The sequence below is a fragment of the Elgaria multicarinata genome, chromosome 7 (assembly GCF_023053635.1).
Source record: "Elgaria multicarinata webbii isolate HBS135686 ecotype San Diego chromosome 7, rElgMul1.1.pri, whole genome shotgun sequence".
Classification (NCBI taxonomy): Eukaryota; Metazoa; Chordata; class Lepidosauria; order Squamata; family Anguidae; genus Elgaria; species Elgaria multicarinata.
The window spans coordinates 112,389,276-112,460,628 of NC_086177.1; the positions used below are offsets into that span (position 1 = coordinate 112,389,276).

At 46.4% G+C, this 71,353-nt stretch overlaps 3 protein-coding genes across 3 annotated transcripts; all 3 read right to left on the reverse strand.

Annotated features, from left to right (window-relative positions):
• Positions 1-3,244: 3,244 nt before the first annotated feature.
• Positions 3,245-9,907, reverse strand: LOC134402004 (ly6/PLAUR domain-containing protein 2-like). The gene is made up of 3 exons (XM_063131369.1): positions 9,829-9,907; positions 4,241-4,360; positions 3,245-3,456 (listed from the first exon to the last, which is right to left on the reverse strand). The coding sequence occupies exons 1-3, from the start codon at positions 9,905-9,907 to the stop codon at positions 3,245-3,247; spliced, it is 411 nt and encodes a 136-aa protein (XP_062987439.1).
• Positions 9,908-33,893: 23,986 nt separating this feature from the next.
• Positions 33,894-36,281, reverse strand: LOC134401190 (uncharacterized). Its single transcript, XM_063129932.1, has 2 exons — positions 34,160-36,281; positions 33,894-34,078 (listed from the first exon to the last, which is right to left on the reverse strand). The coding sequence occupies exon 1, from the start codon at positions 36,238-36,240 to the stop codon at positions 35,509-35,511; it is 732 nt and encodes a 243-aa protein (XP_062986002.1). The 5' UTR covers positions 36,241-36,281; the 3' UTR covers positions 33,894-34,078; positions 34,160-35,508.
• A 3,034-nt stretch (positions 36,282-39,315) lies between these two features.
• Positions 39,316-56,873, reverse strand: LOC134401887 (lymphocyte antigen 6E-like). Its single transcript, XM_063131216.1, has 3 exons — positions 56,593-56,873; positions 40,828-40,947; positions 39,316-40,102 (listed from the first exon to the last, which is right to left on the reverse strand). Exons 1-3 carry the CDS (start codon positions 56,642-56,644, stop codon positions 39,894-39,896), a joined length of 381 nt encoding a protein of 126 aa, XP_062987286.1. The 5' UTR covers positions 56,645-56,873; the 3' UTR covers positions 39,316-39,893.
• Positions 56,874-71,353: the final 14,480 nt, after the last annotated feature.

Consider the following 71,353-nt stretch of genomic DNA (forward strand, 5'->3'; position numbering starts at 1 on the left):
TGAGGCAGCTGAGGGAGTTCTGTGTGTATGTTTCTTTCCTTTCTATTCTACATCTCTCCATTGTTTTGCAGCCTTCCAGATTACCTGTGCTTCCTGATCTGGAAAACAAAAAGGTCCTAAGAGAGGAATTACCTCATGATGTCTTCCCCTGGGCTGTAATTGATATATAGAAAGCTGAAGATGCCAGAGAGATTATTGTACAATGAAAAACAGAACACTTGCATATGTTCCTCTGCCACCTTCTAAGCACAAGACACCTAACCCATGAGAATTTCTCCAAAATTTCTTCACCACTGAATTTCTTTTTTGAAAGCAAATTTATTTTCCGTCATATTGCACAAGAATGGTCATAAAAATGTGGGAGAAAAATTCAGCACAACACTACCATGACTGTCTTTGTTTTGCATATGTCATGTATAGAAATTAGTCAAGGATACATTCTCTCAGGCTACCAGAGGGGGAAATAAAGAGCACTACATACTGTGATAAAGAAAGTACTGGAAAGGTGAATAAAAAGGTTTTGGTTACAAAGACAAGATGGTGGCCCTGTTCAGAAGGCACCGGTAACCACTGCTTTAACCACGGTGAATAAGGCAAAAAGCTGTGGTTTACAGTGTCTTCTGAACAGGGCCAGTGTCAGCCTGTTCATGAGAGACCGGATATGGAACAGCATAGACATGTTACAGTGTGGGGCAGCTTTGATGATAGGAAAAAAAATGCCTGACTCACCAACTAGTGATGGTGGCATTTAATCTAAGATTTAAGCATTACAAGAGCATGCCAGGCATTTCCATGTTAAAAGCAACTTGGCAGTGATACAGGGTATGGCTATGTTTGTTCAATATCTGTTGCATCTAAGGTGTGGAGATTACCTGCAAAGGATTATAAATTCCTGCAAGGGATCATGCACAGTCCCTAAGTACATGCCATTTTAAGAGTGCTATAAATGAAAATAAAGGAACAATAACATAGTTAAATAAAAGTGATTTGGCAATAGGAAGATGTAGGGTTGGGTGGGAAAATCTCTCAACACAGGCAGCATAATCAGGGTGACCATATTGAAAGGAGGACGGGGCTCCTGCACCTTTAACAGTTGCATTGAGAAGGGAATCTCAGCATGCAGCACCTGGTGAAATTCCCTCCACCTCACCACAAAGCTGCAGGAGCCCTGCTCTCTTGACCAGATACAAAAGAGGGCAAGGGCTCCTGTGGCTTTAACTGTGATGAGGAAGAGGGATTTTCACCCGGCGCTGCATGGCTACAAATGAGACCTGCTGAAATTCCCCTTTCAATACAACTGTTCAAGATACAGGAGCCCGGTCATCCTTTCCATATGGTCACCCTAATGACAAGCAACCTAAGAACATGGTGGGTCAAGCCAAAGACTTATCTAGCTCAGCATTCTATTCCACTGTGGCCAGCCAGGTGCTTACGTGAAGCTCATAAGCAGACCAGGATTGCAAAACAATCCTCTCGGTCATGTTTCCCAGCAACTGGAATATTTCCTCTGATACCGTAGGTAGTATATAGCCATCACGATCAGCAGCCATTGATAGCCTTATGTTCTATGAATTTATCTATTCCCCTTTTTAAATCCGTCCACGTTAGTAGCCATTATTACAACTCTTAGCAAATTCCATACTTTAACTATGCACTGTCCAACTTATGTAAGTACTTGGTTATGGATTTGGGAACAAAAAGTCCTAACCTCATATGTTGAACTGATGGGATATAAATGATCCGGTTGGACATCAGGAAAAACTTCCTGGCTGTTAGAGCAGTACGACAATGGAACCAGTTACCTAGGGAGGTTGTGGGCTCTCCCACACTAGAGGCATTCAAGAGGCAGCTGGACAACCATCTGTCAGGGATGCTTTAGGGTGGATTCCTGCATTGAGCAGGGGGTTGGACTCGATGGCCTTGTAGGCCCCTTCCAACTCTACTATTCTATGATTCTAAGATTCTATGATCTGAAACCACTCTATAAAAATCACTTCAGGTCATAGCGGAAAGCTCACAGTGCAGCAGCCAAGGCACAATAAGAGACAGGATTGTGCACACTGTGATAAAAACATGAAACTTGGAAGATGCAAAAATTAGTAAAATACCATATAAAGTTCAAATTAATTCCTAATGTGCTCAATACAATCAAAAACAAAACAAAAGCAGCTGATTTCGTAAATAGTTGGGAAGGGAAAGGAAAGGAACCTCTCGTGCAAGCACTTGAGTCATAGAATCATAGAATCATAGAATAGCAGAGTTGGAAGGGACCTACAAGGCCATCGAGTCCAACCCCCTGCTCAATGCAGGAATCCACCCTAAAGCATCCCTGACAGAGGGTTGTCCAGCTGCCTCTTGAAGGCCTCTAGTGTGGGAGAGCCCACAACCTCCCTAGGTAACTGATTCCATTGTCGCACTGCTCTAACAGTCAGGAAGTTTTTCCTGATGTCCAGCTGGAATCTGGCTTCCTTTAACTTGAGTCTATTATTCCGTGCTGACTCCTAGAGGGACACCTGCTTTCACTGATGTTTTCGTGGCAGACTTTGTAGCGGGGTGGTTTGCCGTTGCTTTCCCCAGTCGTGGTTCCCTTTCCCCCAGCTAGCTGGGTACTTATTTTACCGACCTCGGAAGGATGGAAGGCTGAGTCGACCTGAGCCGGCTGCCTGAGAACCAGCTTCCGCTGGGATCGAACTCAGGCCGTGGGGAGAGTTTCGGCTGCAGTAACTGCCGCTTATCACCCTGCGCCACACGAGGCACCAGTTGAGAAGAGAAAGTTATAAATAAAGCCCAGGGTTTTTTACTAAGCCAATTTTAAAACATGTCTCAATGCAAATCTTTAAAGCTAAGCCAAAATGTCAGAGAACACGGGGGGATCTACACTACTGCTTTTAAAGTGTTTTGAAAACGTTTTGAAACCAGTGTATCCTGGTTTTATCCTGGGCCCCAACAGTTTTCAAAACTGTTATAAAGCGCTTTAAAGCAGTAGTATAGATCCCCCCGAGATTGGGATCACCAAACTATTGAAGGGTCAGGTTTCTGGTTTTCTTTGCTGCTAAGAGTGGATAGGATAGCGCTTCTCAGAGGAAGTAATTCTGCCCCAGTTCCTTTGCTTGATGAGAATGAGACGAGACACAGAATCGACACACCTTTCTTGGAGGAGATAGGGGGCACCAGCCGAGATAGCTAAGCCAACTGGGACTTGCACAAATGGATTCCTCAATTTCTGATGCCTTTGCACTCTGCATCACAGTCCAGGGCTGAGGAGGATAAAGAAAGAAGCAGCTGAAGTCCACACTGCAACGTAGTTGACCTGTATACTGGCCGCAGTGTCACGGTTGCAGAGGTCAGTGTTGCAGCAGGTGACGGGACGTGTCGAACCAATCTCATCTGCGTCAGATGGGATGCATCTTGAAGAACAAGACCGTGTGACAGTCGCATCACCTACAAAAGGAAATACTGCAAAAAACAAAAAGAAAGACCCACAAAAGGAAGAGGGATTAATGGGTATTCTCCACCCCTATCTCGGAAATCTGACATAGTATAGAAAGAGTCCTTGTGTGCAACATTACCACCAATGGAGGCTGGTGGTTCCAATGTCAGTGGAGTGGTGAATCTGCTCCGAGTTTCAATCAGAACCAGTCAAAACTGGGTTCACCACCCCACTGACATTGGAGCCACCAGCCTCCACTGCCTGCCATTCTCCACCATTCAGGTCAAAAAGGTTTACACAGCTTCTCTACATTTTTTTTTAAAAAATCCCATTGCCTTACCAGGGCTTTCTGCTTCCATTTTCTTTCTGGGATTACAATCAGCTCAATTACACAAGCAGCCAAATGGCTTGAATTGAATACTTCCTCTCTCTGTGTGCTCCCTTCATTTTAATGAAACAGCACCATCTAGTGACAGAATTATAGTGCACCACCAACTTTGCATGGGGCTGATTTTGCATTTTTTTAATAGCTGGTTCTCTCTCTCTCTGTTTTTAAAAGTGGGATAAGAGGGTTGGAAACGCGTGGAGGTGGACAATGTCATCTGAAGGACCCACAAACTTCCATGAGTGTGCAGTAAATCGTTCATGTAGGGAAGCTCACAGACAGAGAAAAGGAAAAGTTGTCGGCATTGATCCCACGTTACATAAGCTAGGAAACAGTCCATTTCTTTCCTTCCAGGGAAGGCTTGTTATGATAAAGCTGGTGAAGAGCCACCACCTAAAGGCTCTCCTTCTCACCAAGTCTCTCACCTTCCTCACGGGAGTACATCGTCATCTTGCACATGGTGTCGTTCTTAGAGCAATTGGCAATGGCCATGCATTTTTCAGCCGTTGTGGGCTCCTGGCATGAGTAGCACCGCAAAGCTTGGGCTGCCATAAAAAGAAAAAACATCGTCTTCCTTAGCTTAAGTTGACTGCAGGCCTTCATTGGGACACACTAGAGCTCAGCCCTCGAACCTGTTCCCAAGTTCTAAAATGCTGAAGACTGTTTCAGACATGAGACTTAAACCAGCTCCGATCCTTTCTCCTGGTTCCCCTCTATTTGGCCCTGGTTAGGCCTCAGCTTGAGTATTGTGTCCAGTTCTGGGCACCACAATTCAAGAAGGATGCAGACAAGCTGGAGGGGGTTCAGAGGAGAGCAACCAGGATGATCAGGGGTCTGGAAACAAAGCCCTATGAAGAGAGACTGAAAGAACTGGGCATGTTTAGCCTGGAGAAGAGGAGATTGAGGGGAGACAGGAGAGCACTCTTCAAATACTTCAAAGGTTGTCACACAGAGGAGGGCCGGGATCTCTTCTCAAACCTCCCAGAGTGCAGGACACAGAATAATGGGCTCAAGTTACAGGAAGCCAGATTCTGGCTGGACATCAGGAAAAACTTCCTGATTGTTAGAGCAGTGCAACAAAGGAACTATTAATCTGGAACCATTTACAGGAACCAGTTACCTAGGGAGGTCATGGGCTCTCCCACACTAGAGGCCTTCAAGAGGCAGCTGGACAACCACCTGTCAGGGATGCTTTAGGGTGGATTCCTGTATTGAGCAGGGGGGTTGGACTCGATGGCCTTATAGGCCCCTTCCAGCTCTACTATTCTATGATTCTATTATTCCTCCTGTGTTGTAACATCTGACCTTTGTCTATGCAGAAGTAAAAGCAGAGCAGGGGCACATTTATATATTTATTATTGCATTTTTATACCGCCCAATAACCGAAGCTCCATGTACATGTATTGCAAATCTATGAACTCTCATTTTTACATTTGGATTATAAACCAATTTAGGCGAACTCTCTGAGAAAATGCCCTGAGCCTGATACAGTGTCTAGTGGGATGTGAATTCTGCAGGTAGAACGAAGGCAGAAACATCAACATCCCTTATTCAATTGTCTATTTCAAACCAACGATTTGGCAAAAACGAAAAATCTATTCAATCCACATCATGACTCAGTGCTCACCTGGCCCCGGAAACAAGGGGAGATAATCACAAAGCCTATGAGGTTGAATTTTCAAAAATATATTTGATGCTCTATATATTCTATTAATCACATTTGAATTATATCTTAAAGCTTTCTCAGGGATACCGCTATATTAAAGAGAAATGTTGCATAGCAGTAAGCAATTCATCTAGCCCCTATGATGGGCAAATCCTGCTGGGTTGGGTTGGGTTCTGGTTCTGCCAGGTCCAAGACGTCAATCGTAGAATCATAGAATAGCAGAGTTGGAAGGGACCTACAAGGCCATCGAGTCCAACCCCCTGCTCAAAGCAGGAATCCACCCTAAAACATCCCTGACAGAACGTTGTCCAGCTGCCTCTTGAATGCCTCTAGTGTGGGAGAGCCCACCACCTCCCTAGGTCATTGGTTCCATTCTCATACCACTCTAACAGTCGGGACATTTTTCCTGATCATAGAATCATAGAACAGCAGAGTTGGAAGGGACCTACAAGGCCATCAAGTCCAACCCCCTGCTCAATGCAGGGGGTTATCAAGATAGAAGAGGCCACTTGTGCAGAAAGATCACAGTTTATTGATAGGAAATAGATGCAAAATATTTACATGAAAAGAAAGTTAGCGCCTCCTTCCAGCTAATTAGGCTTTCATAGCTGGGTGTCTATCAGTCCCCCCATGATAGGGTGACCCTATGAAAAGGAGGACAGGGCTCCTGTATCTTTAACAGTTGTGTAGAAAAGGGAATTTCAGCAGGTGTCATTTGTATGAATGCAGCAGTACTATTTCCAAAAATCCTAAGTCATTTTTATTTCTTAGCCCCATGAGTGGCTGGTACAGAAGGTTCTACTTCCTCAGATCCTCAGTGACACCAAAAATTGCAATTGTCCTTTCCCAGAAACCCCAAACCAACAATGACTTCACATGTACAAACATCTCTCCAGACTGATCTATTCCGGCAGGCCTATCCAGTGAAATTTTAGAATGTTTTAAAGATGTTTTAATGTTTTAAAGATGTTTTAATCATGTATGGTATGTTTTAAATCAGTTTTTAATGTGTGTTTTATATCATGTTTTTATACTGTTCGTTTTATACTCTGAATGGTTTTAGTTTTTGTGAACTGCCCAGGGAGCTTCAGCTGTTGGGCAGTGTAAAAATGCAATAAATAATAAATAATAATAATTTTGCAATTTCTGTCTAACGGTTGACTAAGAGCAGAACCTTCAAGCTTGTTCCACAGAGTGCAACAACTCTCCAGCAGTGGGAAAGGAAGACGTGTGGGTAGAGATGTGAAGGCCCAGGAAAAAAATGGGAAAGTTCGAGGAAAAAACAGTCTTTTTCTTTCTTTCTTTCTTTCTTTCTTTTTTTTTTTTTAAAGCCTTTTTTGGTTTTTCCCGAAAAATTGAAAAAAATGAAGAAAAAACGGATTACGGGATGTTTTATTTTAGCATGATGAATAAAATGTTTAAGACAAGGTGTTCAGATATTTACTTCTCCAAATGATTTCTAAAAACTGTACAGTATCAGATTATCACAATGTCTGTGCACTGAGGACAAGCAGGTCCTAGGTTGCAAACTGAGACTACAACTCTCAAATGAAAGAGGAAGATGCATTTCTGCCTCTAGGGGGCAGCACTGCCATGGAAGCAGAGACTGAAACTAATACTGACAGCTATAGGTCAGAAAATGAGTCTGATTAAATTTCAGGCATATTCATTGAATCTTGGTGTGTGTGTGTGTGTGTGTGTGTGTGTGTGTGTGTCCATTTTTCTCAGTTCTTTTTATGGGAATGGGGGCTTTATGTCTTGACACTGGAGGACTAGCGGAGACATAAATAATTTTCTTTGTTACTAACGTTGGTGGATTCTTCAGTTGTTGTTTTTTAAAATTGTTTTTTGCCTGCTCCTCATAAACTGGCAGAACCAAAGAGGTTCCTTACAGTTCAGGTGTTCCGAACAGTTCAGGAGCTTGTAGCTCCATTTGTTACCCCAAAAAAGTTAAAAACTAAATTAAATTCGTAATAATTGTTTGAATACACTACTTTTAATATACCAAATGTAATAATTTTATGCCAAACCAACTTGGACGTAATTACATTTTATGTTCCTGAAGTAACAAAGTGACTTTCAATCTGTAAAAAGTGCAAATATTGCATTATTTCAATTTTTCCAAAACATTCTTTTTTCCCCCGGGAAAGCCCAGAAAAAACCCGGTTTCTTTCCATAGCGTCAAAATTTCCAGAAATTTTATATCTCTATGTGTGGGTCCTCCTGTGGTTAAAAAAAGAAAAGAAAAAGCGAAATTGCTATTGCATGAAGTCACCGAATTTGGAATTCTCCAGAGCAAGATATCAGGTTGTTTCATTGCCATACGTGTCACAACCTTCATGCCTAGGGTGACCATATGAAAAGGAGGACAGGGCTCCTGTATCTTTAACAGCTGTGTTGAAAAGGGAATTTCAGCAGGTGTCATTTGGATATATTGGGAACCTGGGGAAATTTCCTCTTCATCACAACAGTTAAAGCTGCAGGAGCCCTGCCCTCTTTTAAAAGTGGTCACTCTAGTATAGCTCCTGCAGCTTTAACTGCTGTGATGAAGAGGGAATTTCCCCAGGTTCTCCATATATACAAATGACACCTGCAGAAATTCCCTTTTCAATACAACTGTTAAAGATACAGGAGCCCTGTCCTCCTTTTCATATGGTCACCCTATTCATGCCCATCCTGAACCTATCTGACATATGGGGAAAATAAGCCAATTGGAATTTGAAAATCCAAAAGGCAATTATCCTTGACATTTGCATAGCTGATTTCAAGGTTTTGAAGCATGCTATCTCCGTCATCTTTACAACTGTAAAGACAGGCCAGTATTATTACTGCCCTACTGCAAATGGGTGAGAGGGGAGGTTAAGTCAAGAGGGCAGTGGCATGCAGAAGTTTGCCTAGCAAGGGATCATACCTCTTCCACTGATGTATGGCCCCTTCCCTGAAGCATAAAGTCCTTGAGATGCTGATAATTCGGTTGAAATGGTGGAGCGAGAGGAGGACAACTTGTCTAGCTAAGCTGCTTAGGAATAAACTAGATATGATGGGACATTCACAATAATTTATTTACCTGTCTGCCCCCATTCAGTGGAAGAGGTAGAGGCTTTAGTTAAACCTGTTTATCCCGGGATCGTCCCGGGATTGTCCCTGCCTGCTCCCGGGATATCCTGTGTGTCATTTACATGAACAGGGATGACCTTGGGATGATCCTGGGATAAACCTTAGGTCTAGCTAAGGCCATGGTCCAGGCATCTCCAGTTAAAAAATCAGCTAGCAAGAAAAGACCAGTCTCTGCTTGGACCCTGGTCTACTGCTGCTACCAATCTGACAAGAGAATATTGGGCCAGATGAATTAATAGTCCGATCTCATCTAAGGCCAGATCTTCTTACATCACAACAAGCCAATTTCTGCAGTGACGTCAACAAGTGGTTTCATTATGGGTCTACAGACTGGTTAACCTGCTAACCATTTGAAACAGCAGTTTCCAATCTGCAGACAGGACTTGTATATCCACTCAAATCACCTCTGGCACAATGCTTTTCAATGGAGGCAGCTCCTAAGTTCATAGAATCAGCTGTGGGGTGATCGAAAGTTCAGCCATTTGAGAGAGATGCATGGGTAACTTGGCCTTAACACACACACACACACACAAGTCAAATGCTTTTTGACTGTTCAGCTTGCTGAAACAATTTCCCTTAGGTAGGTACCATCTCTGTTCACAGCAGAAGCATCCAGTTAATGCTGAGTCCTAGGATAAGGGTTAGGGTCTCCAATCCAACTGCAAATGCCGTGTGGCACTCAGATTTGCAAATGCCTCCATGCCTCCACTCTATGCTGACTCAACTGTGCATGGAGTTTATAACAACTTGTGGAGAGCAGTGAATAAGACCTTTGCTGCATCCTATCCACAACCTGGTTGCTGCTGTTCACCGGGTCTGGCTTCTCCCCCTTTTGTGGCCATCTTTGCAAATATGAGATCTAAGAACGACCTCTTTAAAAGTTCCTAGAGGTTCTCATAAATCTGATGAATGCATTGGATATTGCATCGGTAGCCATGCAGTAAACAGAGTGCTTCACATTTCTTAAGAACGTAAGAAGTGTCGTGCTGGATCAGACCGAGGGTCCATCTAGTTCAGCACTCTGTTCACACAGTGGCCAAGGAACCCATGAGCAGGACGTGGTGCAACAGCACCCTCCCACCCATGTTCCCCAGCAACTGGTGCACACAGGCTAACTGCCTTGAATACCGGAGATAGCACACGACCATCAAGGCTAGTAGCCATTGATAGCCTTCTTCTTTCCCCTAACCTAAACATAAAAGGGTTCTTCTGACATAAGAGAGACCTTACCAAACTCAGCATACAAAACAGCAGCCAGCAATGTAGAGAGAAGCACTTCCACCTTGCCTCTTGCAAAATTCTTCACCATCTTGGCATTCCGGTTTTACCGCTCACTTGCCCCAGCCAACGCGCCACCTGTATCGTCTCTGCCTTTTGCTGCCAGTGACAGACATTCACTATCCACCTCCCTCCTCTCTGGAACTCTATTGTACTGGGGCGGGGTGGGGGACATGTTTGCTTTCAATCTTGAGGGGATTAGGTTTTTCTAAAACCACAGAGACACGCCTCCCTCCCTGGCTTATTCTCTCTTGCATACTCAAGCATTTCTTGAGCTTCCCATGCTGTTCACAAAAGGAAACCAATAAGTTCTCCTTTTTCAAAATAAATAAAGAAATCAGACAATAGGAATGTTCGGTTTACCCTGCTCCTCTCGCATCTGCTGGGGAGACAAAGCCAATGTTATCTAACCCCAAGGTCTCTGGATTCTTGCTCTGCCTTTGGCCTTTGGTTTCTTCAGAGATTTTCTGATTCACATCAACTACATTTTACAAATTCAGTCTGAGCAGGGCAGGGGTGTTAAGGGGGGGCAGGGCAGCTAGCACCTCCCTAAACAAGGAACTCACCACCCCATTCACCTCCCTCCCCATTGCTGGACTCTTTTCATTACTTAAACCAAAGGCACTTTTCGCATATACAACAAGTGCATTTAGCCTGGAGAAGAGAAGATTGAGGGGAGACATGATAGCACTCTTCAAATACTTAAAAGGTTGTCACACAGAGGAGGGCCAGGATCTCTTCTCGATCCTCCCAGAGTGTAGGACACAGAATAATGGGCTCAAGTTAAAGGAAGCCAGATTCCAGCTGGACATCAGGAAAAACTTCCTGACTGTTAGAGCAGTATGACAATGGAATCAGTTGCCTGGTGAGGTTGTGGGCTCTCCCACCCTAGAGGCTTTCAAGAGGCAGCTGGACAACCATCTGTCAGGGATGCTTTAGGGTGGATTCCTGCATTGAGCAGGGGGTTGGACTCGATGGCCTTGTAGGCCCCTTCCAACTCTGCTATTCTATGATTCTATGATTCTATATATTATCTCTGCAGCTATTCTACAGATCAGACACAAGTTCCTGACCCAACGAAGGCTATGCATTTTGCAACTACTGACGTACTCTTCAAGATGCCAACAGACCAGTGGCCATCCACTGAGGGGGAAAGGGGAAGCACCTGACATGCAGGAGAGAGAATTAACTTAATTCATGATTTATATACGGTGCGCCTAAGAGCAAAAAGAAAAAGAAAATAAATTCTAACAACAAACAGGGCCGGCACTACCATTAGGCCAACTAGGCAGCCGCCTAGGGCGCAGACCTCAGAGGGGTGCAGTACTGCCCTTTAAAGGTCACAGTTTTATACAAATTAGCTGTTTTAAGAAAAAACATAATAAAAGGAAAATATAATAGTTCAGAAACTCTTCTTGAACAGCTGAATCGAAGTTGGCAATTTTGGGTGGTGGTGCTAGTAGCTCACCTTGCCTAGGGCGCAAATAATCTGGCACCGGCCCTGACCACAAGTTATTATTAGTAATGGATTAGTGATGTGCTGAAAATCTCTTCCCAATTTTGACCATTCTCATTCAATCTGATAGAAAAGAAGTTGCTTTTGAAAAGAACTTTACAAATTCACAACTTTTACAAATTTGTAAAAGAACTTTACAAATTCTTCTCAAAGGAGAAGAAATCTCGGGGAAATTCCTGAGGATTTGCTTCAGGGTTCTTGTGCTTACCTCATTTTTGAGGTAAATGAGGAGTGTGCACAAGTGCCCTGTCTTCTATTGTACAATCATCTCTCTGACAACCTGTAGCCTCTGGTTTCCCACACTTCAACTAATTTTATATAGTGGCCACCTTCTCACTCCACCCAACCCTGCTAGGTGTGGGACATTGAGGATGTAAAATAGCGGCCAGGATGCTAACACAGTTACTGCTGTTGTGGGTTTCTTTCCTCCTCCTCCTCCACTCGGAGAAGTAGAAGTAAGCTGTGCAACAACCCCTGCCAATGATGAACCCTACCTGTGAGAAACTGTTGGAGAATTTCTCCTCCCCCTGGAGAAATTCGGTGAAATTGGCCACCCCAATTTCTCTGCCCCCAAATAAGATGGAGAATTTTGAGAGGCTGTTTGCACACAGCTCTAGTGTTGGTTGCTATTCCCAGGAAAATCTTCTACCTACCAAAATGACTGTTTTCAAGGCAAAAATCAGAGCTCTGGCAAACATTCTGTGCAACGTTCGTCATGACTTCACTCATCTTGGAGATCTCCCAAACGTGCGTTAAACCAGGACGTGCTGAGAGTCCTGTTTTGGAGCTCAGTGATAGAACACGTTGCATGCAGAAGGTCCATCCCTCATCTCCAGTGAAACCCCTCAGGTAACAGGACTGGGGAAATCCTCTGCTTTGAAGAACTGCAACCGGGCAGAGTATACAGCCACAGTCTTGACGTACCAGTTATCAATTTAACACAACTTCATATGAACGCAACAACCATCTGTCAGGGATGCTTTAGGGTGGATTCCTGCATTGAGCAGGGGGTTGGACTCGATGGCCTTGTAGGCCCCTTCCAACTCCGCTATTCTATGATTTTATGATTCTATGAAAACATATCCAAATAGTTGTGGCAATTAAAATCTAAACACTCTTTTGTGGATATCACAGGGGAGGAAGGAGACAAATGTTCCCCGGATCTGAGACAGCCTCTCTGAAAACAAAATCCGCCTCACCTCTTAAATGCATTACTGAAAATTACTTGGTATTTCTTGTTCTGCAACCACCATACACAGCTTTTTTGTGGCACTGTCATTATCATGTCTTTCCCTACTATTTTGCCTTAAGCCTGCAGTCCTGTGCACATTTACTTTTAAGTCCTATGGAGGTCAATGAGATTGACTTATGAGTAAACGTGCATAGAATTGCACTGTAAATCTACCTTGCTCTAGCGTAGCCTTCCTCAACCTGGGGCGCTCCAGATGTGTTGGACTGCATCTCCCAGAATGCCCCAGCAGAGCTGGCTGGGGCATTCTGGGAGTTGTAGTCCAACACATCTGGAGCGCCCCAGGTTGAGGAAGGCTGCTCTAGTGTATGCCTATCGAGAGTGTGAAGAAGCACCCAACGTGCCGCTACACAGGCTTCAGACATAGTGAGGGACATTGTGGGTAAGTGAGGGCTTCTTTAATGTGGGAACTATTTTCTCACAATGGAAACGCAGATGTAGAATCTAGAAATCAATGACTCCAGCTAGTTAACTGTTTCCTGGATATATCAGAGGTCAACCATAGTGAACACCTCAGATGTTCCTGCTGCATTCACCATGGAGCACTTTAGAAGGCCCAAAGAAATCAACAGTGAGAACTGAAACTTACGGTATTTTTCTCATATTTAATAGTCCAGAATAACATGATAGCAACACAAGAAGGCCGGTTATGTGCATCTTACCTGAAACTGGCTGACTCCTTTTCTCTCTCTCTCTCTCTCTCTCTCTCTCTCTCTCTCTCTCTCTCTCTTATTTGGGTGTTTTACTGAACACACCTTCATTTTCTGCCTCTTTGACTGGTAGGAAATTTCCTGTCTTGTGATAAACACTGAAAACCAACGTGGGGATGATCTGGGTAAAACTGGAAGCATTTAGCAATGGTCCCAGTTTGAAATGCACCTCTACTTTTTCCCAGATTTTTCTTTTAATCTATACAATGCATTAGAATCATAGAATCATAGAATAGCAGAGTTGGAAGGGGCCTACAAGGCCATCGAGTCCAACCCCCTGCTCAATGCAGGAATCCACCCTAAAGCATCCCTGACAGATGGTTGTCCAGCTGCCTCTTGATAAATGTCATAAATGATCAATGTCATATTACACGCCATGTGTACACTGCATGTTAAGCCATCTTTGGCTCAGGACAGGCCTTTAATACACCAAGGCTGCCATTCTTAGGCATGTTTCAACTGAAAACATGCTGGGGCATGTGGAGAGTCATAGGCCTTTTGTTTGTCTAAACATGCAGAGGTTTGTGCCTTAGGATAATACCATCAATGCCACTTAGGTACTAGAAAGAGTGTATCAGCTACTCTGGGGCCTAAAGAATCTGGGAGCTTCAGCATCTGAGGTAGGACTGGACCAAACATTGGTAATTTTCATGAACGTTTTCATCAGCATGTACATGCTTCCCCTTTCTGGATAAAGGTGATGAAAGTGTTCACCTGTTCTGGAATCAATGGCTACTAGTCCTGGGCCTCATCTACACCAAGCAGAATACAGCACTATGAAAGCAGTATCAAAGCAGTATATAAAAGGGAGAAGCCACAGCAAGCAGGATATAGTGGTATGAAAGCAGTATATGGCCTGTGTCAATGGGCCCCAACAGTTGTCAGTGCACTTCAATACCATTGTAAAGCGGTAGTGTGGTTCCTGCCTTTTATATACCGCTTTCATAGTCCAGTATCCAGCTTGGTGTAGGGTAGCTGTAGGCAGCCTACAGCCTACAGCTACAGTGTGGCTTCTGTCTTTTATATACCACTTTCAAAGTGCAATAGGCTGCTTGGTGTAGATTAGGCCCTACTCTTATTGCCCTGAACAGGTTTCAATTGACCTCAGTTCATTCATGCCTACGTTGTATGATCCCTGATTGGCTAGGATCACTGATGTGATCAGTCCAGAAAGGATTGACCTCATGCTAAGTCAGGTTAATTTGTCTGTGCATCAACATACAGCCAACTCTGATTACAGATGTAGGAGGAATCCATTTCTGTTCATTTTTTACCAGGATTTATCCAGTTTGCAGCTTCCAGACCAAACACAGACTCGGAAACAATCTGCCGTCGAAGTCCATACATTTCCAAGCTGGCATTGCGTACATTTGAAAAAATGGGCATGAAAAATTGATACTTTTGGAAAATGCACACAAATATGCTTTAACGAATGGGAGAAAAATGTGTACATTTCAAAGATGTACACAAATGGTGTGTGCATTTGGAAAAATATGCACAGATTTTCATGTGGAAAAAAACAAAGCTTGCAATTTGATATGAATTCGAGTTGAAACAACTTCGAGTTGGAAAACAGAATTTCAGCAAGCTCAGGATTTGCTAATTCGCACACCCCTAACTCTGATGAGCTAATGATAATGTCATCACTACGTGATTCCTCATTGACTAAGCCTTAATCAGGAAATATATGGAGAAGAAATAAAATTATTATTATTATTATTATTATTATTATTATTATTATTATTATTATTATTATTGAAGGAAGACTTGAAAGGTTGTCACACTGAGGATGCCAGGAACTCTTTTCAATCATCCCAGAGTGCAGGACATGGAATAATGGGCTCCAGTTACATTGAGCAGAGGGTTGGATGGCCTTAGAGGCCCCTTCCAACTCTACTATTCTATGATTCGAGGAGGAGGAGGAGGAGGAGGAGGAGGAGGAGGAGAAGGAGAAGGAGAAGGAGAAGGAGAAGAAGAAGAAGAAGAAGAAGAAGAAGAAGAAGAAGAAGAAGAAGAAGAAGAAGAAATAAATGGCAGTGAACAGGCAAAGGGATGTATTTTTAGGAGAGAGAAAAGGGTGCATTATTATTATTATTATTATTATTATTATTATTATTATTATTATTTATTTATTTATTTATTTATATAGCACCATCAATGTACATGGTGCTGTACAGATTATACACAGTAAATAGCAAGACCCTAATTTATGGGCTTATTGTAGGAAATATTTCTGCTCCCATGAAAAAACTCTTTTTTGTCCCTAACTGGACAGATATTTGGCATAGGCATAACCCCAGGCTGGAACACAGCAGAAAGAGCTCTGTGTTCCGGTCTCCACGTTCTCTTCAAGGGCAGAGCGTAACCACATGAAGCCTCTAGATGAGCTTGTGCCTGGTGTAAAAAACAATACCAGCAACCTGTTTTTCTGCTTTTACCTATTTGACCTGAACACTGCTGTGTTCTTTGTGCTGCACCAGAGGCTCTCAGCTCAGGGGCCCTAAACTGGAGAATCCACCCTCCAGATCGGGATTTGGGTGTGGCTACCCACAACCTTCCTCCAGCAGACTCAGTCACCTCAGTATATTTATTATAATATAAATGTAGATTAATTACAATAATTACAATAGTTACATGTGCTTCCTGGCCTGCTAGCTATTGTTAAGGGCGCGCCCACACCCACACCCACACCCCCATTCAATTCCACACTCAAGCTTTGAGCTCAACTAAGAAGCTGCTTTGTTAGAGACATTGCAATCTCTTCTGCAAGTTTTACAGGATCATAGAATCATAGAATCATAGAATAGCAGAGTTGGAAGGGGCCTACAAGGCCATCGAGTCCAACCCCCTGCTCAATGCAGGAATCCACCCTAAAGCATGCCTGACAGATGGTTCTCCAGCTGCCTCTTGAAGGCCTCTAGTGTGGGAGAGCCCACAACCTCCCTAGGTAACTGGTTCCATTGTCGTACTGCTCTAACAGTCAGGGTTTTTCCTGACGTCCAGCTGGAATCTTGCTTCCTGTAACTTGAGCCCATTATTCCGTGTCTGGGAGGATCAAGAAGAGATCCTGGCCCTCCTCTGTGTGTCAACCTTTTAAGTATTTGAAGAGTGCTATCATGTCTCCCCTCTGTCCTCTCTTCTCCAGGCCAAACATGCCCAGTTCTTTCAGTCTCTCTTCATAGGGCTTTGTTTCCAGACCCCTGATCATCCCGGTTGCCCTCCTCTGAACACGCTCCAGCTTGTCTGCGTCCTTCTTGAATTGTGGAGCCCAGAACTGGATGCAATACTCTAGATGAGGCCTAACCAGGGCCAAATATAGAGGAACCAGTACCTCACGTGATACGTGATATGTGAGGTGGGCAGTGTTGCAGTTAGCTAGATAATGCATGGAAATTTTGGGCCTAACTAGACGTAGGATCTCTATAGCCTACAATGTGGCTTCCTGCTCTTTCTGTTCCCCCCTCCCCCTGTCTCTCTGACCTTCCTCTGTTGCTGGGACCACATGGCTTTCTGTCTCATTCCAGCCTGTGTAAAGGAATGGGCTGAACAAACTCTCTTGAAACCCTATGCTGTGCCTGCATTTGTATGTGCAAGAAGTACTTGTGAGTAAAGCTGTTTTCTTTCTTCACTAAGGTGTGGACTTCTTTGCCTTTGCGTGCATGTGGAACTGGTGGACACTCATTCTGTTCTGCCTTTTGTTTTTTCTCTGCTAAACTGCCTTTCTGACAAGAGGCAGTGCAATACCAAATAACCCCATCAATACTGAGGCCATAGCTAAGGTTTATCCCTGGATCGTCCAGGGGTCAAACCTGTTCATCTAGGTGACACACAAGGAGATCCAGTGCTCAGGCAGGGGCGAACCCTGGATGATCCCAGGATAAACCTTAGGTCTAGCTGTGGCCTGAGTCATACCCTCAGTCCATCCGGCCCAGGATTGTCAACACTGACTGGCAGCCATGGCTCTCCAGGGTTTCAGACAGGATTCTTTCTTTGCCCTACCTCCATGCCCAGCAGGGTCTAAACTAGGGATGTGCTCCGCTCCGATTAGGAGCGTAGAAGCAGTAGCGGATTGGCCTGCTCCGCCTTACCCAGAGGCGGAGTAGGAGCGGACCGTGGACCCCCTAGAAGCAAGGCGAAGAGAAGCGACCTTTTTTCAGAGCTCCGAGTTCAGGCGGAGCGCTCCGGTCGCCATCTTGAAAACATTTCGCCATAGGATTGCATTGTGGCAAATAATCGCGCATAACTACGTTGTTTTTGAAGCTATCGCTCTGGAAATTCTTGTGCTCAGAGAGTCGTGGATGGGGGTCATTTTGAGACCACTCTCACCTCTCTGCGTTGTCCGTGTCGCGTGCTATATTTTTTTGAAAATCGGGTCAACCGCGCGGCTCAAACTGCGTTTCGGCTTTTCGCCCATAGGATTGCATTGAGGGAAAGAATCGGGGATAACTGGGGGGGGTTTAAGCTATCGTTCTGAAAATTCTTGTGCACAGAGAGTCGTGGATGGGGGTCATTTTGAGACTACTCTCAACTTTCTGCGTGCTGTGGTTCACGTGCAATGTTTTTGTGAAAATCGGGTCAACCGCGCGGCTCAAACTGCGTTTTCGGCTTTTCGCCCATAGGATTGCATTGAGGGAAAGAATCGGGGATAACTGGGGGGGGTTAAGCTATCGTTCTGAAAATTCTTGTGCACAGAGAGTCGTGGATGGGGGTCATTTTGAGACCACTCTCAACTTTCTGCATCGTACGGGTCGCGGGCTAGAAGTTTTTAAAAAATCGGCGGGAAAAATACCTTTTTCAAAGGGCTGAGGGGCAGAGTCAGCTCCCGGTCATGATGATCCCAAAGTTGGAGGAGGGCATAGGCAAAACAGGTAACTTGGGATTCTGGGAAACTTCTCTTTCTTCATCTGAACGGGCTTTTCCCCGTGTTTTTTAACACAGTAGCCCCACCAAATGCACAAACACAACCTGAAATCATATACTAAGCCAAGAATAAGAGATAGAAACACAGCACTGCTCCCCACCCTAACCTTGGTGAACAACTGAATCGATGTGGTGCAAGGGGATGAGCTCCCCTAGGGCATCTCATCGTGGACGTGCCCCCACTCTCTCCTGCACTGGAAGGCCATTAGAGCCTTCCAAAGAGAGTAAAACGGTGGAGCAATGCCTATCATGAGTTGAAGTGAATGGTCACTTTTCAGTGGTGGAGCAATGCCTGTTCTGAGTCGAAGTGAGCGTTTTACTTCTTCTCGGAGCTGTGGCTGTCAGTGTCTTGAACTGGCAGCTACTTCCCCCTCCCCCGGGCACGTCCCCCTATTGCTGGTAAAAGACAGATATAGCCTTTTAAAAAAAGTTCTTCTTGTTGTTTATTGAGCAACACTGCTGCTTTTAATTCCACCCCTCCTTTGTTTATTGATTGATTTATTCCATTTTATATGCATTACTGGCTTATCCTTGGCTCACTTCCTTATGCCCCCAGAAATGCCAGCTGCATGCCTGCCTGCCTTCCCTCCCTCCTCCCCTGCCCACCTCGCAGGGATGTTGTGTGTGGGGTGCCCGATTTTCAAAAATTCACCAAAAATCAGGGGATGATGGGATTGCTTTGAAACTTGGCATGCGTGTGTATATCCCCATGAGGTGTCATGGTGCCAAACATGAGGTTTCTAACTTGAACAGAAAAAAAGTTGTATAATTTTTTAGCTTTCAATGCAAGCCTATGGGGGGGGGGAAACGGAGCTCCGGATCCGGATCCGGAGCTCCGGGCGGAGCGGAGCGGAAGTGGGCGGAGCGGGGGCGGGGCGGAGCGGCCCGATCCAGAAAATGGCGGATCTGCAAGTGAAGCGGAGCGGGGGGTCCGTGCACACCCCTAGTCTAAACCACAGAGCTACGGGGAAGTCACTCTTCCTTACGTCAACCTACCTGGTAGGGCAGATCAAAATAACAAAGCATTTTGAACAGGTAGAGAGAGAGAAATGACACGTGTGTTTACTACAAATGACATTGTGTCCCATTTTTCTGGCGGGGAGAGCAGCTGTGAACGTAGAGTCGCAAGCATGGGTCAGCCAAAAGACTTTACAGGATGAAATTGTCCCTCGGTTGGTCCAGTTGATCCCCCTGTTACTCCAGAGACGAGGAAAGACCCCAGTTGCCAAGCCAGACTGTGGTCAAGAAGTGAGCTGCTGGAAGGGTTTACTTGGTCTGGGGTCAACGGAAGCCCCAGAATTTCCCATAAGGCAACAGGATGTTCATCCGCAAAATGTTCCATCCAAGCCCGAAGCACCATGCATAAAAAACGGGTGAGACTTGCCAAAGAAGACACCGTGTGACTTGCTGATTGGACTGGGCTTCAGTGCAGCTCCTTTCCGCTTGTCGTGTCAGAGTTCCAGGTCCGTCAAAGCTCAGAGGAAGTAGGCAAAGATGGCTGTTGCTAGTATGGCCGTAGAACTCCGTACATCTCTTGCGGTGTTGCACATGTCTTCCTGGCAACAGCTAAAAGTATAGAGCTCTGACCAAACTCCTTTGCTGATGGGACAATTGCCTGCACAGCCTTGTTCTAGTATGAAACCAAACCTGGAGGTAGCTAAAGGCGGAGGAAAGAACCGTGATTAGAAGGCGAGCATGGTTATCTAGGGTGACCCTATGAAAAGGAGGACCGGGCTCTTGTATCTTTAACAGTTGCATAGAAAAGGGAATTTCAGCAGGTGTCATTTGTATATATGGAGAACCTGGTGAAATTCCCTCTTCATCACAACAGTTAAAGTGCAGGAGCTATACTAGAGTGACCAGATACAAAAGTGGGCAGGGCACCTGCAGCTTTAACTGTTGTGATGAAGAGGGGATTTCACCAGGTGCTGCATGCAGACAAATGACACCTGATGAAATTCCCTTTTCTATACAACTGTTTTCATATGGTCACCCTAATGTTATCAGTCAGACAAGATCCAAGCTAGGGTGGGTCTAAACCAGGAGTCCAAAACCTCGGGTGTGGGGGCCGAATCCAGCCCTCTGGAGAGGGGGAGGAAGGTCATGACCCTTTCCTCTGGCCCAGTAGAGGCTGGTGGCTCCGATGACAGTAGGGCAATGAATCCGCTCCAGGTTTCAGTCGGAACCAGTCAGACCTCTAAAGGAGCTCTCCAAGGTGAGCTTTTATTCTAACTGGTTCTGACTGAAACCCGGAGCCACCAGCCTCTGCTGCCCAAACAGGAGATCGTAGAATCAACCCAGAAGTGAAAAATCAGATAGGTAGCCTCATTATGCCAGAAAAGCTCAGAGCAGCCAAAACGATCAGGGATTGAGCATTTCCTGTATGAAGAAAGGCTCAAGCGTTTGTGGTTTTTCAGTTTGTTTGTTTACAAAAAGGGTTACTTAAAGGGAGAGACATGTTTGAAGTGCATCAAATTCTGCGTCATTCAGAGAAAATGGGTGTTTTTCTCCCTCCCTTATAACATTTGACCCCCAGGAAGTTGAACTGCAGCAGGGTCAGGTGACCTGACAAAAGAAAGGAATTCATCTTCACACAGGGCATAACTTAACAGCTTAACAAATGGAGCCTGCTAAACAAACAAAACAAAACATTGCAGTACGGAGTTACCCTTTTCAGGTTTCCAGCCGGCCATAGCCTTTTCTACATTACTCCATTCCGCCATCATCACCACCACTACCAAGTTTTGCATTTTTTTTCCTCCCTAGAGAAATGCAGCATTCTATGGGCCACTGACTAACCTAGTTCCCCACTGGGCTGTTTGGGATTTAGTTTTGGGTTTTGACCGCTTGGGAGAGTGTGTGTTTTTCTCAGACACCCAGCTGAGCTCGCTGTAGGAGTAATAACCATTGATTTAGGCCCAATCTACACATCATACTAAATGCATCACCTGCCGTGCCTTATTTTTCAATTAGCACGGGAAGTATTTTTTGGTGGGATCACACAGGTAACCTGCAGCAGGGAGGCGAAACGATTACTGGTTTATCTCTTGGTCTTTCTTCATGGTTTGGCATCCATCTTGGAGCCGAACCCAAAAGCACAGACGCGGAGCACACTCCATTCCAACTTTTCTAAACAACACAACACAAACATATATTACAGTCACAGTGTGCAGGAAAAGAGATTTATCTAGGGTGACCCTATGAAAAGGAGGACAGGGCTCCTGTATCATTAACAGTTGTATAGAAAAGGGAATTTCAGCAGGTGTCACTTGTATGGATGCAGCACCTGGTGAAATTCCCTCTTCATCACAGCAGATAAAGCTGCAGGAGCCTTGCCCTGTTGTATCTTGTCACTCTAGGATAGCTCCTGCAGCTTTTAAGTGTTGTGATGAAGAGGGAATTTCACCAGGTATTGCATGCATACCTGGCAAAACTGAAGTACTTTGGCCACATAATGAGAAGACAGGATACCCTGGAGAAGATGCTGATGCTAGGGAAAGTGGAAGGCAAAAGGAAGAGGGGCCGACCAAGGGTAAAACGGATGGGTGATATCCTGGAGGTGATAGACTTGACCTTGGAGGAACTAGGGGTGGCAACGGCCGACAGAAAGCTCTGGCGTGGGCTGGTCCATGAAGTCACGAAGAGTCGGAAGCGACTGAACGAATAAACAAGAAATTGCATGCATACAAATCCCACACTAGAAGCATTCAAGAGGCAGCTGGACAGCCATCTCTCAGGGATGCTTTAAGGGTGGATGCTGTCAGGGTGGATTCCTGCATTAAGCAGGGGCTTGGACTTGATGGCCTTATAGGCCCCTTCCAACTCTACTCTTCTATGAAATGACACCGGCTGAAATTCCCTTTTCTATGCAACTGTTAAAGATACAGGAGCCCTGTCCTCCGTTCCATATGGTCACCCTAGATTTATCCTTTTTTTTCTACCGCTGCAATCCTGATAAAAATCCTGCTTCCTCCTTGCAGCTGCTGTTAGCCTCAGGAGGGTAGCCCCCATTGGTATCCGTGGAAGCATCCCCCTTGCCTCTGCCCTCCAGCCAACAGCAGCCACAGGGAGGGAAATTTCCATTGGCACTGTGGCTGGCAAGGGACGGATTCCAGTCCCTCCCCACATGCCGTGATTCCAAGGAACACTGCTATTTGTTTTTTAAAACATACACACACACTCACACATAAACACACCCAGCAAGTGGCACATTTAGAACCATGGCTAGTTTGGCCTTTGCATGCCTATGAAATGGAATTGCCTACATTCATAGAAGATAGCAGAGAATTAGCAATAAGAGTTTAAAAAAATTAAAAAAAAACATGCCCATATTTAGTATAGTTCTGCATGCCACTTGTGGGGGGCAAACAAAGGGGGCAACTGTTGCTTTCATTCACAAGGCATCTGGCTGTCCACTGTTGGAATCAGGATACTGGTCCTGATGGATCTGTGGCTAGCTCTACTAGGGTTCTTCTTATATCTCCCCAATCCCCATAGCTGTGAATGCTGGAACCCAATTCTTGGATCATGCGAGTGTGCTTTCCATAGAGCTTGTGCCAGAGAATGTCCTGATGGATCATGTCATTTTTGGTGACAGTAATGAGCATAGACGTGCACTAGGGGTGTGCCAGGTGTGCCCAGGCACACCTTATCTATCTGTGTGTGTGTGTGTGTGTGTGTGTGTGTGTGTGTGTGTGTGTGTTGTGTGTGTGTGTGTGTGTGTGTGTGTTGTGTGTGTGTGTGTGTTACCCGCCCCTCCCTCTGGATCGAGGCGGGGTACAACACAAATGCAAACACCATAAAATACATATAATTGATTAAAACACTTAAAACTAATACATGTCTCGAGCAATAAGTGCTGAATTGAGGGGGGGCATTGAGCAGGGATCCAGAGTGGGATCCAAACACAGTGGGAACGGCCTTCCGGCTGCCCTCCAGCTGCTCTGCTGCCATGTCAAAGGACCACTGCCTCCAAGAGAGAACCGAAAAGGAATCGCTCCGCTGGGAGCCTGTCTGCCAGGAGTATCATAGAATCATAGAATCATAGAATAGCAGAGTTGGAAGGCGCCTACAAGGATCATCCTGAGACCACGGAAAAAGTGGCCTGAAAGGGTTGGGCGATATCCCGGGCAAAGGGAAAGATCGCCCCTCCCTGTTCCCAGGATCCCCTGTGTGTCATGTGGACGCAATATCACCCCGTCTAGCTACGGCCTAAGTTTCCCGTCTTAAAGTGTTTTAGAAAATGGGAGCTCCACCTTGAGACCCCCCACAGGCTTACAGGTATATCTCGTGCAGAAGCGATCCGTCGCAGAGCAGTTCTCAGTATTTGGGCAACCACCGTATCTCGTGCCATTGCAGACATAACATTCCAAGGAATGAGCTGCAGAGGAAAAAGAACCATTTAAAAAAAAACACACACACACAAGCCCCATTTGTTGTGTCCCGTGTTGAAAGAGGAAGGTGAATCTTTTAAATTATATACTGCTTTTAAATTATATGTTGTTTTAACTTGGATCATGGTTTAATTTGTTTTTAACTGTGCATATTTATTGTTTTATCCTGTATGTTTTTATCTGTACGCCGCTCTGAGATCTTAATCATAGAATCATAGAATAGCAGAGTTGGAAGGGGCCTACAAGGCCATCGAGTCCAACCCCCTGCTCAAGGCAGGAATCCACCCTAAAGCATCCCTGACAGAGGGTTGCCCAGCTGCCTCTTGAAGGCCTCTAGGGTGGGAGAGCCCACAACCTCCCTAGGGAACTGATTCCATTGTCGTACTGCTCTAACAGTCAGGAAGTTTTTCCTGATGTCCAGCTGGAATCTGGCTTCCTTTAACTTGAGCCCGTTATTCCGTGTCCTGCACTCTGGGAGGATCGAGAAGAGATCCTGGCCCTCCTCTGTGTGACAACCTTTTAAGTATTTGAAGAGTGCTCTCATGTCTCCCCTCAATCTTCTCTTCTCCAGGCTTAACATGCCCAGTTCTTTCAGTCTCTCTTCATAGGGCTTTGTTTCCAGACCCCTGATCATCCTGGTTGCCCTCTTCTGAACATGCTCCAGCTGGTCTGCATCCTTCTTGAATTGTGGAGCCCAGAACTGGACACAATACTCTAGATGAGGCCTAACCAGGGCCAAATAGAGAGGAACCAATGATATAGAGTTGGATTTAAATGTTTTAAATACATAAATAATAAATATCTAGGGACATACGGATTTGGTTAAATCCATTCCATCTGTCTTTCACGGGTTGGCGGGCATCTTCCATACCGTTTCCCACTCATTGACGGAATCTGATTATTTTTAGAGATGTACAAGAATTTTGTTCTACACACACATGTACATTAGGACTGATGCGCATTAATGCACGGGTGAAGTTGTGCAAATTAAAACGGTCTGCAAATTTGCAGAATCCACGCAGTTTGCGAAAATTCAATCTGCGGCGGAATCTACAGGCCAGATTCATAGAAAAAGAAATCCATTCGAATCAGTGGTGGGTTTCTCCAACAGAACTCCATCTCATTTCTCTGGGAAGCACGTCAACATTCATGCCATCTGACCAGTAAGTGGAAAAAAATCAGAAAGTCAAGCATTTTTGAATGCACCTTCTTATCCTGTGCTAAGTATGATTTACATACTTAGCACAGGATTTACATCTCTGAGTTTGATTTACATCTCTGAGTTTGGCTGATGGGCGAGAGCGATGCATCTCCTCTCTATTGTACACACACGCAAATCAGAGAGGACAACTTGTGGCTCTCTAGGTGTTTTGCCCTACAGTTCCCATTGGCCCTAGGCAGCTTAGCCAAAGTTGAGGTGCCATGGGAGCTGCAGGCCAAAACATCTGGTGGGCCACACGTTGCCCACCTCTGCTGTGTTCGTCTGATGTTCAAGTTCAGAGGGCATCAGAGCAACCCTCCAGCTTGGCTGGTTACTGAGCCTATTGTATCTGTGCGTATTCCTTCCGACTCGGGTCCCTTCCTGATGCTCCCAAGAGGATTGTTCCACTAGGGAGTGATAACCCTCTCCAAGACTCACCACTCTTCGCCCACAGGGCAGCAATGATCAGCAAAAGGAGGAATGGAAGAACCTTCATCTTTTCAAGTCCCCCCGGGATGAAGCACCCTATGAAGTCTCTTCTTCCTTTTGTTGTACAAAATTGTGATGTCAATTATTTATTTATTACATTTTTATACCACCCAATAGCCGAAGCTCTCTGGGCGGTTCACAAAAATTAAGCGACGAAATACACAATTCCATGTTGCGTTCACCACATGGGCTTCATCCAAGCAGTCTGGGCTGTGCCCTCCAGGGAACCAGGGTGAGGCACCCACATCAGGCAGAGGAGTTGTGGGGGGGGGGAGAATTGCTCCCCTGCTCCTGTCAGAAGGTCCCACCGCCCCACCACCTCCAGTAGGTCTTCTGGATATGCCTGCCAGCGCCTTTCCTACAGGGGAATTTGCTACAGCAAGAGAGCAGCTGTCGGGGTGCTCTGGAACAGCCACCTGACATCTTTGCACACAACTCTTCCCCTTACGCTTGCTGATGTGGCAGCGGCAAAAGGAAGGGAAAGGGGGGGCATGCCACTACAGAAGGGGAACCTGGAGGGGGCAAGGGGCACAATACACAGTGGCATGTGTATTCTCCCACCTCAGGTGGCGAGAGAACATGAGCCGGGCCTGGGAGGTGGCACACTTCATCTCCAGGAGGCAAAGGGGGAGATCCCTATTCAATTTTAGGAGACAATCTCTTTAAGACCTTCGTTTCTTATCTATCTATATAAAACGCTTAGGTATGTTTCTCTACAGGCTTCAGCTGATACAGATTGCTAAGCAACAGTAACAACGTGTAACATCAGCTGATACAGGTTGCTAAGCCCCTCGCCCGACTCCTCCGGGCTTTCCAAAGTCATCCTAACCCTCTTTCTGCCTCTTCGCTGCCCACACACACACGAAGGGGGCAGCGCCACGGTCCAGAGCATGAGCGAGGCACGGCCGGGGCCCTTGGTGGCTGGGTGGGAGGCCAATCGCCTGCTGCGAGCCCAGGCCCCGGCCTAATCTCATGCGAGCTGGGCGGGCGACCCAAGGCTGACAGGAACCCCGGGAAGAGGGGGACACCTGCTCCCCCTCCTCTCGACCTCCCTGCCCCCCAGGTCTGCCAGACGGCGCTGTATCGTCGGCCTCCAAGCAGCCCGCACCCCTGCGATGATATCTAATTAATAAACTTTAAGATATGCTGCAACGGCGTATGTTACGCCGGGTACAGCTAGTGTTCTTGTAATTCAGAAGAACTCCAAACATCACAAATAGGGTGGCTTACAGGCTCGAAATCCAGTAGCCCAGACAGCATTTCATCCTCATGCCAGCCCGGTTAGAAGCACATTGGGCACGCTGGTTTGGGCAGGAAATTGCAAGGCCCAATAAATCTAACTGTTTGGGAGAACTTTTCCAGACTTGTAAATATCATTCTGAGCTCCATTTTAAGTGGAATTGGTTAACAGACATTGGGAGACAAAAATGGGAAGGTGACTGCCATCACAGCCTGCTTGTGAGCTTCCCTGCCAGGCTACGGTCAGAGACAGGGTGGGCAATAAGACCTGGGCCTTGATTCCTCACCAGCATTGCAGCTTTTATATCTTGAACTTGAAAACCGAGACTTAATAAAACTGATTTTTTTTTTAGTAAAATAGCTCCATCTACTGTTCAGTTCTGAGGAGTACCATTTAATTAAGTTCCATTTAATTTTTATCCATAGGATATTCCTTAACTGTTAAGGTGGACCAGGAAATTCTATTAATGGCAGTTTTCTGGCATCTTTTAAAAGAGGGGTGCACAACATACCCCCCCAACCTTAATTGGGGGGCTTGGGAGCTCTGCTCGGCCAGGTTCAGTTTTGCGCAATTGCGCTGACTCTCAACCCCTCCGGATTCAAGTTCTCTCGTCCCCTTGATCCATCTTACCTGCTTTCAGCTCCACGATCTCTTCTTAAAACCACTCTCCCTGGAAACACGCCATCCCTTTTCATCAGGCCACGGCCTGCCAACCCCCACGGAACGGAACTCTGTGGCTATTGTTCTGCTGGAATCAGAAGCTAGAGACCCAATGGGTTCCAACTAGGGACGTTGCCCATTAGGGTGAGAACTGGAAAAGGGGGGGGGCATTCCTTGCAACCCAGTAGTGCACGCGCTGGTAACCTCAAGGCTCAACTTCTGCAATGCGCTCTACATACGGCTACCATTGTATCTAGTTCGGAAACTTCAACTAGTTCAAAATATGGCAGCCAGGTTGGTCACCGGTACATCTAGGGGTGAGCATATTACCCCAACATTAAAATCACTCCACTGGCTGCCAATTAGTTTCTGGGCAAAGTACAAAGTACAAAGTGTTGGTCATTACCTTTAAAGCCCTAAATGGTTTGGGTCCAGGTTACCTGTGGGATCGCCTTCTCCCATACAGTCCGCCCCGTACACTCAGGTCCTCTGGGGTGAACTTACTTCAGTCAGCTAAAACTAGGCTGACATCAGTTTCCCAGAGGACCTTTTCTTCTGTCGCCCCCAGATTGTGGAACGGCCTGCCGGAAGAGATTCGTAAAATTAACTCTCTGTGTGATTTTAAGGCAGCTTTAAAGACTAGCCTTTTCCGGCAGGCCTATCCAGATCAATGTTAAATCAAGAATTTTTAAGATGCATTGATTCCTGTTCTAATGTTGTTCCCCGCCTCGATCCAAAGGGAGAGGCGGGTAAGAAATAAATAAATATATTATTATTATTATTATTATTATTATTATTATTATTATTATTATTATTATTATCCCATTGTCCAAGGAGAAAAAGCGGGGGCTGCCAGAAAAAGCATCCAGGAGCCACAACCTCCTCGTTCCTTTGCTGAATTACTCCCACTATAAAGGTTTTTAAACGATAAAAGAGGGCGGGACAGATTCTGCTCTACAATTGCATAAAAGCATTCATACCAGCCTTCTCCAAGCTGGTGCCCTTCAGCTGTGGTGGACTATAGCTCCATAATCCCCAACCAACATGACCATTTTCTAGTTCCCATTAGAGCGTTTCTTCCTAAGGTGTTTTGTACCTCCGCAAACTTCGAGGGGACTTCTAAGCTTGGGACCTCGATAGTTGAGGGAGTGCCCCTCCCTATATATCTGCCTGCCCAAGACCTGAGATCTGCCAGAGGAGGCCTGCTCAAGGCCCCACCAATGCGAGATATACGCTATGGTGGGACATGGGACAGGGCTTTCTCTGTGGTGGTACCTTGGCTGTGGAATGACCTCCCCCTGGAGGCCCGACTGGTGCCAGCACTGGCTTCAATTTAGCACCAGGTTGACACATGGCTTCTTAACAAAGCCTTTGATGGCTAAATCCATCAGCCTGCACACTGTCTTGTTCTAACTGGATTTTACTGTTTTAAAATTTCATATTGGTTTTAACATATTAATGGTCTGTTTTAGAATTGTATATTTATTGTTCTATTTTATATGTATGATTTTGTCTGTATGCTGCCCTGAGATCCTTGTGATATAAGGTGGGGTGTGTTTTAATAAATAAATAAAGCCTGCACCCTCTTGTGCATGAGAACCACTATCATTGCCTTCATCTCTCGCAGCAATACCATGCCCTTGATCTCAGGAAAGTGCCTTTGCCATGTTCCTCAACCATTTTGGGCCTCTCCTTCACGCTTAACCTAGCTTAAAGGAGTGCTACAAAGCTCCACAACCTGGGACGCACCTCTGAACATTGGAAGCAGAGGAAACATATAACTCAGCTTATCCACATAAAGTGGATATAGGGTCTGGTGGACAAGCCAGGCTGTGATTAGCTCAGCTGGGTGAAGACACAGCCAGGCCAGAAGTATCGTGGTACTGATATGTCAAGAGCCCCATTCAACTCCTGCTGCTACTTGGCTGCTACTTGGCTCAGCAATACTACAAACAAGAAGGATCTTGGAATTGTTGTAGCTGAATATGAGCCAATAGTGCGATATGGCTGAAAAAAAGGCAAATGCTATTTTGGGCTGCATTAGTAGAAGTATAGCTTCCAAATCACGTGAGGTACTGGTCCCTCTCTATTCGGCCCTGGTTAGGCCTCATCTAGAGTATTGTGTCCAGTTCTGGGCTCCACAATTTAAGAAGGACGCAGACAAGCTGGAGCGTGTTCAGAGGAGGGCAGCAAGGATGATCAGGGATCTGGAAACAAAGCCCCATGAAGAGAGACTGAAAGAACTGGGCATGTTTAGCCTGGAAAAGAGAAGATGGAGGGGAGACATGAGAGCACTCTTCAAATAGTTGAAAGGTTGTCACACAGAGGAGGGCCAGGATCTCTTCTCGATCCTCCCAGAGTGCAGGACAGGGAATAACGGGCTCAAGTGACAGGAAGCCAGATTCCAGCTGGACATCAGGAAAAACTTCCTGACTGTTAGAGCAGTACGGCAATGGAATCAGTTACCTAGGGAGGTTGTGGGCTCTCCCACACTAGAGGCCTTCAAGAGGCAGCTGGACAACCACCTGTCAGGGATGCTTTAGGGTGGATTCCTGCATTGAGCAGGGGGTTGGACTCGATGGCCTTGTAGGCCCCTTCCAACTCTGCTATTCTATAATTCTATGATTCTATGAAAAGTCTCAAAACAGTCTCAAAACAGGCAGAAGCAAAGGGAGCATGGACAGGGAAGACTGCAGACCTGGATATGTTTTGCTCATGTACTAGGGCAGTGGGGCAGGGGAGGCTGGTGACTCTAATATCAAAGCACCTTGAATAGCTCCTTATTCTGACTGAAACCCAGAATGGATTCACCACCCCACTGATATTAGAGCCACCAACCTCCACCAGCAGGGGTAAGCAACTTTGCTGTCCTCCAGATATTTTGGACTACCTTTCCCATCAACCCCAGCCAGCATCCTATGGGTTGAGGATGGTGAATTGTAGTCCCTAGTCTAGGTGACTGGTCTCCACATTCTCTGTGTTCAGGAAGCGGGTCAAAACACATGGTTAACTTTGCTTTTTAAATTGACGTTGCGGTTTTAAAGACTGGGCCTGTTCAGACAACACACTAAGCCATGGTTAGGCCGCTAACCCTTTTGCAGTAAATGGTTAAGTGAGCAAACCGTGGTTATGTAGCCGCCATGGTTAGGAATGGTTCACACGACACACTAAGCCATTATGTTTAGCTTGAAATGCTTACCCACTGTGGCTTAGGGCCTTGCTAGACAGGGCTGTAGCGCGCGTTACATACCATAGTCGTCTTGACAGATCCAGATGACGTTCACCAGGATCCGTGGTCATCCTGTGGTGAAACCTCTATTTTCCCGTGTTTTCTGAATCGACTTTAAGCAGGCCTTTTCCTGCCGGCGCGCGCTAATTTGTATTCAGGAGGCGGAGGTGTGGAAGGACATGAGGTCAGCGCGATTTCGGGCGTGGTCAGCACTGGTCAGGAAAAGGCGTGCTAAGGGGAGTGGTCAGCGCCTTCGGCCAAGCCGCCTCCACCATTTGCGCCCCGTGCGCAGCTGTGGCAGCGGCACGGCGGCTTTTTTTTTTAATCCCACAGTTCCGCTTTGCGCATGAACAGAGGACCGGAAAAGCGGCTGGTGAGCTGTTGGGGGGGTCTGGCGGATGGGTGGGATATGTGCAGCTTGGTACCTCTGTGTGGGTCACTTTTCGGGAAGGCAGGCATCCAACAGTAATGGGAAGTTGGTGACTCCTCGTGGTGGGCAGCCACAGGGACCGTCTAATGCCGGTGGTTTATGCTGCGCGGTAGATGTAAAGGCCAGCGGGGATTGAGGGGGACGGTAGAAGCGTGAAGGGCGGTGTGCCTATTGGTGTGGGTACACGGCAGCTGGCTGTAAGGGGGCAACAAGCGAGGGTGGGCGGCCATCTTCCAGTGGCCACGCGGCGGCAGGCAGAAGGTCAAGGAAGCATCAGCCCAGGGGGTGGGCACCTGCCCTGAAGGCCCTTTAAACTGTGTCAATACACTCCCCTGTCCTTCCGACTGCATTTGCTGGGGGGGAGTGATGGGGGCAGGCTATTGACACCGGTTTCACACCTCCGGTGGTGCGGAAACTGACGAGCCCCGTTCTCTCTGCTTGGCCCCTGTGTAGGTATCAGGCATGGGTCCGAAAGGGAGGGGAACGACTTGGCAGCACCAGGAGATTTTAGATCTGCTGGACATTTGGGGAGAACAGAGGATTCAAGAGCAGCTGAGGGCTAGCCACCGCAACTTTAATGTGTTCCAACAAGTGGCACGGGAGATGGGCAAGAGAGGCCATACGCGAACCGCAGAAGAGTGCCGCACTAAATCCAAGGGCATGCGGACAGACTACCGGCGTGTGAGGAACCATGAGAGGTCAGGCAGCAATGCCACCACATGCCCCTACTATGATAAATTACATAAAATTCTCCGTGGGGATACAACAGTGCGCCAAAATTACTCGGACACAGTCCAAACGTGTAACTCCCCAAGCCACTCAGCCACCACTCTCTCTTCCTGTGGGCTCCCAGGACATGTTTGAGGATGCCAGCGAAACCAGCTCACTCAGCAGGGATGTGGAAGACCCATCAGCTGGTGAGTGTGCCCGTCTGCCTCCCCCACCCCACCCCTAAACGTCCCAACCAAGTATGGCAATGGGAGTGCAGAGGCACCCCACAGGCTTGCTGGCAGGGGGCAGGAGGTGGGGGCAGAAGCACAGCATCCCATGCCAGTGGGAATCCCGCCTTCTCCACGCAAACTGCCTGGATCAAGGGGGGGCTGGAAGTGCTGCATTTGTGACCCATGCACCTCTGGTGACTGGTAGCTGCCCTTCCCCCGACCTCCAATGCTTTCTCCTACATGCCACCAGATGTTGAACACTCGAGCAACACAGCTGCAGACTCTGCCAGTGAAGCAGGCGAGGGCACCAGCAGGCAGATTGCACTGGACAGTGAGTGTGTGCCCCTCCACAACTGACTGGGAGCTGCATACAGCATCCCCACACCATGCCCATTGTTACTTTGTGGAGGGTGGGCTGGCAAACGGCTCTGCACCAGTCATAGGTGCTGTGTCAGTGTGCTTGGTGACATAGCCCTGACTTTGCCTTGACAGACCCCCCCCAGAATCCACTGAAGCTGGCTCCAGGGACAGCACAGATGCAGCAAGTGCTCCTGGTGAGTACTCTGGACTCCTGAGGCGCGCATGTGTGCTCCTGCAACCACGCACACATACTGGGGAGGCGCCGGCACTAACACACAGGTGTGTGGGCGCATGTAGATAGGCAAGCATCTACACTGCACCCTGGCAGGTGCCCTGTCCTGGATGCCCTGAATGGGGAAAGGTGCAGTTAGCGTGGTGGGTGGGTGTGACTGAACTCTACCTTCACTCAATCACACCAACAGGAGGGGGCGGGGGTGGAACTGGTTGGGAAGGAGTCTGCATTTCCCAGGGAGGCAGGCGCACCAAGGTCGATGCTGTGGGAGTCAGCATTCCTCGGCCATGGGAACGGCTCTCACAGATAACAGGACTGAAGTGTCTGGCAGTGGAATGCAATGTTGAGAGTTAGGCACCCACTAGCCACACTGCTTAGTTGCTAAGGGCAGTTGTAGCCCCACAACCCCACCCTTTCACTGCCAGGCAGGAAGTGGCACTGGATGGCTGGATGTGCAGTACTGTGCTGGCCCAATGTGGTGGTGTCTCTGTACGGCACTGGACACTCCAACTGCTCCCCACCTCCCCTGCAGCATGTGGCTGAATTCCCCACCTTCTCCACACAGATCCAGGGGTGGCAAACTCCAAGGCCACCCTGTCACCTGCATCTCGCCTGGCAGAGATTCACAACCGCCGCTCACAGAAGAGAGGAGGAGATGCTGCACTTGAAATCATACGCCAGGCAGCAGAAGACAACTCCCCATCCTCCAAGTCCTCGAGCGTGACTCTGAGACCTTCAGCGAACATGTGGCCACCGCAAAGCAGCAAGCCCAAGTAGATGCTGAGCAGGGGGCAGCAATGGTGCGCTCCGTGGATAGGCTAGCCACCTCTCTGGAGGGGCTGGTCACTGCCATCCTCCCAGTGTTCACAGGTCTGAGGGCTGGCCCGCCTATGCATAGGGATGTTTCTGTGAGAGCACTGCCTCTTACTGGGCCAGAAGCTGGCGGAGTGGGAGACAGCCACCCAGTGGAGGAGCTACTCCCTGGGCCACTCTGGGAGCAGGCTCCCCAACCCCCACTCCAGAGGGAGGACACACCACCCCCACCCCAGAGGGAGGACACACCACCCCAGGAGCAACCTCTCTGTGCCCCACCCCAGGGGGGGAAAGGCAGGGCAAAGGGCAAGGCAGCCACAGCGGCTGTGGGGGCACAGGGCAGGGGCAAGGCGGCCACAGCGGCTGTGGGGGGGAAGGGAAAGGCCAGGGGCAGGTGCCTGGAGCCTCCAGCAGCTCCCCGTGCAGTGCCTGGGGAACCCCACAGCCCCCCCCCCCCCCACCAAACAGCAGCGCAGGGAGTTGCCGAAGCTTAACCCCAAGGACCAGCAGCCCTACTCCCCATGAAGGGGAGGAATGGTAGTATTGAGTGTGGGGGTGGGGTGGGGTGGCTCACCATTCCTACTACTCCTGCCGGGGCCCCTGGGCAAGCACTTCAGAAAACCACACACACAACTTTAAACAATATAAATTCTTTTTATTTATTTTTGTCTAAACTTTTTTTTAGAAAAACTTTTTAAATAAAACAACGTAAGTGCCGCAGTCAGGGGTCCTGCCGATCCTGAGCATCCTGCCTGCAGGATCTCTTCAGGTCCTGGACATCCCGCTCCAGGCGGGTGACGCTCCGTTCCAAGGAACGCACTGCAAAAGGAAAGATGGCATTAGTCAGGTGTGCTGCAGCACCACCCCATGAGCACATCTAACACTGGCATCGGTACTTACTAGTTCTCTGCAGGGTCCCCCCCATGCGGTTGATAGCCCGCACGAGGTCCGGAGTGACCACTGGGGTGGGGGGCACAGCAGCTCATTCACCTAAGCAGATATAACTCACAGTGCGTTATATTATATATATTAAAATCCTTCTCCATTTTAAACGTCTTTCTCCACATAGTTTGGAGGAAGGTGGTTTTTTATCCCTTGCCTCAGGCGTATCAAGCGGTGGTGCTTGGCTTGAGCAGGGAGTAGCCTCGGCCGGGTCTGTTGTTCAGAGCCTGTGTCGCCCCATAAGAAGTGGTGGCAGCCGTGAGGTCTGGTGTTCAGAGCCTGTGTCGTGGCAGGGCTCCCTCACCACTGCCCTCCTGTGCTGGGTGCTCCTCCGCCGCCGCAGGCTCCTCCTCCACCACTGCACGGAGGTGCGGACGCTGAGGCCCTGTGAAGGCAATAGGCAGGAATGCATCAGTTAGTGGACAACACTGGGCAGAACATCCATTGTGCAATGTGATGCCACATTGGGAGCCACATTGGATGGGCGTGGTGAGCAGCTCTAGGGACCAGTGCCTACATGGAACCAGGATGGGGGGTTGCCTTCCCACCTGCCTGCCAACATGCATAATACATGGCTGGGATGGTGAAATGACAAGGTGCAAAAGGCACTGGGCTGAGCCTGAGTGGTACCAGCATACAGAGGGGCAATGCTTATACGAGGTGGTTCAGGGCAGTTTCAGCATGGCTGGATTGCTGGGGGATGGGGCAGAGTGAAACAAAGTGCACTTACTTGTTGGGCGCCGCTCCTGCCATGAGGGTCGCCCAGCCCGATCCCACAACTCATGCAGCTGGAGGTAGAAGGGGGGCTGGGCTCTCCTGGGAGGTCTACCCCGGTAGCACTCGAGAGCCTCAAAGAAGGCCGCTTTTAGCCCTTTGAATTTACTCCGGCACTGCTCAGCAGTGCGGGAGTAGCCCGTGATCGAGAGGCTCCTTGCAGCCCTCCTGAAAATGTCAATAGTCTGGAGGCTGGAGTTCCTCATGAGGTGCTCCACCCTCCCAGACTGCAGGAGGAGCTCAAGGAGCATCTTGATCTCGGGCTCCTGCCAGTAGGCGACCCTCCGAGGCTCCATCTTGACCGGGGTAGGCCTCACGTTCGTGCCCCATTGACGTTTTTTGGAATTGTGCACTTTTGTACATGCGCAAATAAGTGGCCGATGCCAATGAGCAGAGACTCAGGAAGATTAGACGTGGTGCAGTTTGAATGGTTTTTATTGAATACATGTGGTGCGGAGGACGTTACACTGGGGTAAAGGACTGGAAGGACTGCACAGGGGAACAAGCACAGTCCAGTTTGAGGAGACAGGCTGTCAGCGGCGGTTAGCCCACAGGAAGTCTTTGATGGCATCCCGCACCTTGTGCCCTTCCCGGGTGTGGCGATTGGCCTCATTGACGTAGGGCTCACCCAGAGTAGCCAGCTCAACAGCATTGTGCTCCGCCGCCTCCACGAGCATGGCATGCCCCTTGGTTTTGCAGATGTTGTGCAGGATGACAAAAGCACTGATGACTGGGGGGATGTTTTCTTCCGCCAGCTCCAGGCGCACGCCTATGCTCCGCCACCTCCCCTTGAGTCGCCCGAACTCCTGCTCCACCACAAGGCGTGCTCGCCTAAGACAGCGATTGAAGTGGGCTTGCTGTGGAGTGACTGCCCCACCATAGGGTTTCATCAGCCACTCGCGCAAAGGGTACGTGCCATCCGCCACAATGAGGGGTGGGATCTGCTGCCCCCGCAATCTGATGGTGAGATGGGTAGGCACGAAGAGACCTGCATCCATTGTCTCACAGAGGGCTGAGTTGGCAAAGATGTAGGCATCATGGCTCTTGCCGCTCCATCCTATTTCCGCATTGATGAACCGGCCTCTGTGGTCGCACGTCCTCTGCAGAATCATGGAGTACTCATCCTTCCTGTTTATATATTCTGAGGCTTGCCTTATTGGGCATTGGATAGAAATGTGGGTTCCATCTACCGCCCCCACACAATGAGGGAACCCTAGCGCCCCAAAACCATTCATGATCTGCGAGACAGAAAACACAGAGGGCATATTACTGACACGTGCATTGTTTCCGGATTTGCAGACGTCTGCAAAAGTTAGCACCTGTTCCAAGCGCATTCCCACCCCCACCCCCCCCACCCTCCACTCATCTCTGCCACGTTCCCAATCTTGACTGTTTGTGCTAGGAGGCTCATCTCCATGGCAAAGCACACCTCTAGGACTATTTGTGCCGCCGTAGAGCACCCTACCCTGAACTGCTCTGCTGTGGTCCTGTAGACGCAGGGGGTAGCCAGCCTCCATATGGTGATGGCTAGCCGTTTCTCCACTGGGATAGGTCTCCGCAGGACAGTGAGGCTCCTCTTCAGATGCAGCCGCAACTCCTCTACGATTTCAAAAAATGTGCCCCTGTTCATGCGGAAGTGGCTCAGCCATTGCTCATCGTCCCACTCCTTCAGAACAAAGTTTTCCCACCAGTCCTTGCTCATCGGCCGGACCCAGAAGCAGCGGCGGTGACTTGTGCGGCACACATAATCTCCATACGCGGCCACCATGGCTAGCCTCGTTCGGCACAGGGCGGCCCATAGCTTGGCGCGGTGGCGTACCCACCTCTTTATTTCTTCCTCCCACTGCCGCCGTCTGGCAGCAGCCGCCGCACAGAACCGCTGATACTCCGCCACAGCCCTGTTGACCATGGCTATGCCCATGAGAAGGGCGCCAATGGCTACCTCAGGGCGAATCTCCATAGCTCCCCTCCCATGGCTATCGCTTCCCGCAGAGACGCGCACACACACAGGCACCTCTCCTTCCCTCATATGCTGCTTGCAGACAATGCGCTTCCGCTGGCGTAGCTGTTTCTGGGCTGCTGTCATGCCTATGCCCAGATGTGGATTGGCTCCATGGGATGAGGGGGAGGGCACAGAGCCAGTCATCGCCAGCGACACTCAGAGGCGTGATGGGATATGTAGGCGCAGAGTGCCCATGCAGACGACGGTCCTCGGGTCACAGTGCACCTGCCATGACCCCCATCAGGAAGTGACAGCATCAATGTTGCCGCTCAACACCACTCGTTCCCATCGTCGCAGCACCGCTGGCCGCGCCCCCTGTGGATCATCCCCCAACGCCAACTGGCTCCCCTGTGCCCAGCCTGAGGGGGGGTGGCATGCAGCAGCAGCAGCAGCGCCACTTCAGCTGCCACCGCCGCCACTGGCAATCTAGGCGGATTGCGCTCTTTCACACTTGCGCAAATCGTGCGGTGGGCAAAAAAAACACACGGAAATCAGCCCGGTGTGGCTGCGCAACCCGTGCTTGAGCCGGCAGCAGGACAACCGGAGCAAACTCCCGCAGCCAGCCCTCTCCAATACCGGCATAATCCACACAAGGTGTGGACCATCAGGCATCACACCTGAACGGGAAAATCCGGTTTCACCCCTCACGGAACACCCGGTAGGTCTAGCAAGGCCCTTAGTGTGTTGTCTGAACAGGGTTGTTGTGTTTAATGTTTTACCACAGCTTTCCTCAACTTGGCACCCTCCAGATGTATCGGACTACAATCCCGAAGTATTGGCTAAGGACTGTGTGAATTGTAGTTTCAGTTATTGCCTTTGTCCATGCTGGCTGGAGGATTCTACTCCAAGACATCTGAAAAGCACCAGCTTAGGGAAGGCTAGGCTACGTTTCTTATTTGATTATGGTTTTTATTTTCTGAATGTTTTGTAAACCACGCTGGTTGGCTTCTGAAAGACAATGGCCCCATTCAGAAGACACCTTAAACCATGGCTTTAACCGTGGTGGTTAAGCCAGAAAGCTGGGCCGTGTTCAGAAGACACCTTAAACAATGGCTTTAACCATGGTGGTTAAGGCAGGAAGCTGGGCTGTGTTCAGAAGACACCTTAAACAATGGCTTAAACCATGGTGGTTAAGGCAGGAAGCTGGGCTGTGTTCAGAAGACACCTTAAACAATGGCTTTAACCATGGTGGTTAAGGCAGGAAGCTGGGCTGTGTTCAGAAGACACCTTAAACAATGGCTTAAACCATGGTGGTTAAGGCAGGAAGCTGGGCTGTGTTCAGAAAACACCTTAAACAATGGCTTAAACCATGGTGGTTAAGCCAGAAAGCTGGGCCGTGTTCAGAAAACACCTTAAACAATGGCTTTAACCATGGTGGTTAAGGCAGGAAGCTGGGCCGTGTTCAGAAGACACCTTAAACAATGGCTTTAACCATGGTGGTTAAGGCAGGAAGCTGGGCTGTGTTCAGAAGACACCTTAAACAATGGCTTTAACCGTGGTGGTTAAGCCAGAAAGCTGGGCCGTGTTCAGAAGACACCTTAAACAATGGCTTTAACCATGGTGGTTAAGGCAGGAAGCTGGGCCGTGTTCAGAAGACACCTTAAACAATGGCTTTAACCATGGTGGTTAAGGCAGGAAGCTGGGCTGTGTTCAGAAGACACCTTAAACAATGGCTTTAACCATGGTGGTTAAGGCAGGAAGCTGGGCTGTGTTCAGAAAACACCTTAAACCATGGTTTAAACCACAGTGACTGAGGCAAAAAGCCTTATTCACCGTGGTTAAAGCCATGGTTTAAAGTGTCTTCTGAAGACAGCCTGGCTTTCTGGCTTAACCACTATGGTTAAAGCCATGGTTTAAGGTGTCTTCTGAACGGGGCCAGTATAGAACTACAATTGAATATTGACAAGTAATAAAATGTCTGGAAGGCACCAGCTTCCCTATCTCTGCGGCTCAAGCAAGCATGGCCTGAGGACACAAGCATGCTGAGGCTAAGCAGGACTGGATCTCACCCGGGCCTGGAAGGAAGACCACTGGAGACCCCTACAAATGCTGCCTTGTTCCATTATGAAAGGAAAATGGGATATAAATGTAAGATAACGGCTTTTAATGCTTTATGTGTGTATGTTCTGTGTTTTAGAATTTTAAATTTTGTATACTTGTTTTTATCTTAATTTTGGAATTTCTGTAAACCGCCCAGAGAGCCCTGGCTATGGGAGTGGTATATAAGTGTAATAAAATAAATAAATAAATAAATAAGATAGATGCTGCTGCTGTACAATATCTTGTGCAATTAGTCACGTTGTATTAAACAAACAATGATAAAGGATAAGGCAAATACTAAGAATCGAACTGTGTTTATTCAAGTTCAGAAAGCACAGGAAAGCTACATTCTGAACACTGTCCCAACTGGACACACTGTTTTAGATAAAATGTAATAGGCAAAAAACTGGGTTCGTAGCAAATGTTTATACAGGAAAAAAAGGAAAAGAGATCATCAGGTGTTATTTCCCACTTGTCCCAGTTTCCTCCTGCTGATGACCCATTAAGCAAAACAATGTTAAGGCCCCTTGAATAACTGAAAGCCCCACAAAGGGATTTGGAATGTTTTGGTCCAGGAGAGTTTTGACCTTTATTTGGCACAAGATTATTTCAAGTACCTGCGGGGTTTCTCATCAGGGCCTGCACAAAATTCTGCAGCCTTAAGAAGGCAGTGCTGTCTAACAAAATACTCCCCTAAGTATATCTCTAAGCCTGGTACAATGTTTGGTCTGGTACAACGTTGTGATTAAAAGCAATCAAGCTAAATGCCATTATTAATATACAAACTTTTGCATTTTTTGTTCTTCATTTTGGGGGGGGGGTTTCCTCGATGCAGTCAACCTGCTCTTATTTTATAAGCGTGCAGAAATTTTGCAATCACAGCCTGGGTCCAAAGAGATAGAAGAAGCTGGCCAGGATCCCAACAGCCAAGACCAAGTGGTTAGTTTTGACACTGGAAGCTCCGCTGATATTGCATAAGAAAGATGAGCAGCAGTTCACGGACACAGCTGCAACGCCAATGTTGACCCCCGCTGATGGGCAAACTGGAACACAGCCTTTGCTGATGGACTGCGAGGAATAGCCACCTGGCAGGAAGGGAGGAAGGAAGGAAGGAAGGAAGAGATCAGAAAGTTCTTCTTGAGTCCAGCACGTGAAGTTCTATTAGCATCAGAAGGGGGTGGCTCCCTCCCATGAGCTGGTACAGTGAAGTCCCTAGCTCAAAGCTCTCCTTTCAGCCAAACCTACCATCATCTCCCATCTTGCTGGATATAACAACCCTATAAGGTAGACCAGTGTTAGATTACTGGGACAATAGACAGGAAGCAGTTCCAGGACTTTGCAACAAGTATTAGAATCATAGAATAGTTGAATTGAAAGGGGCCTATAAGGCCATGGAGTCCAACCCCTGCTCAATGCAGGAATCCACCCTAAAGCATCCTTGACAGATGGTTGTCCAGCTGCCTCTTGAAGGCCTCTAAGGGTGGGAAAGCCCACAACCTCTCTAGGTAACTGATTCTATTGTCATACTGCTCTAACAGTCAGGAAGTTTTTCCTGATGTCCAGCCGAAATCTGGCTTCCTGTCACTTGAGCCCGTTATTCCATGTCCTGCACTCTGGGAGGATCGAGAAGAGATGCTGGCCCTCCTCTGTGGGACAACCTTTCAAGTATTTGAAGAGTTCTATCATGTCAGCTGTAGGGTATGCTGTAGGGTGGATTCCTGCATTGAGCAGGGGATTGGACTCGATGGCCTTATAGGCCCCTTCCAACTCTACTATTCTATGATTCTACCATAGAGTAAAATGAACTTACCAAGTGATGCCCCTATATATGTTGTAGCACAGTAGTTGTCGGAGTCTGAACAAATTTGCCACCTCCAGCAGCCCCAGTTGGATTCGGCTCCATCACAAGACCAGCACACCAGGGAGAAAGCTGAAAAACATTTAGAACAGCCCCCAAGTTAGACACATACTGAAATAATCTCCTGGTTCTAGCTCAAGGGTAAGGAATGATTGTGCCACGACACAGGCTCTCAACAACAGTCCTGTCCGCAGACACTCGCTGCTCAAGCAAAGTGCCACAACTTCGGAGCCTGAGGTGAGGGACAAACACCACCTTTCTACAAACTATGTGGAGAAAGAAGGGGTTCAACAGGAATGATTTCAGGAATAAAACAATGCGCTGTGAATTATATGTGCAGATGGTGAATTAATGTCAGAACGGGTGTTATATGTATAGAACTGCAGATGATAAATGCCAAGGAGACGCGTGGGATTTTTGTGGTAGTAAAACAAACTGAATAAAAAATTATATCCATGTTCACAAACTTTGTTTCATAATAAAACTTTTCAGACCCTTGTCAAAACCTCTCATCCAAACCTTTCTCTCTTCTCATGCACACTTTCCTTTCTCTCACACCTTCACTCTTGAACTTGCTTTATTATCAGGGTTGTTTAATAGACACCAACTGACTATCTGCACACTACACTCAAAAGACAACCCGCTTTACCTTGATCCTCTAATTCTCCCCTTGAACCAAAGTACTTTAAAAACACACACACCCCTTTCTATCACCTCCATCATTCCCTTATATATCCTCCTCCTCCCCCCTCCTAAGATATTCAATCTCCACCCGCTCAGGTCAACATTCTAAACACAACAGACGTACAAAGCCTAGACATACATTAGGGAACTGAGTTGTGGGGTGTAAGGCCACAATGATGTAATCTGCAGCCAACCTTGCTTCAAAACGGATCGTCGCAAGATAAATTCCTGCTTAGAACACAACTCCAATTACACCCCCGGTCACCAACAATGGCAGCTACGCCCAATTCGGAACAACATGTTAAACAAACATGTAGACAGGGGTGACTTGGGACATTGTTTACTTGGGACTTCCAAAAGCCTTTTGATAAAGTCCCTGAGCAAAGACTCCTGAACAAACTTAGCAGTCATGGCATAAGAGAGGTCCTCTTATGAATCAGTAACTGGTTAAAGAAGAGAAAGCAGAGAGTAGGAATAAATGGTCAGTTCTCCCGATGGAGGGAAGCAAATCACGCCAAATATTCCATGAATGCCTCCATCTTGGCTTGCCATGGCAGCATACCTTTGTTATTCCACAACGGTATAATTTCTTAGCAAGGCATGGGAGCTCCATGTGCTGTAGCTCTTCAAGAAGTCGGGATGGCAACCTGTAGACTAGCAAAGCTCCTTCTGCTAGCCACGGGCAAATACTGCAGGCATCTCCGGTGGCTTTCGGGATGCCCCAAACTGCCACCTCCTTTGCTGCAGGAATCAAGGAATTCATCTTGACCATGCTTGAAGAATTGGAAGAATAGTTAACACAAGTGCCTACATTTCAAAAATGGAGTTTTTAATACCTTATTTCTTTGATTCTAAGACGCACTTTTTTCCCATATAAACATCTCTAAAAATGGGGTGTGTCTTAGAATCGCAGGTGCGTTTATCTCTTAGATCAAAGCTTTTTTTCTGTTGGTGGTACTGAAATTAGTGTGCGTCTTACAATCGATGGCGTCTTAGAATTGAAGAAATACAGTAGTTTTGCTAATTACTTTTAACATGTGTTTTAATTGCAACTGTACACTGATGCTGATATTCTAGGGGGAAAAAACTCTAAAAAGAACAGCTAAGTTCTTCACATTTATAGTAATCTCACCATTGTACAGTTATAATCCATTACATTTTTTAAAAAAAATCCAACAGTGATAACAGTTAATTTATTTGTTTCTTTAATTAGCATACCTGTTGCTGATTAATGTTATCTTTTGCTCTTGTTCTAACAAAATTAAAGCTTTTTTAAAAAAAACCAGCAACAACATCCTTACTGATTTGACCAAGAAATTGACCAAAGTTTTTTGGGGACAGGTCTATTTTAGGGGGGAAAGATGACCTTGCCAGACGTCAGACAAGAAAGGGATATATTTGCTATCTCTCTGAACTAGCCTGATGTCTTTGAAAAGGGGCATCAAAAAAGGAGAGCAGCAGAGAGGAAGATCCCGTTGGGAGGGAAAATGCCTTCTCATCTACCCAAACCCTTTTGAGATCTGGTGAAGAATGAGTTAAGTTGCCACATTTAAAAGAAGCCACGCTCAAAAAAGAAGAAATAGAGGTGGGGCTGCAGAGCGTGTTCAGAGGAGGGCAACCAGGATGATCAGGGGTCTGGAAACAAAGTCCTATGAAGAGAGACTGAAAGAACTGGGCATGTTTAGCCTAGAGAAGAGAAGATTGAGGGGAGACATAAGAGCACTCTTCAAATACTTAAAAGGTTGTCACACAGAGGAGGGCCAGGATCTCTTCTCGATCCTCCCAGAGTGCAGGACACGGAACAACAGGCTCAAGTTAAAGGAAGCCAGATTCCAGCTGAACATCAGGAAAAACTTCCTGACTGTTAGAGCAGTACGACAATGGAACCAGTGACCTAGGGAGGTGGGCTCTCCCACACTAGAGGCCTTCAAGAGGCAGCTGGACAGCCATCCATCAGGGATGCTTTAGGGTGGTTTCCTGCATTGAGCAGGGGGTTGGACTCGATGGCCTTGTAGGCCCCTTCCAACTCTGCTATTCTATGATTCTATGAGTCTTCTGCACACATACTTAGGCAGGGAATGTTTTCCCCAGCCTCAGCCCATGAGCAACAGGACTGGAAAGGAAGATTTTGCTCTCATTAGGTAGTTTGTGAAGTCATAGTTATAAACAGCACTATCTGGAAGCAAGGCCAAGTTATGTAGTAGAGATAAGGTGGTCAGGAAGTAAAGTCTTATATAAATTACAAGTTTTATTTATATGGTCTTATCTGGCAGTTTGGCTCTGCTCCCAGGTACGCTTTCCTTTGCAGAACTGGCTTAGGAGATACCTCTGGATGCAAAGTTGTGTCGGGGGGGGTGTGCCCCTGTTTGCTCAGCTACAATAAGATGGAATTGCCCAGACATTGGTCATTTTAAGGGGCAATCGCAAGCCCACTTTAGGTATTTTTAACATACACATAATTAATGTGTGCGTCGGGGTGGGTGGCAGAGTGTACCAGCATTCACCATACTGACGTGTGGAGAAGAGACCAAAGATTTTCTGGTAATGAATGCCTGCATGCCGGTGATGTGGTCTGCTAGCACTGCGACCCCCTCACCCGACCCCCTGTGCACGCTCATTATCGGAAGCTGCTGTATACCAGGGGCCTTGCTAGACCTGCCGGGATAAGCCGGCAGGGAGGCGGGGCGACGGCGTGCTAAGTTTAACGCGCGCCGCCCAGCCTCCTAGACGGCCGACCCGCAGGGACGACGGAAGCCCTGCAGCGTCGGCCATGTTTTTTTTTTTTTAAAGGGGCCATGTGGGGCCCGAAGCCGCCGGAGAAGGTAAGGGTTTTTTTTTAATTTAATCCCCCCCATCCGCCCCCCTCGCCGTCTCCTTCGTCGCCCTCCGCCCCCCCACCATCTCCTTTGTCGCCCTCCGCCCCCCCACCATCTCCTTCGTCGCCCTCCGCCCCCCCACCATCTCCTTCGTCGCCCTCTGCCATCACCTCGCTGTCTCCTTCGTCGCCCTCTGCCATCACCTCGCTGTCTCCTTCGTCGCCCTCTGCCATCACCTCGCTGTCTCCTTCGTCGCCCTCTGCCATCTTCCCCCCCCCCGATCACCCACCTCCTGGCACGATGGGCACAGCGCATCGTGCCAGGTCCGTGGCTTTTCGCGGCTCCTCGCGAGTAAGCGAGGAGCCGCGAAAAGCCGCGGAACTCTCCACACTTTCCCCAGCTCCGGCCTGAGGCCGGAGCTGGGGAAAAGGCGCGCCATAAGCGACTTCGCTTATGGCGGGTAAGACCAGGCCTCAGCGCGGCCTGTCTGCGGATTCCCCTGTGCGTCATCTGGACGCACAGCAGGGAAGCCGGGACAGAATGCGCGCTAAGGCCTCGTCTAGGAAGGCCCCAGGTCATAGAAAGTCCGCTTGATTGACAGCAGGTGCCTTTCTTTGCGTGCAGAAGGGATCCAATCCCGCTAGCTCCAGTTTAAGAAGGACCACAGGCAGCAGAGGTGGGGGAAATCTTATTTTGCCTGAAGCACTGGGAGAGCGGATTCATCCAATGTCTGTCCTGACTTTCAGCAACAGTCTAATTCCATTGCTACTCTGTATAAGGCCTGGTGAAGCCTGGTGGCTCTCATGTCAATGGGGTGGTGATTCCACTATGGGTTTCAGTCAGAACTTGGAGAGCTCCTTTAGAGTTCTGACTGAAACCCAGGCCGTAGCTAGACCTAAGGTTTATCCCAGGATTGTCCTGGGGTCAAACATGTTCATCTAAGTGCCACGCAGGGCATCCAGCGCTCAGGCAGGGATGAACCCGGGATGATCCTGGGATAAACCTTAGGTCTAGCTATGGCCCCAGAGTGGATTTACCACCCCACTGACATCAGACCTACCAGCCTTCCACTGCCAGCTTCCTCTGTAGCTATGGTTGGACATGCCTTCAACAGAGAACTGGGTGGTTTCTAGAGGGTTAGAGAAGGACCCAGACAAAGTTACGGCCTGATTTTGTGTACATTCCCAAAGCAGTAAGCAACCTCGATCTACATTTGAAATTCCAGAAGTTACCAGCCAGAGAATTCAGAAGTAACGGTGCAAGTCTCTTCCGCAATTTCAAATGGGGAATTCCATGTAGCTACCGTATTCCTTCGATTGTAAGACGCCATCGATTGTAAGACGCACACTAATTTCAGTACCACCAACAGAAATAAAAACCCTAAGACACACCCGCGATTCTAAGACGCACCCCGTTTTTAGAGATGTTTATATGGGGGGGGGGAAGTGTGTCTTAGAATCAAAGAAATAGGGTAGTTCCTTTGTGTCTGAAGGGGTTCTGAACACAGAGAAGTATAAATGAGTTTGTAGACTTTCCCACACAAAATTAAGTTGAACAAAAGGAAAAGAGAGCTCTGGCTATTGGGCGGTATAGAAATGTAATAAATAAATAAATAAATAAAATAAAAGGGGTTGTTTGTTTGTTTTGTGGATAATATGTAATACAGGGTTTCCCCACCCACCCCTGTAGAGTCTCTAAGTTGTATGTATAGGTAATGTGGTGCAATAGTTAGAGCAGCCAATGGCCATGCTGCCTAGAGATGATGGGAGTTCTAGTCCAAAACATCTGGAGGGCACCAGGATGGGTTAGACGGTCAGAATACAACTGAGGGAAACCCAGATTTATATCCCCATTTTTCCATGAACTTCACTGGATTATCCTGGGCCACTCACAAACTCTCAGCCTAACCTTGGGAAGAACGGAGGGGTATAAATGCAACAAATACATAAATTTCCAAGTGTAATAAACAAGATAGTCAACTTGAAATCCCCCCCTCAAAGAGGAAGTTCCCTGGAATTTCCAATGTTAGTTGAGCTCGCTGACTGCTTTTGGACCGTGCACAAAATCAGGCCTTCCTCTGGGTCCTTCTCTTGATCTCACCCTGCAGAAACCATCCCACACCCAGTTCTCTGTTGAAGGCCTGTCCAAACATAGTCACATAGAAAGCACTAGAATTCATTTTCAGGGTCATTCAGCCCTTTGACCCAGAAGTAGGGTGCCTTAATTCAGAAGGTCAGACTGCGCTGCAATTTGAGCAACGGCCGATAGATAACGGGTGAGTTGGTGCCTGTTCTGCTTGTATCTATCATGACTACACCATGAGAGAGAGGGGTGGGGAGAGGTGCAGGCCAGATAATTTAAGCCTCCTATCTGCCTTTTTCCTCCTGTGGTTCTAATCACGCAGAGTTTTATTTCTCCTGGGCTGCCTTCACTAAAACAGCTCTTTATCCTCTGTAACTTTAGGGAGGTATGCATGACTAACACCCACCCCCTGCCCACCCTGACCGTAGGTGTGAAAGGGCTATGGGGCTGCACAGACTATCTCCCCCTCTACAAATTCAGCTGACATGAGAAAGGAGTCATGTTACACATTTATGGATCTCCTCCGTGCAGGGCAGGAGACGACGACCCTGGTCCAATCGCGGTCCCCTCTAAGCGCACGCAGCAACTTCACGTATGCACTTTCCACACTGGGAGCCACGACGCCTGCTCCTGTGTTCATTCAAATCCGGTGGGGAAGGGTTTGTCTCAACTAGCTCCCTTCTTTAACCGAGTTAACTTCCTATACAGGGAATGGCGATAAGGCCGTTATGTGTGGGGTTAACATCAGGGCAATCAGACCAGGGATAACATTAAAAAAATTAAAATGGTTTTTACTAAAAACTTTTGAAAAGCAGCAATTGTAGTTATTGTAATGATATTTTGCGAGGGCAGAGAACAGTTTTATAACAGTTTTACCCAAACAAGAAATTTGGATTTAATAATAATAATAATAATAATAATAATAATAATAATTTATTTCTTACCCGCCTCTCCGATTGGATCAAGGCGGGGAACAACAGCAAGCATAAAATACATAAAATACCGATTAAAAACATAATATATATTGTTTAAAACATCCTAAAAGCACACTAAAAGTATCCTAAAATTCTACTGGATAGGCTTGCCGGAAGAGATCAGTCTTGATAGCTTTCTTGAACGCTAAAAGACCGTCAAGCTGACGACTCTCCTCCGGCAGGCTATTCCAGTCTGGGAGCAGCAGACGAGAAGGTCCTCTGGGTAATGGTTGTCAGCCTAGTCTTTGCTGACTGAAGTAAATTCTTCCCAGAGGACCTGAGTGTGCGGGGCGGATTGTACGGGAGAAGGCGATACAAGCCTGGACCCAAATGATGTAGGGCTTGAAAGGTGATAACCAACACTTTATACTTCACCTGGAAACTAATCGGCAGCCAATGAAGAGATTTTAAAACTGGTGTAATGTGGTCCCTCCTAGGTGTACCGGTGACCAACCTGGCTGCCATGTTTTGAACTAGTTGAAGTTTCCGGACTGGGCACAAAGGTAGCCCTATGTAGAGCGCATTGCAGAAGTCGAGCCTCGAAGTTACCAGCGCGTGCACGATCGTCTTTAGGTCTTCCGACTCTAGGAAGGGGCGCAGCTGGCATATCAGCCGAAGCTGATAGTAGGCACTACCTGGCCGTCACAATTATCTGGGCTGTCATCTGGAGCGACGGATCCAGAAGCACCCCCAGCTGCGAACGCAGTCTTTTAGGGGGAGTTACAGGGCCTCGAAAGATTTGAGGTCAATAAGGAAAAACGCATTCATTTAACCTCGTCTAGACCATTTCCCTATTTTCGCCAAGAGGGAGCAATAGAATCATAGAATAGCAGAGTTGGAAGGGACCTACAAGGCCATCAAGTCCAACCCCCTGCTCAACTTCTTTCAGCTCATCCTAGTCTGCTGGCAGGGAAGCTTTCACCTCGGCTTCTTTGATCCCTGGAGTCAGGATCCTTTGTGACACGGGAGTCTTCCAACTGCTAGTTCTTTCTACTTTCTGCCTGTTTACACATTTCACTTACGTGCATACATTATCCCACGTCACCCTTCAAACCTCTTAGCAAATCAAAAAATGCAGTGCAGTTCTTCAAAGTTTCTATTTCCCCAAATACATTAGGTTTCGTTTCTCGGCTTTCAGTATCCAGGCCTGATTTTTTTAAAAAAAGAACTCCTGGCAAGAATAGCTGTGAAACAGAAATCAACCCTGTTTATAAGAAAAACCTAACCCAAAACTGGTTCAATTCCACATCTATTTATGTTGGCATGAAGTCCTTCCACAGTTAAAAGAGGAAAGGCTTGAGACCACGCATCCAAATTTAAGCCAAACCAGATGGAGGTGTCAGGAGCAAATACGAAGTCTTTGCATTTTAATGTACACCATATTTGAATTGTTATAATGTATAATTTGAATTATGCACATTTGATTTGCAGGCTTGTGCTAAGCCTCCAGAGTTGAAAGAGAAAAGGCCGGATGTCAACATTCAGAGGCCCCGTACCATAAAAATAAAGAGAAAAAAAACCTGTATTACATTATAATAGAAAGGGTACCACTCAACGTCAGAGGGTGCTTGAAGTTAAACAGTGTTAGATAGCCTTCTCTGAAGATGTGTATAAAAGCACTAAGTAAGATGATTTGAACTTCTTTTACACGGGCTCTAGTTTGCGCATATTGCCTCCAGTACCAAATGCTGTGTTGCCATGCTTTCTCTCTCTATAAAGCAACTCTTCTGTAAGTCACACCAGACTAAACATCATACATCTTCGTTATCATAAAGCTTAGTTATCTCCAACATATTTAGAGCCCTCTTATAATACGAGGCACAAAGCCATGGCTTACTTGGGTTGTTCCTAAATCCTAAAAAGGGGGTACCTCTCCCCACAACCATGGCTAAGTATAACGCAATCTAGAAGTGTAGGAACAGTTAACTTTGGCTGTCCGCTGGCGTGTTCAAGCCACGCAAGTGAGCTCTGCACCCTTGGAATTTACCATGGCTCAGAGAAGTAGGGTCAGTATACTATTAATGATTTCTAAGCTCCCCCTCCAAATCTAACAGCACTGGCCTCATGATTTTGAGCTTTTGGAATTATTCCTTGCTTCCACTCAAAGAGGCATGTGAACTGATTCTGACATGAAAATGTTTGCTTAAGACTCTTGAAGATAATATCAACACCAGAAGTAGGCACACCCACATATGTTGAATTACAACTCCCATCAGCCCCAGCAGCATGGCAATGATTATGTGAGTTGCAGTCCAACACATCTGGATGCCTTTGTCATGCCATACAACCCACCTAACAGCTTCTTTACATTAAAAAAACAACAACAACACTACCTTACCATGGGTTTCTGCATCCACTTTCTTTCTGGGATTAATGATTGGTGCCATTACAAAGGCTAACCATGTGGTTTTAAATTGCATACTTCCTCTCTCTGGGTGCTCCATCTGCTCCATTCACTTTAATGGGACAGCACCATCTAGTGGTGTAATTATAGCACAATGCAGAGTTTACAAACTGGGAGATTGCGAGATTTCCCAGATATTCCCACATTATCTCTGGATTTTTTAAAACCTATGTTTTTCGGGGGATAGCACAGGAGGTGACCTGGATGCTGACGACGTCCTATAATGGACCTCCAAACCTCTGAGTGGCCAATCATGAACATGCTATAAATCACTCGTTTATAGAAGCGGTAAGACTGCACCACTTTTCAAGAGAGTTTGAAGCCTTCTACCTGCACACAGAAAGCTATCATGTCAGTTAACTTCCTAATTACAACCTTTTCCCTTGCCATTCTAACTTTTCACAGGCAGGCAGACTTGACGCCAAGGAGCACTGCATTAAACAAATCCCCTCCCACCTTCATTCAAAGAAAGCCAAGAATAGTCCCAGGAGCTGTGCCAGGTTCCATTGGGGAGATGTTAATCTGGTACTTTCAAAAAAATGAAAAGAAAGACACTTCACAACCCTAACACCCTTCCTGCTATGTTATCTGCATCACAAGCAGTGAAAAATCAATTTATTTTAAGGTATTTATATCCCACCTGCCTTTCAATTCAGGGCAGAATTAGCTTCCACAAAACAAAACCAGAGAACTTTGGCTATGGGGCGGTATATAAATTAAATAAATAAATAAAACATCATACATACAAGCAAAAAATAAAATAAAAAAGCAACAGAACCGAAAATCATTATAAAACCAAGGCAACATACTAGAACATTATTATTATTATTATTATTATTATTATTATTATTATTATTAATTTATTTATTTATTTATTTATATAGCACCATCAATGTACATGGTGCTGTACGGAGTAAAACAGTAAATAGCAAGACTCTGCCGCATAGGCTTACATTCTAATAAAATCATAATGAAACAATAAGGAGGGGAAAAGAATGCAAACAGGCACAGGGTAGGGTAAGCAGGCACAGGGTAGGGTAAAACTAACAGTATAAAGTCTGCACAACATCAAGTTTTAAAAGCTTTAGGAAAAAGAAAAGTTTTTAGTTGAGCTTTAAAAGCTACGATTGAACTTGTAGTTCTCAAATGTTCTGGAAGAGCGTTCCAGGCGTTCCATAAATCACTACCACCATTGTTAAACTAAAAAAACTTGGATAAAAAGAATTGGTTTTTTTTAAATTTTGCACCTAGAACTAAGCACAGCTTAGAGGTGAACTTCTCTGCAAAGGAACGGTATTTTTTCAATGCAGCACCAACACAGAAGGCTCTGTGTGCAGTTCCCACCTGACTCATTTCTGAAAGATGAACCACCCAAAAGAGGGACCCTACGGACAATCACGACACTGCAACAGGTACAGTCGTTCCTTTAGGTAGGCCCAAAGCAACTTTAAAAAGCCCATCAGTGGTCTACTCCAGCCTTCTCCAACCTGGCGCGCTCCAGATGTCTTGGGACTAACCAGCATGGCCACTGAACACATCTGGATTGCAACAGGATGGAGAATGCTGTTCTAATAACTACTTTTCACTGCCATGCTTTAAAACGGAATACATTTAAAAGGAATACATTAAAAAAAAAGAAGTGTTTTATTGCTTGTTGGAGAAGCTTCCTCCCGCTTGGCCTGTGGTGCAGAAGAACTCTCTGGGGCTTTATTAAACAACAATATAATGTCTACAGAAATGAATTAATAGAAAGTAAAACACCTAATTAAAAAAGGGAGGGTTTTGGTGAAGACAAAGGAAGAAAGGAAAGCGAGCAGGCTTTCATAATCGCTGTGGGCCTTTCAGTGTTGTAAACCACAAATGTTGTCATGTGCACAATTTGTAGGTGTGTACATTATTGTTTTATACAATTTGATTTTATCTGTACACCGCCCTGAGACCCCAACGATATAGGGCGGGATACAAATGTTTTAATAGATAAAAAATAATAAAAATAATAAACCATCTCGGAGGCCCTTTTGAGAGCCAAAACGCAGGGTTGGACTGAACCAAAGGTGAGCCTTAAAACGCTTCCCCCATTCCTCCCCTAATCTATGCCAACGCAGCACGGAAAAAAGACTCCGGAGCAGACAAAGTTGAAGCTGAAAGCAAGTTGAAGCTAGTCTGAAAACCTCTCACCATCTTTCCCCACTGTTCTGCACAGCAACAGGCCTTTTCAGACGACCGTTCAGGCTCTGTGGTTAGGGAAACTCTGGTTCTCTGGGGTTAGCACTAACTACAAGCCATGCTGTCGCACACAACGCTTTAAGCCGTGGCTAGAGCCACTAACCCTGATGCAGACAGTCCGACTGTGGTTAGTGAGTGAGCAGGGTTAAGCAAAACACATCGCCCAAGATGCCTTCAACCCTGCTGTTTAACCAAAAGCCTTAACCAGCAGGGTTGGAGGTGTCTTCTGAAAAGGCCCAACAACCATCAGCCAGAGAGCAATGGTCAAAGTTGTCATCCAAAAGCGTTGAAGAGCATCAGCCTGAGGTTGACCCGAGGCAAGGGAAGGTGGCTGGTTGTGCCTTTAACCACTGAGACAGAAGTTGCAGCATATGCAGCTTCACCGCAAGAAGCTGATAAAACAAAACAACTTCCCTGCTAGACCACTCCAGGTTCACGTACGCTTCCTACGAAGTTGTGGCTTTTTTCAGGGAGGGCCTGATAAACAACAAGACTTTGGGAACTATCCAGAGAGTTTCGGCTATGGGCCGGTATAGCAAATGTAATAAATAAATATACAAATGTAACAAATAAATAAATAAAGACTGTCATCTGCCATTTTAGGACTGGTTTCATTTCTGCTGTTTTTGGAACAATGCCCTTTTCTTCAATGCCATTTTTTTTTATGAAGAACGAGTAATAACACAGGAAGCTAGAGGTTCCTGTATTGCAAACTTTCTCTCTCCTCGCTACGCCTGTGCAATGGATTATGTCAATTCAAGCTACCACATGCTTGAAGCATCACAAAATCCAGAGTTTCCTGCCAACATCAGAACAAATCCTAACAGAGTCCCAGTGCCCATGCAGATAAATGAGGGGGTGTAGACTCCTTTCGCACTGCATCGTCCATTATCTGGGATTGTTAACAGGCCTCCTTTCTCTACCTGCTCTCAAGGCCTTCAGTTTTTTGCAAACTGCCCAGAGAGCTTCAGCTATGGGGCGGTATATAAATGTAATAAATAAATCAATTCAACAGCAGCCCCAGAAAAAAATTAAGGGACTTTCTGTAACTGAAGGAACTGCAATGGCTTCCCGTTTGTTATCAGGCCCGATTTAAGGTTTTGTTACTAGTTTAGAATACCCAGAACTTGGGGACTAGTTCCCTAAGAGATCGCCTTCTCCCTTGTAGATCCCCAGCTTTTTTGGACCCATGGACATGTTGGGGGATTTGAGAAACTTCTGCAGGCACTGCCACAAAATGGCTGCCATGGAGGATGTGGCTAGTCACATAATGGTTGCCATGGGGGCCTGGTTAGTCAAATGTGAGGTAAAGAGGTGGTGCTGGGGAGAGAAATAGTGAGGCTAGAGGGGGGAGAGAGACAGAGAAAGAGAGAGAGAAAGAGAGATGTCTGTGTGAGCAAGTTCAGGAACAGAGAAGGAGAATCTGGTGCCCTAATATTTTTTTAGATTTTAATTAAGAATTAATTAAGAATTATTTTTGAAGGGGTCTACAATTTTTTTAAAAGCTTTGTAGACCCCATTGGACATCCCTGCAGGCTTGTTGGGGACACGTCCTATAGACCCACTCGATCCCGAGATAGACATATGCTGACATCAGGAAAAACTTCCTGACTGTTAGAGCAGTGCGACGGTGGAATCAGTTCCCTAGGGAGGTTGTGGGCTCTCCCACCCTAGAGGCCTTCAAGAGGCAGCTGGACAACCATCTGTCAGGGATGCTTTAGGGTGGATTCCTGCATTGAGCAGGGGGTTGGACTCAATGGCCTTATAGGCCCCTTCCAACTCTGCTATTCTATGATTCTATGATTCTATGACAACTCTCTTTTTTAGGCACGTGTTGAAGATACATCTCTTTACGCAAGCCTTCCTGTTGTGGTCTGGCCTACCACTGTATGGCTATGTAGATAACTTATATTCAATGTATTAGTTCTAGATGTTCACGATTTGGATACTCCGCTTTGAAACCTGTAGATGTAACTAGTTTATCAATCCTCAGAAACAAATGAGATAAATACATTTAACAGTTGAAGCAATCTTTTCAGAACGTAATCTGCTGTGCCACTATGGATGTGTACATGAGACTGCCATTAATGAGAGAGCCAGTGTGGTGTAGTGGCTAAAGCATTGGACTGGGAGTTGGGAGATCTGGGTTCTAGTCCCCGCTCAGCCATGGAAGGCCACTGAATGACTTTGGGCCATTCACAGACTCTCAGCCCAACCTACCTCACAGGGTTGTTGTTGTAAGGATAAAATGGAGAGGAGGAGGAGGAGGATTATGTACGCTGCCTTGGGTTCCTTGGAGGAAAAAAGGCAGGATATAAATGCAATAATGCAATAAATAAATGGTGGAGAAACAGAGCCAGGTTTTCTTTTTAAAGTGGTATTTCTTAAGTATCCTAATCAGTTCCCCAGTTTCATTTAAAAAAATAGCATGTGGATGTGCCCTGGCATGGGCTCCACAATTCAAGAAGGATGCAGACAAGCTGGAGCGTGTTCAGAGGAGGGCAACCAGGATGATCAGGGGTCTGGAAACAAAGCCCTATGAAGAGAGACTGAAAGAACTGGGCATGTTTAGCCTGGAGAAGAGAAGATTGAGGGGAGACATGAGAGCACTCTTCAAATAGTTGAAAGGTTGACACACGGAGGAGGGCCAGGATCTCTTCTCGATCCTCCCAGAGTGCAGGACACGGAATAACGAGCTCAAGTTAAAGGAAGCCATATTCCAGCTGGACATCAGGAAAAACTTCCTGACTGTTAGAGCAGTATGACAATGGAATCAGTTCCCTAGGGAGGTTGTGGGCTTTCACACTAGAGGCCTCCAAGAGGCAGCTGGACAACCATCTGTCAGGGATGCTTTAGGGTGGATTCCTGCATTGAGCAGGGGTTGGACTCGATGGCCTTGTAGGCCCCTTCCAGCTCTGCTATTCTATGAGTCTATGAGATAATTTTTAACTTGCGCCAGGATTCTGCTCTGCCGCTATCTTCAACACCAGTCTCTTCCACCAGAACTTGCAAGTGCCTGATAACAGGGATGCCCCTGAACATTTGCAGAGTGCCTTCCTGATCACCACCCAATCAACACAAGGAGACCCCATTTTCATCTGGCGTTAAGAGATAAGGGCTACCTGGCCATTCAGGGTGGGAATCCTAATGGGATTTCTTTTCTTTTTCTTTTAAAAGTGTACATGAGGCTGTACCTTAGAAATGAAGCACTGTCCATCACAATACTCTGGACAGCCATACAAGCATGGATTATTATTTCTCCGCTGTGGCACCCCGGTTGTGGAATGAGCTCCCCAGAGAGGTCCGCCTGGCGCGTACACTGTACTCCTTTCGTCGCCAGCTGAAGACCTTTGTATTCTCTCAGTATTTTAACACTTAATTTTAACTTGAATTTAAATCTTACTGTTTTAACTCTGTATTTTAACCTTATATCAATTTTGCTGCGTGGTTTTATCCTGGTTGTGCTTTTTTATATTGTATTTTGTATTTGTGCTTTTAACCTGTTGGTTGTTTTATTATGGTTTTAATTTTTGTGAACCGCCCAGAGAGCTTCGGCTATTGGGTGGTATAAAAATGTAATAAATAAATAAATAAATAAATATTATTATTATTATTATTATTATTATTATTATTATTATTATTATTAAACTTTTCTTGCAGACTAGAGAAAAGAAAGGCAGGCTCAAGGCATCGTGTATCACTCACTGGTCCCCTTAAAACTAAAACAGAGGGAAAGCCAGAGAGAAGCAGCCAAGAGAAAAGCAAGAAAAAGGAGACCCTCCTTCAGGGTGGGGGGGGGGGGGGTGAAGGAGACCCTTCTAAGATCCTCCTTTTTTGGGGGGTCAAGATGACAGAGAGACCCTTCTAAGACCCTCCTTTTGGGGGAGGGAGTTCAAGAAGGAGATTCTTCTAAGACCCCCAGAGAAGAAGACTCTTCTAAGATCCTCTTATGGGGGGGGGGGACCCTCAAGACGAAGAAGTCTCTTCTAGAGCTCTCCCTTGGGGGGGTCAAGAAAAAGACCCATCTAAGACCCTCCCTTCAGCGGGGGTGGGAGAGGGGAGTCAAGAAGGAGATCTTTCTAAGACCCCCAGAGAAGAAGACTCTTCTAAGATCCTCTTATGGGGGGGGGGGGGACACTCAAGACGAAGAAGTCTCTTCTAGAGCTCTCCCTTGGGGTGGGGGGTCAAGAAAGAGACCCTTCTAAGACACACACACCCTTCGGCAGGGAGGGGAGTCAAGAAGAAGGAGATCTTTCTAAGACCCCCAGAGAAGAAGACTCTTCTAAGATCCTCTTATGGGGGGGGGGGAACCATCAAGACGAAGAAGTCTAGAGCTCTCCCTTGGGGGGGTCAAGAAAGAGACCCTTCTGAGCCCCCCCTTCGGCGGGGGTGGGGACTCATCCTCCTTTGGGAGGGGGTCAGGAAGAGAAAGGCTCTTCTAAGACCGACCCTCTGGGGGGTGGGGGGGTTTCCAGAAGAAGGGAGACCCAGCCCAGGCGTTGGGGGTGTGGGGAAGAGGGGGAGGCCTCACCTTCTTCCACGCAGAGGCAGGCAGCCAGCAGGATCGCCAAGGATGCCTTCATGTTGCCGGGGGTGGGGTGGGGGGGGTCGCGTTCGCCTCTCTCCTCCTCGGGGGTCCCGCTGCGGTCTGGGCTGAAGCGGGTGAAGCGAAGCCTCCGGCCGCTGCTGTTGCAATGTGGGGCGAAGCGGCTGGCCGGAGAAGCGGAGTGGGGATGGGTGGACGGGCTGGGCCCACGTGCTGCTCTCCTCAAATCCCAGGCAGCCACAGAAGGAAGCCACGGAGGAGGACCTCTCCCCCCACCCACACACCCCCCGCACCCCCCCTCCCCGACCCACGCCCTCGGCGTTTCCCTTTCGTTTCCTCCGGAGCCGCGCAGCTTCGCCAGAGAAACGCAACCTTGTGCTGAATTCCCCCGCGGACTTCCAGGGGGAACAATGTTGCCACCCTGCCAGAGCGCTCCAGAAGACCAGCTTCTCTCCCGACCTGGGCCCGACTACAAATCCCATCCTCGCCCAGGTTAGGGAGAGGGCACTATACCTGGCCCGCAGGCCGCAGCAAGCCCTTTTTTTTGAAGAGAAACGGGCGCGTTTATTTAACACCGACTTTTGTAACGGTACTGCAAAATTGTGCACGTTCAAAAATAGAATCATAGAATAGCAGAGTTGGAAGGGGCCTACAAGGCCATCGAGTCCAACCCCTTGCTATGCAACTAAAACTATTATTATCTTCATCATCATCATCATCATTTATTACATTTATATGCCGTCCCATTGCCGAAGCTCTCTGGTCGGTTTACAAAGGTTAAAACACTTCGAAGTAAACGATGCTGCTACCCTGCCAGAGCGCTCCATATGACCAGCTTTTCTCCCAACCTGGGTCGGACTACAAATCCCATCATCGCCCAGGTTAGGGAGAGGGCAGCTTATCTGGTCCCGCAGCAAGCCCTTTTTAAAGAGAAATGGGTGCGTTTATTTAACACCGACTTTTGTAACAGTACTGCAAAATGGTGCACGTTCAAAAATACTTGCTAAGCAACTAAAACTATTATTATTATTATTATTATCATCATCATCATTTATTACATTTATATGCCATCCCATTGCCGAAGCTCTCTGGTTGGTTTACAAAGGTTAAAACACTTCGAAGTAAATGTTGCTACCCTGCCAGAGCGCTCCCTAAGACTGGCTTTTCTCACAACCTGGATCGGACTACAAATCCCATCATCGCCCAGGTTGGGAGAGGGCAGCTTATCTGGCCCACAGTAGGCCCTTTTTTTAAGAGAAAGGGGTGAACTGTTTTTATTTAGCACTGACCTTTGCAGCAGTACTGCAAATTTATGCACATTCACAAATACTTGCTAAGCAACTAAAACTATTATTTTTATTATCATTATTTATTACATTTATATACTGTCCTGTTGCCAAAGCTCTCTGATCGGTTTACAAAGATTAAAACACTGAACCTTAAAAACCAACATACAAAATTTTAAAGCATAAAAACAGTTTATATGCAATATCCATTTAAAACAACTATTCTCAGTCAGTATATTCTCAACATATGTTGTTAAATGCCTGGAAGAAGAGAAAATTTATTTATTTATTTATTTATTTATTTATTTATTACATTTTTATACTGCCCAATAGCTGAAGCTGTCTGGGCGGTTCACAAAAATTAAAAAGTCAAAGTCTTGACCCGGCACCGAAAAGATAACAATGTAGGTGCCTAGCAAGCCTCGTCGGGGAGATCGTTCCACAATTGAGGGGCCACCACAGAAAAGGCACTCTCCCTTGTTGCCATCCTCTGAGCTTCCCTCGGAGTAGGCACCCGGAGGAAGACCTTAAATGTTGAGCATAGTGTATGGGTAGGTTCATGTCGGGAGAGGCGTTCCGTCAGGTATTGTGGTCCCGAGACATGTATTAATTTATATCCCACCTTTCCCCCCAGTACTGGAACTCAAGGCAGCTTTACAAATTAATAATTAATATATATAAGGTGCCAGAACGCACACAACTACTCGAACCACTAGTGGAGAAGGATGATTAACAAGAAACCCATTTATTATTATACAAAAATTACAAAAAAAGCTGATGTTTCCCATAGTTGTTAGACAATAGTGGTATTGGGTACTATAATACAATAAACCAATAATTAGAATGCTATTCCTACTATGAGACAATACAAGTCTATAATATAGCCCAACAAAGACACACTAACATACTTTAGTCTATTAAACACATTTGGCAATACGTCAGTACATAAACATATGTTTACGGATATATTATAAATAAGGTTTGTTCTTCTTATATTTTATTCTTTCCAGCGTTGTAAGTTGTTGACAGGATTTTGCAATAAACTTCCCGTTTTCGCTGCTCAAGCTTCCTCGGAACAAACGCCATATCAAGTTAAACTGTCAATTATAGGATATTCATCCTCAAAAAACTTTCTTGCGGGGGAGAAAACCCCTCCAATTGAAGGCGGCCAGTCTGTTTATGGTCTGAAGAAAAACACGGAAAGCAGTTTTTTTTAAAATAAACATGCTACAATATAAAAACATTTTAAATACAAATATATATATTAAAAAATCCAATATATAAACAACACATAAACAATTGTTACGGCTTTTGACACCAGTTAACAAAAAAGGGTTATGAAAAATCAAGAATAATGCAATAGGAAGAATATCAAGAATAACCTACAATGGGATTATACTTACGGTTAGATTGGAAGGGGGCATTTAGGCCAGAGGATCCAACCCCTTCCAGTGCAGGTTTCCTGTTTAAAGTATCCCTGCCAAATAGCTGGCGATGGAGAGCCCATGGTTGGTCCCATTGTCCGACTGCTAGGACATTTCCCTTAATGTACAGCCAAAATCTGCCTTCCTGTAAACAAAGCCCATTGTTTTGTGGCCTAGAGTCTTGGATGATGTTGCAGCCTTCTTCTGTGTAACAACAAGCCTTTCGGTACACGAAAAGTGCTGTCTTCTCCCTTCCTCAGTCTTCTCAAGGCTAAAACATAGCCAATTTCTTCCATCTTTTCCTCATAGGACTTAAGTTTCTAGTTCCCGTTGCCCTTCTCTGAACTCGTTCCAATTTGTCTGAATCCTTTTTAAAGTGTGCTGCCTAGATCTAGACACAGGCCGTTGCTAGACGAGGACTTAGTCCGGTGCGAGGCCCGGGCTCCCTGCTGTGCGTGCAGACGACGCACGGGGGATCCCGGGTTCAGGCCGGGCTAAATCCTCCTTTGACCCGGGATAACCGGATCCGCTTGTGGCCTGGTCTAGCTACTTCCGTGGCTTTTCCCAGCTGCTCGCTTACTTGTGAGTAGCCGGGAGAAGCTGTACACTAGGCACAGCACTCCATAGGAGCGCTGTGCCCATCGGGCCAGGGGGAGTGAAATCACGGGGGGGGGGGAGATGGGGGCTGGGGGGGAAAGAGTGGACCCAGTAAGAGAGATGGGGGGGAAGAGTGGAGCCAGGGTGGGGAGAGCATGGAGGGGGGCGCGGAGGGGGCATTGGACATGGCGGGCGGGTGATCGGGCGGGCATGGCAAGTGGGCTGGCGAGCGGGCAGGGGGGGCATCAGACATGGCAGACGGGGGGAGAAGAATGGGGCAAGGACAAAGAGATCGGGGACAGGCGAGCGAGCGGGGGGCGGACATGGCGAGCTGGGGGAGGACGGGCAAGCGAGCGGGCAGGGGGGCATCAGACGTGGGGAGAAATCGGAGGCAGGGGAAGCAAGGAATCCTTTATTTTTTTAAAAAAAAAGACTTACTTTTCCGTTGGTGCGCTCCTGCGCACATGGTCCTTTTAAGATTAAAAAAATGGCCGACGCGACAGAGCTTTCCCTTACCCCATCGCGTGTTACGTCTAGCTAGGAGCGACGGCCCGCGCTAGCAGCAGCGCAGCCTCACCCCTACTCCCCACCGGATTATCAGGTAGGTCTAGCAAGGCCCACAGTATTGGAGGTGAGGTCTGACGGGTGTAGATTTCCCACAATCTGAAACCATCCTTCTGTTGATGCAACCTAAAATTGCATTTGCCTTTTTTGCAGCCCCATCACAGTGCTGACTCATATCCAGCTGGCGACTGACAACAAGTCCAGGACCGTTTTGACACGGACTATTCCCAAGCTACCATCCTGTACCTGGGCCTTTTATTTCTTTTTCCTAAATGAAGAACTTTGCACATGCCTCTGTTATATTACATTCTATCATTTTTATCAAGCGTTATTAGTGATTGTAAACCACCTTCAGCCCCATTTTTGTTAGAAAAGTGGGGTACAAATTGATCCACCTGAACCAATGGTCCGATTGGAGTCCACCAGGAGAAGAGCCTTCAGTGTGGTGGTCCTGTGTGGCCACCGTAGTTTACAGCCATAGGTGTACTAAAACGGGGGGGGGCACAATATCTTGATATCGCGTCCTGGCACTCAGAAAGATGCCACATTTCCTGGTCGTGGCGGTGATGGGTCAATGGCAGCGGCAATGCGTTGATGGTGGCAGTAGTGGGGCAGTGGCAGTGATGCAGCAGCCATGCAGCGGCGGCAGGTGAGCAGGTAAGTCCCAGCAGCAGCGGCTCTGTTTGGGGTGGCAGTGTGGGAGGGAGTCAGGAGTCCAATGGACTCCTGCCCAGACTTGCTTTTGGCTTTGGCTGCGCAGCCAGCACCCAGGGACCTGCAAGACTGAGGTTCCATCTACACCAAGCAGGATATTCCACTATGAAAGTGGTATGAAAGCGGTATATAAAAGGCAGGAGCCACACTTCTGCTTTATAGCGGTATTGAAGTGCACTGACAACTGTTGGGGCCCATTGACACAGGCCATATACTGCTTTCATACCACCATATCCTGCCTGGTGTGGATCCTGCCTTTTATATACCACTTTCATAGTGCAGGGAGCCTCGTGTGGCACAGAGAGGTAAAGCAGCAGTTTCTGCAGCTGAAACTCTCCCCACGGACTGAGTTTGATCCCTGCGGAAGCTGGTTTCAGGCAGCCGGCTCGGGTCGACTCAGCCTTCCATCCTCCCGAGGTCGTTAAAATGAGTACCCAGTTAGCTGGGGGAAAGGTAATAATGGCCGGGGAAGGCAACGGCAAACCACCCCGCTATAAGACCTGCCGAGAAAACGTCAGCGAAAGCTGGCGTCCCTCCAAGAGTCAGTAATGACTCAGTGCTTGCACGAGAGGTTCCTTTCCTTTCCTTCCTTCATAGTGCAATATCCTGCTTGGTGTAGATGAGTTCTGAGTCGCCTCAGGGCCCCCGAATCTCACTTCGGCTTCAGCACCAAGGCAAGGTAGGCAACCCTGGAAGCACCCCAAGTTAAGTCGGGGCTGTTTGGGGGCTCCGAAACAGCCTATGAGGCAAATCAGAGGAATTATGCACAGCCCTGTTTTGCACTGCCACCAGGTGATGTAGTGGTTTGAGTGTTGGGCTAGACCGAAGGTTTCTCCTGGGATCATCCAGGGTTCGCCCCTGCCTGAGCACTGGATCCCCTGTGTGTCACCTAGATGAACAGGTTTGACCCCTGGACGATCCAGGGATAAACCTTAGGTCTAGCTATGGCCTGGGAGTTAAGAGAGCCGGGTTCTAGCCCCCATTCAGTCATTTAGCTCACTGGGTGCTTTTGTCTAGTCACTGACTCTCAACATAACCTACCTCACAGGGTTGCTGTGAAGATAAAATGGAGACGAGGAGGGCCACGTAAGCTGCCTTGGGTTCCCTGGAGAGAGAAAAACCCCATTTTTATTCTCTCAGTATTTTAACAACTAATTTTAACTTACACTTAAATTTTTACTGTTTTAATTCTATATTTTAATCTTATATCAACTTTCTGCTGTGTGGTTTTATCCTGGTTGTGCTTTTTATACTGTATTTCGTATTTCTGTTTTTAGATTGTGGGTTGTTTTATTATGCTCTTCGTGGTTTTAATTTTTGTGAACTGCTCAGAGAGCTTCGGCTATTGGGCAGTATAAAAATATAATAAATAAAATAAATTAATTAAATAAATAAAAAGGAGGGTGTAAATGCAACAAAAATAAATAAATAATTTTCCCCCAGCTGCCTCCAACAAACAGCCTTAAAAAGCCTTCTGGACCTTGGCTTGTGGACCTTGGCAACGCAACAAGTAAAGAGACCACAAAGTTTAAATAACAGCATTTGAAAACTATTAAGTTAATCATCACTGTCTGTACTCTTTTTGGCTTTTCAGTTCCCTCTGACCACACACTTTGTATCTCTCTCCCCATCCCATATATGAAAATTGATCTGCCACATTGAAGTTAACACGTCACACATCTGATAAAGTGGGCAGTGTTCAGGAAAGCTTAGGGTGCCACAAAACTCTTTGGAAAATCTGAAGTTTACAGTAAAACTATTATTATTAGGGGAAGGATGTTAACATCTGAATAGTTGCAGAACAAAACCATAACAGCAAAAGGGTAAGAAAAAATAACTAGAGTTAGATGCTTCCAGCTAGCCTGCCTAGGCTGTTCCTAGTTTCTTCTAGTTCTTCCCAGGAATATCTTGCTGTCACAGTTCTCAGATTTTTCAAACCTTCATCTTCTCCCAAGCAGCTGTGATTCTCTTTTATCTTGCCTTCTAACTTCCTTCTCTCTTCTCAGCCATCCTCTACCAAAACTGCATTTTTGCCTCAATTTTTTTATATGTTAAAGCCAGCCAGTTCTCTTGTCACTGACCAATCAGGAGAGCTCTCCTGTACCCTAAATTCCTTCTGCTGATGTCTGTCCACATTTTTTGCAAAAGCCTCTGCATCGTGAAAAAATGAAACCCATCTTTCTCGCAGAGCAGACATTTTGACTCCAAGGAGCTGAGCAAATCACTTGAACTGTAACTTCCGTAAGTGCCACTTTGGGGTAAAAAAACAGGACACAAATAAAATAAATAAATAGCTGACTCTCCTCTCCATTCTGCCTGAATGGTTGACCTTTTGAATTTAGCAACAACACAGAAAGGAAATTAACTCTATAACACCCAAACAAAACTATGCACATACTTATAAGACTGTTCTGTTCCTTTATGGGGGTCTTGCCCAAACTCTGCCACCCATCCCCAGCTCAGGGGGAGTCCTATAAGCACAAACAATAACTTCTATTTTCACATTATTCCTATCTCTCATCTCTCATCTCACACTATTGCCCCCGCTCGTGCTCTTCGCTCCTCTGATGCCATGTTTCTCGCCTGCCCAAGGGCCTCTACTTCCCTTGCTCGGCTTCGTCCATTCTCTTCTGCTGCCCCTTACGCCTGGAACGCTCTTCCAGAACATTTGAGAACTACAAGTTCAACCTCAGCTTTTAAAGCTCAACTAAAAACTTTTCTTTTTCCTAAAGCTTTTAAAACTTGATGTTGTGCAGACTTCTACTGTTACTTTCTACTGTTAGTTTTACCCTACTCTGTGCCTGCTTACCCTACCCTGTACCTGTTTGCATTCTCTTCCCCTCCTTATTGTTTTACTATGATTTTATTAGATTGTAAGCCTATGCGGCAGGGTCTTGCTATTTACTGTTTTACTCTGTACAGCACCATGTACACTGATGGTGCTATATAAATAAATAATAATAATAATAATAATAATAATAAAAATAATAAAAATAAAAATAAAAATAATAATAATAATAAATTCACTTTAGTCACATTTTCGACAATAAAATGGAATAGTGCTAACAACAACTAAACTAATTTTAGATATATCACCCACTGATGTGCATGATACAGAATAAATTATAGGACATTTTTCTCCCTCTCTCAAAATACTAGAACCCGGGGTCATCCCATGAAGCTTATTGGTGGGAGATCCAGGACAAATAAAATGAAGGACTTCTTCACACAGCACAAAATTAAATTATGGAACTCACTACCACAGGATGTAGTGATGGCCACCCATTTGGATGGCTTTAAAAGGGGGTTGGATAAATTCTTGGAGGAGAAGGCTATCAATGGCTACTAGTCCTGATGGTTATGTGCTAGTATCCGAGGCAGTAAGCCTGTGTGCACCAGTTGCTGGGGAACATGGGTGGGAGGGTGTTGTTGCACCATGTCCTGCTTGTTCATCCCTGGCCAGATGAACAGGTTTGACCCCTGGACGATCCAGGGATAAACCTTAGGTCTAGCTATGGCCTGTGTGAACAGAGTGCTGCACTAGATGGACCCTTGGTCTGATCCAACAGGGCACTTCTTATGTTCTTAAGACTGCAATTTAACACAGGAATAGGGAAAACAACAGAAGGCGAGGACGGAGGAAAATTGAGGTGTGGTAAAATATCTGTTTATTTCAGTTTATTTAGACTGAACTTTAACTTGTTTTTAAGTACTCAGAGAAGTGCATGAAATGGGTTTGCAACTGCAATTTTAGTCTAGAAACAAAGAGAAGTTCAGCCTGCAACCTACCCAACATTCCAAACCTGCCAGGAAATGCAGGAAACAACATAGAACCTTTCCATTGTGCTGACTGCTATTAGAAGAACACCAACATTACTTGGAAAGAGATAAACTGTTGGCGATGAATGTTTTCATTGTTAAGATACAATAAAAAAAAACTAATGACGGGATAATCATTTCTCTACAAGCAAGGGGGTATAAGTATTGGTTGATTTTTGCGTGGCTCTTTGAACAACACAAAAAGAGCTGTGCTGGATTCAGAAAAAGCAGCGATCCTGCGCACAGTTACCCAGGAGGAAGCCCCTTTGAATTTGGTAGGACTTAAGTCTGAGTAGGCAGGCATAGGATTGTGCTTCTTTTCTGTTTGGCACACTGGCCAGCCACATACATCTGGGAAACATGTATAATTTGCATGGAATAAACCCTGTTTTTCAGGTTTTGCTTAGGGAAAATTAGTTCCTTCAGCCACTTGGCCCAGTCTGTCAAGTGCATATTATTATACACCAAAATGTTCTCCATCTAGCCTGCTATCAGGAACAATTCAAATATCAAATGATGCACTATTGGGGGATATCATTGCTAGAGCAAAATATCACCTCCCCCTTCCTTTTCTTCCAGGGAAAAACTCATAACCGTCTTACTGCCATGTGTGTGTTCCATTAACTCTCCATGTAAAGTCGTTGGGAGAGTCCGTTCATGGTCATTTTAGAATCATTTCTTAAAGTATAATGATAAATGCACATTATTTCATTGGGAAATCATATTCCCCTTATTTAGCTGCATTAAAGGAAATCTGTATTCATAAAGCTAATGGAGACTCAGGCCACAGCTAGACCTAAGGTTTATCCTGGGATCATCCAAGGTTCGCCCCTGCCTGAGCACTGGATCCCCTGTGTGTCACCCAGATGAACAGGTTTGACCCCTGGACGATCCAAGGATAAACCTTAGGTCTAGCTATGGCCACAATCACCATGTCCATTCATTTCCAGCCAATATCACCATCGGAGTTGCACAATCCATCTTGACGACACCAGGGCCAGATCTACACCAAGCAAAATATTACACTATGAAAGCAGTATATAAAAGGCAAGAGCCACACCATGCAGAATATAGCAGTATAAAAATGGTATATATGTATGTGTCAAAGAGCCCCAACAGTTGTCAGTGCACTTCAATACCATTATAAAGCAGCGCGGCTCCTGCCTTTTATATACTGCTTTCATACCGCTTTCATAGTGCAATATCCTGCTTGGTGTAGATGAGGCCCAGGTTAGGGGAAGCAGCCCTGAAACATGGAACATATGAACATAAGAAGTGCCCTGATGCTGGATCAGACGAAGGGTCCATCTAGTCCAGCACTTTGTTCACACAGTGGGTGTATATAGGCTTACTGCCATGCCATCTGGGAGTTGCAGTCCAGCACATCTGGTAGGCATCATATTTGAGAAGGCTGAGATAGTCCTCAACTATCAACACTTCCTGCTAGCAGCTTCCTAATAGAAGGAATTTAGAGTCATATTGCCCCTCAACCAGGAGTTTGCATGTAGGCTGTGGTAGACTTTAACTTCCATGAATTTATCTAATCCCCTGTTAAAATCGTCTATGTTGATGGCCATCTAATGGCTACTAGGAGGAGGGCTTTCTCCGCTGTGGCACCCCAGCTGTGGAACGAGCTCCCCAGAGAGGTCCGCCTGGCGCCTACACTATATTCTTTTGTCTCCAGCTGAAGACCTTTTTATTTTCTCAGTATTTTAACACCTAATTCAACTTAAATTTAAATTTTGCTGTTTTAATTCTGTATTTTAATCCTATACCAATTTCTGCTGTGTGGTTTTATCCTGGTTGCGCTTTTTATATTGTATTTTGTATTTGGGTTTTTAGATTGTTGGTTGTTTTATTATTATATTCCTCATGGTTTAAATTTTTGTGAACTGCTCAGAGAGCTTCGGCTATTGGGCGGTATAAAAATGTAATAAATAAAAAATACAAATAATACTGCCTCTGATACTGGAAGTAGCATATAGCCATCAGGACAAGTAGCCATTATATTATTATTTTTTAACAGAAGGCTGACCATCTGGTGCTAATGCTTTCTCTCCACCCCCACAGAGCACATATCCTCTTTTCCTTCTCATTTCTTCTAGGTTCTGACAGTAGTGCATGGTCTTTCTTAATTCTGGTGAAGGTTAGTTGCACATAGTAACCTACAGTGTTCCGTCTATTTATTTTTATCTAGGGTGACCCTATGAAAAGGAGGACAGGGCTCTTGTATCTTTAACAGTTGCATAGGAAAGGAAATTTCAGCAGGTGTCATTTGTATATATGGAGAACCTGGTGAAATTCCCTCTTCATCACAACAGTTAAAGGTGCAGGAGCTATACTAGAGTGATGTTACATGTTGTGTTCTCATTAGACCCCTGTACAAACTTGCACACGTTCTAATGAGACTTACACCTGCTTATAAGGAATCTTTTGACATTGGCAATAGAGTGTCTGTGGCTAAGTAAGGCGATTCTTACTTAAGAAACTTACAGCATTGAAGGGGATAACGCCACAATGGTGCATTTATTGAGTTTGAAACAAATACAAAGGTATAAGCTAGTTTTGGGGAAATAAGCTGAGCAAGTAGAGGCTTAGAAGCAGTTTCAAGACTGAAAAATAGACTTTTTGAGACTTAAGAGCACACACACACACACACACACACACAGAGAGAGAGAGAGAGAGAGAGAGAGAGAGAGAGAGACAACAGGGGAAAGAGTAGAGGGAATCTTTAAAGGCAGTATACATTTCCTTGGGCTGCAGCCCTACTGGGGAGAGTTGCAACTCTTGGGCCACAGCTAGATCACCAATGATCTTCTCACTGCCAAGTCTAAGGGCCATTATTCCGTTCTTATTCTCCTTGATCTAACTGCGGCCTTTGACACGGTTGATCACGATCTTCTCTTAGATTCCCTCCATGACCTTGGACTCTGTGGCTCTGTCTATAACTGGTTCGCCTCCTATCTAGAGGGTCGCTCTTTCAGTGTGTCGGCTAATGGCAGCTCGTCCTCCTCTTTTCCCCTTTCAGTAGGGGTTCCGCAAGGCTCGGTGCTTGGCCCGTTGCTGTTTTCTTTATACATGCTGCCCTTGGGTAAGCTTATTCAATCTCATGGCCTCCAATATCACCTATATGCCGATGATACACAATTATATCTCTCATCTCCGGAACTTTCTCCTGATGTCCACGATCGTATCTCGGCATGTCTTTCAGATATCTCAGCCTGGCTGCTTCATCGTCGTTTGAAACTTAATATGGCAAAAACTGAACTGCTTGTTTTTCCTCCTAAACCTTCTCCTCACCTCTCATTCTCTCTTACTGTCAACGATGTCACGCTTACTCCGGTCAAGGAAGCTCGTAGTCTTGGCTTTATATTTGACTCCTCGCTCTCCTTTATTCCTCATATCGAGGCAGTAGCTAAATCCTGTCATTTCTTCCTGTATAATATTGCCAGGATTCGACCATTTTTGTCTGTCTCTTCTGCCAAGACTCTCGTTCACGCACTGGTTATCTCTCGGTTGGACTACTGCAACCTTCTTCTCTCTGGCCTTCCCCCGTCTCACATCAGTCCGCTGGTCTCTGTCCACCACTCTGCCGCTAAGATCATCTTCTTGGCCCGCCGCTCTGACCATGTCACTCCACTTCTGAAATCTCTTCATTGGCTTCCAATTCACTCCAGAATCCAATATAAACTTCTCCTGCTGACCTTCAAAGCTTTTCACGGTCTAGCTCCTGTCTATCTCTCCTCTCTCATCTCACACTATTGCCCCGCTCGTGCTCTCCGCTCCTCTGATGCCATGCTTCTCGCCTGCCCAAGGACCTCCACTTCCCTTACTCGGCTTCATCCTTTTTCTTCTGCTGCCCTTTACGCCTGGAACGCTCTTCCAGAACACTTGAGAACTACCAACTCAATCACAGCTTTTAAAACTCAGCTAAAAACTTTTCTTTTCCCTATAGCTCTTAAATGTTGAGTTTGTTCTGACTCTATACTGTTAGCCTCACCCTACCCGGTGCCTGTTTACACTTCCCTGTGCCTGTTTGCATTCTCTTTCCCTCCTCATTGTTTACTACAACTTTATTAGATTGTAAGCCTATGCGGCAGGGTCTTGCTATTTACTGTGTAATCTGTACAGCACCATGTACATTGATGGTGCTATATAAATAAATAATAATAATAATAATAATAATAATAATAATAATAATAACCTCTGCCTGAGCACTGGATCCCCTGTGTGTCACCTAGATGAACAGGTTTGACCCCTGAGAGAGAGAGAGAGAGAGAGAGAGAGAGAGAGAGAGAGCGCTAGCCTATCTCTTCTCTCTAACTTGAGGGTTTTTTGTGTGTGTGATCTTATCTAAAGATCTACTTGCTATGGGAACAAAAGAGGGTGATTTGGGATGATGGCTGAACTTGATGCAGCCTGGAGTTCAGCAACAGGGCTACATTAGCATGTGTATGACCAGGTAAAACTCTTGCCATCCAGCATTCATATTCTGCTTAGTTTTACCCCTACCTTTGTCTCTGGGGAATGCATTTGAAGAAGTCTATCAGGAAATGGTTACTTGACCTAGGCCTTCTGTGAATGCTCTCAGTCTGTAGGTGGGGTTTTGGGTCACTTCAAAATGGAGTCAGTACTGCTCACAGAAGCTACCTTGTAACAGTGACCAGATTTAAAAGAGGGCAGGGCACCTGCAGCTTTAACCGTTGCGATGAAGAGGAAATTTCTCCAGGTTCCCCATATATACAAATGACACCTGCTGAAATTTCCTTTTCTATGCAACTGTTAAAGATACAGGAGCCCTGTCCTCCTTTTCATATGGTCACCCTATTTTATCAAATGCAAATATAAGCATAATATTCTGTGTAGACTCAAACCAGGAGCTTCACTTTACATCAGGGTGTGAGAAAGCCTGAAGCAACCGGGATCACTGTTTTATTTGGAAGGCAGCCATCAGGGCAGCCATCAGGGCAGGGCAACCAGGATGATCAGGGGTCTGGAAACAAAGCCCTATGAAGAGAGACTGAAAGAACTGGGCATGTTTAGCCTGGAGAAGAGAAGACAGAGGGGAGACATGAGAGCACTCTTCAAATACTTTAAAGGTTGCCCCACAGAGGAGGGCCAAGATCTCTTCTCGATCCTCCCAGAGTGCAGGACATAGAATAATGGGCTCAAGTTAAAGGAAGGCAGATTCCGTCTGGACATCAGGAAAAACTTCCTGACTGTTAGAGCAGTACGACCAAGAAATCCGTGACCTAGGGAGGTTGTGGGCTCTCCCACACTAGAGGCCTTCAAGAGGCAGCTGGACAACCATCTGTCAGGGATGCTTTAGGGTGGATTCTTGCATTGAGCAGGGGGTTGGACTCGATGGCCTTGTAGGCCCCTTCCGGCTCTGCTATTCTATGATTCTATGATACACTACTGCTTTAAAACGGTTTATAACTGTAGTGTCAACTGATGGGGCCCAGGACACACTCTGTATACAGTTTTCAAACCGCTTTCAACGTGTAATATCCTGCTTGGTGTAGCTGGGCTCCTGATAGTTCTTAACCTCTGGATCCAAATGCAGAAATATTCTTGTATCAAGCGTTCTTCATGGTTACAACGCCTTAAATCATCAATAATCCTGTGATTGTGTCCTGAACAGGCAGTCCTTTCTCACTGCCATGTCCTTTCAGCGGCAGGATCTACACTACTGTGTTGTAAGGATTTTTAATGGTATTGACAACTGTTGGGACCCAGGACACACTCCATATACTGTACCTGCTTGGTGTACTGTAGATCGGGCCCATGTGTGAATTTCTTCCTTGTAGCTCATCCCTTCACACATAATACAAATAGTTTGGAAATGAATCCTTATTGTTGCCCTGGCAAAATAAAATAAATGTGTGTTTCCCACTTGGTAGGTGGGGTTTGCTATTTAGTTATTTATTGATTGCATTTATATCCTGCCTTGTTTCCCAAAGATCGTTAATGTTTGCTAACCATGGGCGGCTCAGTGAAACTGTTCCACATGCTTTACGGATCTGTGAGAAAATCCAAATGGATGCATTTGTACTTTGCTGCAACTTGAACTGTGTGAAAAAATTTTTAAAAAACAAACTGTACAAAAGCCATATTAGTGTGATACCTTTATTAAGCCACACAAAAAAAATCACCGCAGATGTGCAATCTTTTGAGATCTCCAGATCTCTTCATCAGACAAGATATTACAAAAAGCAGGTTTGGGGGATGGAAGAAATCCGAACTGAGGGGGAAGTCACACAATCTGCATGGTCAATGTCCCAAGATGAAGTGGGGGGGGGGGCGTCTGCAAACTAGTGGCATTCAAGAGGCAGTTGGACA

Coding starts and splice junctions, on each gene's coding strand:
- LOC134401190 (XM_063129932.1), bottom strand. CDS start 36,240: ATGCCCTCTGTGTTTTCTGTCTCGCAGATCATGAATGGTTTTGGGGCG.
- LOC134401887 (XM_063131216.1), bottom strand. CDS start 56,644: ATGAAGGCATCCTTGGCGATCCTGCTGGCTGCCTGCCTCTGCGTGGAA. Junction 40,948..56,592: donor CTGCCTCTGCGTGGAAGAAG/GTGAGGCCTCCC, acceptor AATGTTTTTCAG/CTTTCTCCCTGGTGTGCTGG. Junction 40,103..40,827: donor ATATATAGGGGCATCACTTG/GTAAGTTCATTT, acceptor CCTTCCTGCCAG/GTGGCTATTCCTCGCAGTCC.
- LOC134402004 (XM_063131369.1), bottom strand. CDS start 9,907: ATGGTGAAGAATTTTGCAAGAGGCAAGGTGGAAGTGCTTCTCTCTACA. Junction 4,361..9,828: donor TGTTTTGTATGCTGAGTTTG/GTAAGGTCTCTC, acceptor TTTTTATGGCAG/CCCAAGCTTTGCGGTGCTAC. Junction 3,457..4,240: donor GATGTACTCCCGTGAGGAAG/GTGAGAGACTTG, acceptor TGTTTTTTGCAG/TATTTCCTTTTGTAGGTGAT.